Here is a 72,089-nt window from a genome sequence, read left to right as displayed (position 1 = left end):
AAGGTTATATATTTTTCTAGACGCAGTATATTGATCACATTATTGAAATTCAGCTGTACTGTATGCCTTAAAGCTTATTGTGCTTATTGTCTTTTTGAAATTCAGTCATTTTTAGTTGGCTACAATGACTGAGAAATTGGAATTTGATGTTGAAGAACGTAGGAAAAATGGTAACAGTGATTCTGGAGTAGTCTTCCAAGAAACTGGCGACAGCCTTCAGAGGGGGGAGAAAAAAAACATTCTCATTTTTATGTTCAGAAACATAGGGGGATACATATCTGTGTTTACCTATACATATCATGTTTTAATAAAATACTTACCTTCTATTTCAGCTGCACCAGCCATCTCCTGACTTCACTCTGACTGATCCCCGCGGTTTCCTTTTGGATTCGAAGTACAACAGCCTCCATGACCCCCACCTGCGCACCTATTACCATCGCAAGGGCATGCAGGAGTCTCTGCAGAACAGAGGCTTAATCAATGAGCAGAAAAAAGTAAGGCTGTTTGGAGTTTGTGCAAAGAATGAGGCTTTTTTGGTATGGTGAAGGAGTGAGGTGTTGTCAAAAAAAAAAACATAGACCAGGTTCTAGCTCATTTAGCTGTAATAGTTTCCAGTAGTGTGATTTAACTCATGTCTGCACTACAGCATAGATGTATTCGGTGTGCAGGCCTATGGTTGTAATCAAAGCATGTAATAATAGATGTAATCAAAGCAGGCCTATGGTTTGTGCTAAAGTCCTTATGCTCAATAAGTACTTGACTGTGCTCTAGATTTGTAAAATAAAAATAAAAACATTTTCTTTAACCTCCTAGACAGTACTTGAAACATGTTTTGTCTGTTTTCAGGTCCTCTGCTCTTTGAAAGAATACAATCAATATCATAACTACCTAAGCAATGTGAAGTTGCAGTATGACAAAAATTATGCGACTAAACAGGTAAGTGTGATGTTTTTAAACAACCATCCATCTGATTCTGACTCTTCATCATAGACTTCTGCCTTTATCCAGCCCTCAATCAGTAACGTTTCTGGATGAAGGCTTCCATAAGATCTCTCCATTATGCACCTTTGAATATATTGCTGTCATCATGTCTTCTTCAAGGAGGTCTCTACCTTGACTGTGTTTGTATTCTAAGGATCAATTTCAGTTTTTTCTTTCAGTTTCTTCTCTAATTGCTATAAAGCTCATTTCTGTTTTAGTGTTTTGACGCTGATGATGTTGTTGCTTATGTTTGTCACTGCTCTAGCCTATTTTAGCTTCTTCTTGTTAGTTCAACCATACTGTACATCTTTTCATGCTACTTTGTGTTGTTTATAGCCCATATAGTCCTTTCTGCATGCAGGATATGGGTTTCATATCATAAGAATAGTTACGAATGAGAGGAAGCTCCTTAGCCTGTTTGGTAATTACTTGCTAATTGGTCTGTGAGTCTCATCCAGCTGTTTCTTGAAAGAAGTCAGCGTTCAACAAGCAGACTTGTCTGTGAGGATTTTGAATATTTGAAACAGGTCTCCTTGTAGTCGTCTCTGTTCAAGATAACAGAGTTAAAAAAAAGAGAGTTTTTTTTATTCATTGAGGCTGGGCAATATATCTGGATGTCTTTCTTTGTGGTAAACCACTAATTGTACCACCCCAATCGGAGCATTCAGTGCTTATCTGTACTGCTCTGTAGAGTTTAATCCATTTTCAGTGCAAACAAACATATTTTTCCAAACACGTTAATACAGGCAGCTTTTGTGTGTAGTCCAAAACAGAATTTATAAGTCTTCTTTGCCAGACAAGGCTGAAAAACGACTTGAACTTCCATCCATCCCTTTCCATCCACGTCATCTAATCTAACTGCCTCATCTAAGGGCTGCAGGGAGCCGGGGCCTATCCCAGAAAGCAACGGGCTTAAGGCGATATACACCCTTGACCAGAATTTAGTCCATTGCACGGCACACACAGACACAAATTCACACTAGAACCAATTTTCCTAGAAACCTTTTTTTCTACCAGTATAGTATGGCTTTGGACTGTGGGAGCAAACCAGAGCAAACCGTGAAAAACCCATGTGAATATGGGGAGACCATACAAACTCCACACAGATAACAACACCTCAGGCCCAGAATAGAGCCCCTGGCCCCAGTGTTGCGAGATAACAAGGTTAACCACTGTATCCAAGATGTACATCTTAAATCGAAATGTTTAGATCAACAAACTACAGTAGCTCAGCCTTCACTCTTATACATATACAAACACATTCTATCGGTGTGAGTTCAAATGAAAAATCTAATGGAAAAAGTCAGTGTTGGTTTTGAAGTGCACACTCGGCTATAATAGTGCTTAGGAGAACTCTGCAATGAAGGGAGTGTGGCGCTCTAGTAAAAGGCTGTGCTGGCTTTCAGAAAACAATAGTGAAGAAGTTCTTGGAGCTCCAGGAGCAGAACAAGATTCCCAGGGATATCAGCTTCACCGATGTGAGGGAATGGCTCCTGGAGGAAGGATCCAAGAATATTTCAGACCAGATTATGGCTAACAGAGACAGGTAATAACATACGGAAGCTCCTCACTCTTTAACAGCAAGTTCCTGCCTTTTAGATTCCCTGATTTGTTATATTTGTATCACTTTTTTTTTTGTTTCGCTGTAAATATTACTGTTATGTGGAAACATTGGATGTCAAGAATACAACTGTAAGTAAAGGTTTGCCTTAAGTGAATTAATTGTGCAAGCAAGTGGAAGTCTTGACTGAGTCAAAGTTTTCCAAAAGATGAACATTTGCTCTACGGAAATACCACATTCACAAATTCCTCTGCTGCTGTCTGACATTTTGACCTTGCCTTGTGGATTAAGCTTTCTTTGCTGTTGTTGTTTATGAAGGCACCAGGCAGGAGCTCCGAAAACCGAGGAGATATGCAGTGGTGAAATACAGCGTATGAAAGGTCTGCAGTACACCGGACAGGATGAGGTATGAGAATACAGTTTGATTTATTTTGACCAAGGGCTGCTCCTGGTCATCACCTGGATGGGAGATCTTTAATAGCTGGTTTCCTTCTGCATCTTAAACTGATTAGAGACATTTATATCTACTCTGGCAAGTGACCTTGTGACACCTCTGTAAATACAGCTTGATTGGGGAGCAAGCAAAAGAAAACAGGATCTCTAGCATAACTATTTTAAAAGATGTTGTCTTTCTGACAAGTAATTAAGCATTAATGTTGCAAAATGCTAATTAAAAAAATTCTCTCACCTTATTCTGTATATGCCTCTTCCAGCCGAACAGATTTCTGCAGAGTAGATACCCTTAGTAAATCATGTTACTTTATTGTCACACTTAGACTTCAGACACTTTTCATATGCTTTTATGAATCTTACATTTCACACTGTAGCTTAACTCACTTTTAAAACACATAGTTTATTCACCCCTTTCATTGATTTATCAGCTTTCAAATCACCAGCATTATCTATATACAGTATTTAGCCTCATCGGTTTTCTACATCAGCTTAATCATGTTTCTTAATCATGTTTTTTTTTTCACATTCTCACTGTACATTACTGTATGGTATGTTATTTTCCCAGTTATTTTGTCTTTGGGCTTCCCAGACCACATTCAGCTGCTGAATGCTCCTAATATGCTGACAAATACCCAAAGGCCTCATTTGCTAGATTGTAAAAAGGGGAGAGATTCAGCTCCACATGATCTAACAGAATCCTCAATATTTAATGTACCACCTATAAGCAGGTGACATATATAAATATAAAAGTCTGGTAGCGTAGCTGTTTTGTGCTTAACACAATCTAGCTTTCTGCTGTTTCTCATCGGCTTTGCCTTTTCACTGACGGCTCTACAGATGTGGAAAATCAGAGAGAGAGCTTTTCAGATGAGGATAGAGGAAGATGCCCGGAGGGAGGTGCGACAGGCCCAGCAGAAGAAAGAGATCAGAGCTAGAAGGCACAAAAAGGTACTGGAGTAATGGATGTTTGGATTCATCCTCTTAAGGTGTACTTTTCTTTATGCAAATTCCGGACTTGACACTGAGCTTGCAGCTATATTTTGTTGTATTTCCAAGATGACCACCTATAGGTTGAAATTAATAACCTAAACTAATACTTTTTGGATCCTCAGTGTCCACAATGAGCGTGGTATGTTGGCACCTCTTATATTGTGCATCTTCTCTAGGGTGGTCATGCCAAGATATGCTACAGAGGTGCCAAAGCACCATATTCTGGTAGTGTTTGGTGCCTCCAATTCATGGTTATAGCACTGCATCTCCAAAGCCCATGGTTTATCTCCAGCCTTGGGCACCTGCCTGTGTGGCATTTATTCTGCGTGTAGTGGGTTTTAATTCCAAGTACCATCCCAGAGACATGCTGCTTTGCATAATTGGCTGTTCTAACGTATCCCTCAGGGGTATCTCCAAGAGGGTGGTTGATGATCTCTCCTCTTCATTACCTAAGCATTAGAGGAGAGATGTTGCTGCTTCAGCCTCTTATACCCAGCCTGCAAGGTTCTGAACTACCCACAGAGTCTTTCATCCAAGTAATGTCGGACCCAGCCTTTCTTCTTCTGAGCTCTGACCAGACCCAGCTTCCCAGCTTCAGGGTGCTGTAGATTGATATGAGATTGGAGTCTCCTGTAGTTTTTACTTGAGCTGGAATTTCGGTGGTGCCCAACAGCTTCTGTCTGATACTAAATTAAAATGTGACCTTATGGACGGGAAGTTTTCTACTAGCAACATGTTGGGTTGCAAGCTAGTTCATTTGTCATTAAATACTAGAGTAATGGAAAAACATGTGCTTTTTAATACAAGATGTTCAACAATGAGATGGACCTTTTCATCTTTTGTTGAGAAGCTTTCCTTTTTCTTTAAAGAATAGCCACTTGTGAAAGGTTTTCTGTCATTCCCAGGCATTTGAACTCTATGAAAGGAAGGTTGCTCTCCAGCAGCAAAAGCTAAATGAGAGTTTACAGGAAAGGAAGGATTTTGAGAGAGAAATGCAAGACAGTATTAAAAGGCAATATTTTAATGAAATACTTCAGTCTGGAAAACAGGGTAAGCTTCTAGATCCAATAATTTGCAGTGGTACAACTGTGATTTAGTTCACAATTTAATGTGTTTTAGTTTGTTGGCCAGAAGGAATGATGCAGGTTGACAACATCTTCAGGTTTACTACTGATTACAGAACTGTAGAATTTGTTTAATAAACACCTACAATTACAAAATTCCAAAGCTTTTCAATCATATGGCTGTTTGAAAAGAATAATATGTATGTACTGAGATCAAAACTTTTTAAAGGGAAACACGCAATAAGTTGCAGGCATCATAAAATAATACATTAAGAAGGAATCCTTCATTATCTTCAGATTGTTTAATTTCCAGCCACAACATGTAAATACATTATATTCAACATTTCTGTAATCCATATTTTGTATTTTGTGATAAAAACATTTACAGTATCTATTGATCTAAACTATCTGAAAGGACTGTTCAACTAAAATGATGTTTTCTTTGTGGCACAGCTTCAACTGAGATCATTAGCAAGGAGAATAGAGATGTTACCATTGCTAATGAGAAGAGTTCTAAAATCACCAAAGGTCAGTATTTTAATTTGTTTCTAGAAAAAATAAAGGTTTTGAAAAAAGTTATGTTTTGACAAATTTTCCAATGCAGCTGCAGAGAAATTCAGTGGGTGCTGATATACTGAAAGATATTGTGAAAGACAATGGAACATATAATCCCAAAAATCCGTTTAATTCAATTCAGTTTAATTTGTATAGCTTATTCAGATAAAAACATGTCAATTGTTTTGTGTCATTTAATCAATATTAAATGATTAATGCACAAGTGTTGGGTTTTGAAAGCTTGGTAACATCTACTGTTAAGGTTGAAGAAGGTTCCAATTAAGTCTGGGGATCTCTGGGCAGCCATTGTGCCACAGTCTGGTGCAGTAAAATTGTTGTGAGCTAAGGTGTGAAAATGATTGAAATTATATGGGTAAACAGAGAAATAAATCCTAATCGGCATCCTATTTTTTCTATGAATAAATCCATGTTTTCTGCCTTTTTTGGATGTTAATTGGATTGATCACTTTTTTATGCATGTCATGAGAATTCTAATGCGACAATAATTCTTTTCTCTTGGGTCAGTTCATATTTCACCTGACTCCACTGAAGAGGTGACTACTGATTCCAAATGGTTTCATGAAGTCCCTCTGATCAGTCAGCTGTCTGATGGGTAAGTCCTACATTCTGCAGTTGTGGTATGTTAAGCATCAGTGCGTACATAAAGTTTTTATTTTAATCATTTTAGTATGGTGATATGTAAATGTTTAAAGAGCAACTGTTTTCTGTTTTGAGCTCACTTCTCCAGCTGAGTTTGTGAAATTGCTTTTTCTCTCTTTGCGAATGCGTGAATCAGTCTGTTAACAGTACAGTACATGTGCACATCTTTGTGTTAGCTCATGTGCATTTTTTCCAAATCCTAGATATAGTTTACCATAAACTGGCTTTGTAGTAATGACTAGAACATTGACATTGAATATTGATATTGACGATGACTAGAGCAGCAGTCAAAATACACTAACTGAACCTTCGCAAAAATAAACTGTTGTATTGTACTTATGTATAACTCTGATCATACTGCATTACAACAATAATATATTAGTCATATTAAAACAAATTTCTATCATAATAACTAACAATATGTTGTGGCACCGGTATAAAATGTGAAGTTTTGCTGAAGTATTGACAGTGGGAGAAATGTCTGGTCGTGTTTGAATGGATGTTATGTTTCAATCAACAACCACCAGAGGGCAGTAACAACTAAGTAACACTAAGTCATGAAATGTGTTGAAAACGCATTTTGGGCTTTGTCCTGAATGATGCAGCAGCAACATACAGTTGTATGCAAAAGTTTGGGCACCTCTGGTCAAACGGCATGTTTCACAGAATCTCTAAATTCTCTAAGGTCTAATCTCTACGAAGTTAACACAATGTCTGCAGGGTACAAACATAAACATGACATATTTCTGCACATTTCAATGCAGAATTACTATTTATTTTCTGAATTTAACTGTATTTGTCATGTGTCAATTATGAAGTACCCAGTATGAAACTGGTTAGATACATTGCGCCTGACCAAGTAGTTGTTGTTGAAAACACAATGATGTAAATTAGCAGTGATCTTGCTTCACATAGGAACACAATTGTACCATACTTGCTAAAGTGTTATGGAACAGTTGCAGTTTGAAGTTTAAGATTTATCATTTCCAATGTGCTATTTTGTTGTGGTGATTTTTATTTTATAAGCCTCTCATATTAAAGTGAAAAACCTAAGCAAGTTTTAGACATTCAGTAGGTAAATTGAAAAAGTACGAACATAATCATGGTTAGGAGGCCATCTTTTTTACACAGAAATGTGCTTTAAAATAGATTAATTGTTCTGCCACTAGAAAAGATGCCTATATATTGTTAATTAGTCACCATTTTTTAAGATTGCAAAATATAGTTAGCATTTTGTCCATGTAGTAGCAATGTCACACTAATTAATTTTTATGATAATGTTTTTTAGTGAAAGAAAGGTGATTGAGAACAGTTTATATGGACAGGTAAGGTACACTGCTTGTCTGAATGTAATGGATGCATTTTATTTTTCCAGATAGCTCCTTGAGGTTAAAATGCACAGTGTCATAACTAAAGAAGAAATGTAAAGAAATATGTTAATGTGTTCCTTCAGTACAGTAAATCCTGAAATTTAGTCCACCTAGCTGTTGCTTAGTGGTTCCTTCCCTGACATGTTCAGCTCAGCTCCCACTAGGTTTTGATTGTGGCTGCCCTGGCGTCAGAGCCACATAGCCACTCCCCAGAGCAGAGATATTCCACTATGCCAAAGGTCTGCGCCTCTTTGCCAGAGAATATTAAGCTGTCCAGGTTCCAAGGGGGTGACTTCACTTTCTACCATAGACTCGATGCCAAAAGAACCCTTTGACACTGCCTCCTCTGGAATGAAACAGGGGTCTGCACATTTAATTATTTATAAATTAAGGGATCCACTTAAAATATGCAATACTGACCATTCTATTTCTTTGGTTAGACTGGTATTCTGTTGTTCTTGCTTCATTTATATATTAGAAATACTGTACTGTATATATTTTTCTATACATACAACAGTATATCTATAATAGATTTTTACTATACTGTATAGACAACAGTATATTTGTATTAGTTGCATCTGTGCTGGCATTCAAAATTTGGTTGCAAATTTCTAAATGTTAACATGGGAAACAATGAACCCTGACAAGTAAGTAAAAGTAGGTCTTATATTGATAGGTGTACTGTATATTGAACATTTTAGTGCTCTGTGGTTACTTTTGTACCATTGCTTTAAAACAGATAACAACAGAAGAACTTAATGGCATGGCGGAGAATATAGTGGTGTGGGTGGCAGCATCCATTATCAGAGTGCTGCTCCCCGCCATCTCCCTTTACAACGAAGAGAGGAGCAGGAGCGTGTCTCACTGCTCCTTTGAGTCCCCGGTTTACTTCAGCAGTAGTGAGGAGACACTACAGGCCACCCTGAGTTCTCATTCTCTGCTTGGTACTGAGTCGGGGTCCACATGGCAGTCCCAGAGTAGGAGCAGTAGCTTCATGTCAACGAGATGCAGGATCTCCACTCCCTTCCCTTCACCCCTCTCGTCCTCGGGTAGTTCAGGAGAAGAAACGGGGAAAAATACACCCTGCAGATTAAAATCCAGAACACCCTCGAAGGAGATTGTGGTTGCTGATGGAGGAGAAGATGCTGGAAAGCCCCTCTCGGAACCTTTGAAGGACCTTTTTGGAATCACTAAGTCTAGTATAATTACAAAAGCAGAACGTATAGTACAGGATGTCCTTAGCAGAGCCTTCATTGAAGCACAGCTTCCTGCTCAGCTGATGGAACCCCAGTGTTGTGCGTTAGGTGTCTTGATTACCCACTACAGATCCAATAACCTTGCCACTGAACTTGTGGATGGTGTTATTGGACGTGTCAAGTCTGCCTTGTCAGAAAATAAGCAAAGAATTCCCACCCCAAAGACTGTGCGTGTTAATCTAGAAGCACAGACAGAATCTGTAGCCTCAGAGGTTGCCAGTGAGATTATACAAGTTGTCTCTGGAAGACTCCAGCCTTTTTTCACGAGCGCTGTTGAGTCAGGGTCAACCTGTAGACTCCTGGGTGGCCATGGTGGTGACCTACATGCCTTAGGACAATCCCAGAGACTCCACTCAGAAGAATATGATGAGGCGGAGTTAGCGGTTACGGCAACAGAAATAATCAGTACTGTCTTACAAGAAGTCAAGAGTGAATTCTGCAAAGCAAATACTGAAAATGAGATGAGTGACGTGAAGGAAACATATTCAGGCGATAACCAGTCAATGAGTGACTTTGTGTCAGCAATTCTGAAAAATTTAGAAACGATTTCACCCTCCTCCAGCTTATCTGTGGAGAAGAACTACCTTCTTCAGAGTCCTGATGCCCAGCAGAATGAGAGAGATGAGGCAAAAGTGACTAAGAAAAGAACAAATGGCAGTAGGCCCCCATCTGTCAAATTAAAGTCTCACGCCTCGGAATCAAGTGTGGGAATGAAAAGAGCAAACAGTGATATTGCTTTTGGGATCTCTAAAGCCAAAATCATTGAAATTGCTGATCAGATAGTATCTCAGATCATTGAAAAAACAAAGCGGGATTTCACCCCTGTGGGTAACAATTTACATGAGAGTAACTCAAAAGAGTCATTATTGCTCCCAGAAGCTGCAGAAATCTCCATTTTGGAAAAAATAAGTCCAAAATCTCAGATTCCCAACAATAGGGTCACTGTTATTGCCAAGGACATTGTAAATTCTGTTTTTGAAAATGTTTCGTTTGCACTGAATTGTATTGAAACAAATACATATCTGCAAGAATCCAATAAAAATGTTGCTGCTGCTCCGCAAACTTCTAGAGGCAGCACAGAAACAGGATCCATTGATGATACTTTTGACTTTAGTTCAGTTGCAAAAGGCATTGTAAGGACTATATTTGGAAAGCTCAAATCTTTACTCACCCAGACTGAAGAAGATGTATCTAGTTCCAGTTCTCCTGCTCAAAGCAATGCAAAGAGCTCAAGTGTCAGCTCTTCACCAAAAAATTCAGTGTTTTCTGATTCTGTGTCAGATATTTCAGATTTGTGCACCTATACAGTAGAAACTGCTGGAGCCATTTGTGAAGCAATGAAAAAAGAGTTAGACCAGGAGATTTATTGCACAACAGTGGCAAAGAAGGCTTCAGATGAAAGCCTTCTGGCTAGAGAGGTTGTTACTTCAGTTTTGGAGTACCTTGAAGAGCAATATATTTTTGACACCATTAAAAGCCCTTCACCATATCCTAAAGACTGGGAGAGAGATGCTTCTACATTTATAAGAGAGGAGAGTAATCCAGATCAATCAAAATCCCAGATATGTCCTGTTGAAGAAATCATATTATCTGATATTGATAAGGCAACAGGACAAGTCCCTAATCAAATTACAATGGAGATTTGTAGATATCCTCCAAAGATGGTGTCATCTGAGAACATTTCTTCAAAACAGCAAATTGGGCAAATGGACATGAACTTGGTTGAGGACAATTTAAGTGTTTCCTCTTCTGGAGAGAGCATCATATCAGATGCAGAAAGTGAAGGATCAGAGAAGATGCCGAGGACCTCCAGCTCTGTATTCCATAGTACAGCAACAAGGATAATAAGTGAAATTATTGAAAAAGCAGCTGCAAAATGTATATCTTCTGGACTTGCCCATCTCCCAGAGCAACCAAACAGTACAGCTGATGATGTATGTAAAACACCAGATGCAACAAAACATGCTCAAGAAGCAATGTCCTCAGACTCTTTTTCTCATATGCAAACCACTGAACTGGCTTCGGAGATTGTTGTTGATGTTTTAGAAAAACTACATTACGCTACATGCTTTGAGAAGATTTCTTTCTCAACAGACTACAAAAATAAATTCGAAAGTTGTGATACAGCCCTGTTACCAGGAACATCAGGAATTAAAACTGAGACTAGAACAGCTGAGCACCTTAGGACAATGACTGTGGAACTCTTCAAAACTGTGAAGAACAAACTGAAACACTTTTGGAATCAGAAGAGCCTGTCTTTGTTCAAAGCAAGGAAAGTTTTATCTGCTAAAGAGCAGAGATCAGCAGATTCACTTGAGATGTTTCCTTCTTCAGTCCAAGTTTCACACCTGAGCTTTAGTGAACCACACTTGACTAAGAAAAGCATGTCAGTATCAAACTCAGCACCCCGTAAGCATCTTAGTGAAGATTCAGAACCTTTAGGTGTGTTAATGAACGTTGATTTCTCAAGGCAAAGCAGGACTAATCAGGAAAATCAGGCAAATTTAATCATCTGTGCCAAGGATGTTGGCAGTCAGATATTGCAAACAATCAGGAGTGAAATAAATAGGGGTGATGACAAAGGATGTTGCTCAGGAGCAAGAGCAAAACCCTCAGAAGAAACCCTTCAAGCAAGTGAACTGGTGGATTCTGTTTTATCTACATTTGAAAATCTTAAAGTTTCAGATGTGGTCTTAAAGCCAGATTATGAAACAATGCACCTCTCTGGTGAACAATATGGGAAAGACAGGATGTCTAGTGCAGAAGACACTGTCCATAAAGAGTACACTAAAAGTAACCGTAGAGAATATTCTGCTCAACGTTTCCCACCCGTAAATGTGCCTGGGATGGTGATTGATTCTTATACAGATGACACAGAAGTCATGAGTCGGGACAGTCCCTATAGAGCCCTGACTGATGCTTCATCAAAGCTTCAGCATCAACCTACACCTACAGCAGAACAAGAAAATGAATTGACATGTAAAAGCAATCGAGTTCCCCGGTCCCGGGTTTGGAAGAAACCCTCTACTTCAAATGACATGGGACTGGGTGAACAAGAGTTCATGGAACTTCCTTGCAGAAGCAATGTGATAGAAGATTCATTTACAGATCAAAACAGCTTAAATACCGCAGAACAAAAGAGAGGCTCAGAGAAAACAACACTTGACAATGTTGAAGAAGGAGACCAGCCAAGCCCTCTCATTTCAGCAAAGCTTGACTTCTCAGCAGAACACATAGCCCGTGCAGAGCCTGCAGTGTCTGACATTGAAATTGTTGCCATGAGTATTGTCGACATTATTATGGGCGAACTTGGTGTAACGGAGGCCTCAGATACAAAAAGCAAGTCTAGAGCAAGCCAAAAGAAATCAGAGTGTGCTGCTGGTCTCGTCACTGAGAATATAGCATTTCAAACCCACTCCAATAATGTTAACTTGAACATTGAAAAGCTTTCAGCTGAAGAGGCATCCTGTGCATCTCAAGTACCAGGAGCCACAGCAAAGCACAATCTCCCCCCACTACAGACAAGGGTTTCAGAAGAGCCTAAGGACCACGTCAGGACCTCCACAGAGAGTTCTACAATGAGTCCTATTGAAAGGAAAGTGGAACAACTTGTCTCGAGTGGATCTCTGCGTGTATTTTCAGAAGAACTTGTCAAAAATGTTTTCCATTTAATTTTGAAATCGGGAATTGCAGTACAATTGGGCACAGCTCACAAATCTAATTCAGATCCAACTTTAAAGAGCCGTCTAGTTGTTCAGGATTTATCCCATCCAAAGTCCTCAGAGCTTTCTATGCAGTTGTTGTATTCATTTACTGAGAAATCAGTGAAAAAGCTGTTGAAGCAGTGCCTCAGTTTTCCCGATTCTCCAACTTTTGACGAAAATGAGAAAGATGTTTCACTTTTTCAAGATTGTGATACAAATCCGGAATTTAAGTCTTCCCAAAGGATTTCAGAGAAAGTGTCTCTGACTGCCAAGGATCACAAACCACAGAAAAGTACTGAACCATCAGTGCCCAGTTCACAGATGTACCATGATGCAATTAATCAGCTTTCCAGCTTGCTTGTAAAGTCTGTCATGGATGTTTTGTCTGCTGTGTGTGATTTATCAATGAAGCCTGAAGACAGTGAAAATCAAGGTAAGAAGGAAATCAAATCAAATCATTTAATAGTGTATTAACCTTTTAGTTGCTATGAAGTACAAGTTAAAAAATGTAGTGACTGCACTTTAACTTGTTTCTTGAATATACTGCGTTTCTATACTGTAAATTGGAACAATTACAGAAATGGACACTTAAAAATTGTGTTTATACACATAAGATTATTAAAATATAGCTCCCAATATTTTATATGTGTTATTTCAAAGATATGTGTAATATTGAGCAATTTCTCATAGAAAGATGTGAAAACAGAACTGAAACTATGAACGATAGAAAAAAATACAAATGTATTGATTGCTACAGTATATTGTAAGATGTTAACACAATATAAGTTGGGGGTAATTCTTGTGTTGTATTGTAAATATACAGTACCTTGATTTTTTATCTCTTGTATCTTTTAAAAGTTTTTGATGTATTTAGACTAAGATAGTGTAGGCCATGACTATGAATGAGAGAATGAGTGAATATAGCCATATATTCAGTAGCCATATATACAGTATCTGTGAATATGGCTGCTTGTTTGTATGTAGTTACCTGAGCTCCAAGATGTAATAGTTTTACAGGAACATGAAGCTTTATACTCAAATATTTTGTGATGCCTGTCATTCGTTACTTCTCAATATAATTTAGTTTTTGTTTCAATTCTACATACTTTCTGATATTTTGTTTTACTATCATTAAATGAAAAGCTCTTTGTTACCATAGGTAATATACCAGCAGCCAGGGTGACATCAGAAATTGAGAAGAGTTCTTCTGAGGAACTGAAAAGAGACTCCCACCTTGAAAACAGTTCTGAAATCAAACCACTCAGTGTCCCTGTAGAACCGTTGAATATTGAACCGGTTTCCTCAGTTGGGCTCCAGGAAAGTTCTATGGCTAAATCAACAGAATCACTTAATATGACTTTAGTGTGTACTGAGACTGTGGAAAACATCATAACACAGCTGCTATTACAGATATACCCTACTTTGATAAAAGAGGAAACTTCTACAGAAATCCCAGGGAAGATGTCTGTGTCTTTGCTGAGTCAGATAGCTGTGGACCTCTTTGACAGTGTGTTGCAGGACTTGTCCGAAAACCAGGAGATAACAGTTGTGAAACAGGATAATGATGTGTTTCATGAACCACACAAGATTCAGCAGGTTGCCAGCTCTGTTCACAATGAATTGCTGTGTCAAACTGGATCCCAAGAAGTTCTACAGAAAGCTGTAGCCTCCAGAAATGAGACAGTGGTCAAAACCATAATCAGCTCTATGGTGACCAACATTTCCAAGCTGACACATTCAGCTTCCCAATGTTCATCCCTTTCACCAGAAACCAGTATTAGCAGAGAAGCAAGTGAGATCGTTGATGAGGTGATGGGTGATATTAGAATCACTAGTGAGCACAACAAAGAGGCAACACCCAGTGCTCAGTCTTCTGAAGTTTCTCTTGTTTCTTCTGAAATAGTACATGGAGTCACAAATAATCTGCTAAAGGAAATTCAGCTAAACTGTTCCAGCCCTGAGTCCAGTACTCCTCAAGCTGCCATTGATATGGAAACCCGGAGCACTGAGCAGCTCATGTGTACCAAAACGGACCAGTTAGAACCTTCACCTGTTATTGGTCGAACAGTCAGAAGTAAAAAACTGCAGTCTTCTATGACAAAGTCTCCAAAAGGCTTTTCTCCAACAGTCCCAAGTGGTTTTGAAAACAGTTTCCAGCCAGAAGACACTATGGATAAGCCCTGCTCATCACGTTCCCTAGGAGAAGCTGTTGGTGTGACACCTTGTTCTAATAAGAAAAAAGATTGCTTAGCTTCTGAGACCCCAGAGAAGCCTGGAGATTATCTGGTTCAAAGAGTCCAGGATCTAGAAGGAGTACAGCAGTGTAAGGCTTCAGAGAAGACAGTTAAGAAGACTAAGAAGAGCTCCTCGAGGCCAGACTGTATGAAAACACAACCTCTGGAGTCCTCTTCGCATGATGTGAAGGTTGATGAGGTGATGAGTGATATTAGAATCACTAGTGAGCACAACAAAGAGGCAACACCCAGTGCTCAGTCTTCTGAAATTTCTCTTGTTTCTTCTGAAATAGTACATGGAGTCACAGATAATCTGCTAAAGGAAATTCAACTAAACTGTTCCAGCCCTGAGTCCAGTACTCCTCAAGCTGCCATTGATATGGAAACCCGGAGCACTGAGCAGCTCATGTGCACCAAAACGAACCAGTTAGAACCTTCACCTGTTATTGGTCGAATAGATGTATTGAAAGATATCATTGCAAAACTGCTTTTGAAAATTCGCCCTGGATTCCCCAAACCAGAAGATTATTCAGGGGAAGTGGAAGAGCTGTCTGAGTCTCAGGTCAGGGACCTGGCACTGAAACTCACCAAAGATGCGCTGAAGGAATTGTCAAAGGTTTCCACTCTAACCATCAGTGAACCAAAGGCTGAAGGACATTTTCCATCACAGCAAGCCATCAAGAAAACTGTTAGCTCTGTTTACAGCAAACTGATGGAATCCAATGGCAACAAGAAAGTGTTACAAGTAGGAATTGCCTCAGAGAATCCAGAAATTATAAAGGAAATGGCCTGTCGTGTGGCTAAAGAAACAATTGCAATTCCAGGTTTAAGAAGTGGGCGTTCAATTCCATCTTCACAATCTCTCATTTCTCAGAAAACCAGTGAGTCCACACAGGACAAAATTGTTGATACAAACGTAACTACAGTCAGAAGTAAAAAACTACAGTCTTCTATGACAAAGTCTCCAAAAGGCTCTTCTCCAACAGTCCCAAGTGGTTTTGAAAACAGTTTCCAGCCAGAAGACACTATGGATAAGCCCTGCTCATCAAGTTCCCTAGGAAAAGCTGTTGGTGTGACACCTTCTTCTAATAAGAAAAAAGATTGCTTAGCTTCTGAGACCCCAGAGAAGCCTGGAGATTATCTGGTTCAAAGAGTCCAGGATCTAGAAGGAGTACAGCAGTGTAAGGCTTCAGGGAAGACAGTTAAGAAGACTAAGAAGAGCTCCTCGAGGCCAGACTGTATGAAAACACAACCTCTGGAGTCCTCTTCGCATGATGTGAAGGTTGATGAGCTGATGAGTGATATTAGAATCCCTAGTGAGCACAACAAAGAGGCAACACCCAGTGCTCAGTCTTCTGAAGTTTCTCTTGTTTCTTCCGAAATAGTACATGGAGTCACAGATAATCTGCTAAAGGAAATTCAGCTAAACTGTTCCAGCCCTGAGTCCAGTACTCCTCAAGGTGCCATTGATATGGAAACCCGGAGCACTGAGCAGCTCATGTGTACCAAAACGGACCAGTTAGAACCTTCACCTGTTATTGGTCGAACAGTCAGAAGTAAAAAACTGCAGTCTTCTATGACAAAGTCTCCAAAAGGCTTTTCTCCAACAGTCCCAAGTGGTTTTGAAAACAGTTTCCAGCCAGAAGACACTATGGATAAGCCCTGCTCATCACGTTCCCTAGGAGAAGCTGTTGGTGTGACACCTTGTTCTAATAAGAAAAAAGATTGCTTAGCTTCTGAGACCCCAGAGAAGCCTGGAGATTATCTGGTTCAAAGAGTCCAGGATGTAGAAGGAGTACAGCAGTGTAAGGCATCAGGGAAGACAGTTAAGAAGACTAAGAAGAGCTCCTCGAGGCCAGGCTGTATGAAAACACAACCTCTGGAGTCCTCTTCGCATGATGTGAAGGTTGATGAGCTTATGAGTGATATTAGAATCACTAGTGAGCACAACAAAGAGGCAACACCCAGTGCTCAGTCTTCTGAAGTTTCTCTTGTTTCTTCCGAAATAGTACATGGAGTCACAGATAATCTGCTAAAGGAAATTCAGCTAAACTGTTCCAGCCCTGAGTCCAGTACTCCTCAAGCTGCCATTGATATGGAAACCTGGAGCACTGAGCAGCTCATGTGCACCAAAACGGACCAGTTAGAACCTTCACCTGTTATGTGTCGAACAGATGCAGTGAAAGATATCATGGCAAAACTGCTTTTGAAAATTCGCCCTGGTTTCCCCAACCCAGAAAATTATTCAGGGGAAGTGGAAGAGCTGTCCGAGTCTCAGGTCAGGGACCTGGCACTGAAACTCACCAAAGATGCGCTGAAGGAATTGTCAAAGGTTTCCACTCTAACCATCAGTGAACCAAAGGCTGAAGAACATCTTCCATTACAACAAGCCATCAAGAAAACTGTTAGCTCTGTTTACAGCAAACTGATGGAATCCATTGGCAGCAAGAAAGTATTACAAGTAGGAATTGCCTCACAGAATCCAGAAATGATCAAGGAAATGGCCTGTTGTGTGGCTAAAGAAACTATTGCAATTCATGGTTTACGAAGCGGGTGTTCAATTCCATCTTCACAATCTCTCATTTCTCAGAAAACCAGTGAGTCCACACAGGACAAAATTGTGGACACAAATGTAACTACAGTCAGAAGTAAAAAAGTACAGTCTTCTATGAAAAAGTCTCCAAAGGGCTTTTCTCCAACAGTCCAAAGTGTTTTTGAAAACAGTTTCCAGCCAGAAGACACTATGGATAAGCCCTGCTCATCGCGTTCCCTAGGAGAAGCTGTTGGTGTGACACCTTGTTCTAATAAGAAAAAAGGTTGCTCTGCTTCTGAGACCCCAGAGAAGCCTGGAGATTATTTGGCTCAAAGAGTCCAGGATCAAGAAGTAGTACAGCAGTGTAAGGCTTCAGGGAACAAAGTTAAGAAGACTAGGAAGAGCTCCTCGAGGCCAGACAGTATGAAAACACGACTTCTGGAGTCCTCTTCGCATGATGTGGTTGATGAGGTATGACCAACAGTTCCAAACCTGTAAAAATTTCTCTTATCAAAGTAGGATGGACCTGTTCTGTACCTAATTAGCAGACATTTGTGTAGAAAGTACTGGAAGATGGAACTCATTTTGTAAATATGATTATAGTTATGTTGTGCATTTTCCTTTACAATGCAATAAAACTACAAATCCAGATTTGTTTTCCCTAATATTGTATAACATCTCAGAAATATCCCTATTGTCAGTCCATAGCGTACGTACAGTACCAAACTCACCTGTCTGTGGATTTCAGCTTCATCACTTTCTTATTAAATTAGTACAAAAGCAATCAGGTGAGTTATTGCTACTATAGAGAGACTTGCTCACAGTATTGTCTACATTTCCAAACTGATGTCTGCATCATAAAAAAAATTGAGATGCATTATTTTCTATACATGCAATTGTAAACATTCACATTGCTTTATTAGTTTATATTTCATTGTTTGCCTTTATTCTAGTGTTAACGTCAGTGCTAAAATCATATACACACCCCATAATCCTTATCTTTTTTTCCGTAAGAGAAGTGTTACTTGTTTTGATTTACTTCTAAAACTGAAACAACAATCACTGAACTGTAACTTTTTGTTTTTTTGTGACAGGAGTTGCCTGGACACTCATCTTGGTATGTGTACAATCCCAGCCTTAATAAGGACAAAAATGTCAGTCCAGCCCAAAGCAAGAGTGGTCTGCGCATTGACATAGCAAAACATTACATGACCCCAAGGCAACTGACCAAAACGTCTGAGAGCGAAGGGCTTCTCTCGCTCAGCAACATCCCCTTTGCAGTTAATAAGCCGGATGAAGATGTGAATGTGAGCCAGAAAGTCAAGAAACATCCTTTGAAAAAGTTTGGCTCCATGATAAAGCATAAGATCATGGGTAATAGGTCAAAAGACTTCAGAATTCAGAATGAAACAAATCCATCTTTGGAAAACTTAAGAGCCCAGGGAACATCCAGTGGACGCGGGAGCTGTGAAAGCTTTGGACCTTTTAAAGTGCCTGATGAGTACAACAAGCCTCAAAAACACAAGGTATGGATTAGTTACCCAAACTTTAATTATTAATTAATTTGGGCATTATTGTATTTTTAATATTAGCACTACAGAAATTATTGGAATAGAATGCTCATTTGTACATCAAATAATATTCTTAAGACATTTCTATTAATTGCAATCAACAAGAATAGCAACTGCTATGGTGGCCAATGCTGAATATTCTGTATGAATAATGACTACAAATTTATCAAGATCAATACAGTACGTAACAGTTCAATTATAATACCTGTGGAAGAAATATTCCTTAATTGTTTTCTTTGTGTGCTCATAGTTCTTCAAAAAAGAAGTTTTTAGTTTGGACAGATTCAGTAGGAACAAGCCTCAGAACACTCCAGATGGTGAGTATTTAGTTTGTGACTGTGATTTTATTTTGTGTAGCACATTAGTGACCAGTGTGGTTCAGAATTAGACATTGGATGGAATTTATGTAGAATGGGGGAATTCATCCTAAATTTAGAATCCTTTAAAAACAAACTGATTTTTACACAAATTGGCCTTAGTCTTCTGCAAACATCACTTTTTATTGACACTGCTACCTCCATGGGAATGGTGAGGCAGAACTCTAAACTCCACTCTGATCAAGTGGTTAACTGTGCAGCTCTACTCTTACCTGATCTCTCTTCTTCTAAATAGTCCATTGTCCAGTGCATCGATCTTTGGCAGTCCTCTTCAACAGTACTCTGTTTTCTCCATTTTCAGTGCCCTCCCTCATTCCCTTCTACAGTATCTCTCGGTATAGTAAATATGACTAAATGTGACTTATATGACAAGATATAAGCTAATACGTCTTACTTCTTTTACAAGTAAAGTTATGAAAACCACTTTAGAACTAAACAACAGGATCGCTCATATGAAAATAAGACCCTAGCAGTAGTCAATATGGTTTTAGAAAAGGTCATTCTTCCTTTACCAACTTGTTAAAATTCTTCAAACAAGTCACAGCAGTAAACACACAGAACATACAAAATGATATGATTAGATTTTAAAGATGTTTTTGATAGTGTTCTTCTTAAATTAAAGGCAATAGGCATTTAGGGAAATTCATGTATTGAACTGGTTAAGGGACAGGTAATAGTACAGATCAGGGGTGAATAGTCCAATAGAAGATGAGAGGAATTAGAGTTATGAATGTGATTGAAATGACTGAAAAACAGTTGTCTAATAGCCAAATTACCACACACCTTTAATCAAATAGCTTCTTATTGAATAAACCTGACATTAAGATGCCGCTGGGAAGAACTGTATCCAAAGTCTATCTGACCTGCTGCCATGGAATAAAGAAACTCGAACAGTGACACGTCAAACCACTCTGTGTTTCCAGGGATCCCTGTAATTCCAAACTCCAGGAAGATGCTAAAAAAACCATCTTTGCTGTCGAAGATGTCGACCGCTTTATCCAGAGCCTTCCTGTAAGAATCAAAAAAGGAGTTCTAATGATGGGAACCTCATTTGCCTAGCTGATCTACTGTTTCTGAAATAAAAATAATTGCATTCATGTTTTTGTATAATGTTGTGTTATTCAAATAGGTGAGCACACTACCACATCCATGACCAGACACTTTTCAACTAAATCACAAAATGGTTTGTTAGTTTTAATGTTGTCTGTAAATATCTTATTGGTGTACTACACCATTAAAAAAATACAACAGTCTTAGCCTTCATAATTCTATTCATAGTTATAGCAAGTAACTATTCAAACTATTCAAAATCCTCAAAGCTACTGACCTACAGTAGTGCACTTCATAAGATTGAGTAGTGAAACACGAACTAGGGGAAACTATTTGAATTTTTTTAAATATAAGAGGTTTAAATAATCTACCAAACAGGGAAATGCATATTTTTATTCAAAGGGTTTGGGGCCTGGAACAAACTACCCAACTATGATGTGGACGCCAATATCCTGATGTCTTTGAAGAAAGGGTTAGACGAGTTACGTGAATGACTTAGCCACTGAATTAGCTACTGAAAAACCAAGCAAGCCAGATGAACTATCAACGTTCTACTGTGCAACAACAAGTGCACCTAATGAACTTTTGTGTGATTGGCAAGTTGCAATGCCTCACTGCACAAGCTGTATTGCTGGTCAGAGGGCTTAAAACAAATTGACAACTTTTTGTGAAAGTACATAAGCTATAACTATAGTATTCTCATTCCAGAAAATGTTGCGTTTCTTTTTTCCATCTATACTGTATATATACTGTAGAACTAGGAACTTATGTACTCTGTGTTTTTGGTTTCCCTTCGGACCGCTTAGGGGAGCGAACAGTAAACGTACTGTGGTGAGCAACAAGTTTTTTTTGCTTTTTTTTAAATGTTTTTTAATTTTTATTTATGCTTAACAAAAGAACAAACATTACAATACAAACAACAGTACATATAACAATTCAAAACAATAAAATAGTCGTCAGGGGTACATACTACTACATCAATTCAAGTTATGAAAAAAGATTAAACAAATTAAATAAAAATAATGTCTGCACCGCTTTCATATTTTTGCATTTCGAAATAGTCTGCAAATACCCCTTTACTTCCATTTTAAAATACTCAAACACAGGGTACCTCCCAGACCACTTCATTTTATGTATGTGATAATGTGCCAGTATAATAATTAAATTTATTACAAACTAATTTTTTCTATTGTTTTCACTGGGGCTGAAACTTAACATAATATCTTTTTCAACAAAACAAATATCAATATTGGTCTCTTTTTTAATATAATTCTGCAACTTAGTCCAGAACATTTTTACCCTGGGACATAACCAAAACAAATGCTGAATAATTTCAGGGCTATTGTCACAAAAAACACATTTGTCATCTATATTAATTTTAAATCATTGGGCAACAAGAGTTTTAACTGGGTAAATTCGATGAATTATTTTGTATGAAACCTCCTTAATTTTATTGGTTATACAATATTTATTGGGCATCATCCAAATTTTTCTCCAATCAATGCGTTTTCCAAATGCGGAATTCCAATATATTGTAGTCGCAAGTAAATTATCATTTTTTAACAGGGATCTCAAAAATTGGTTATTACATCCACAACTCACAATATCCTTTCCTTGTAGTCTAATATGAGCTGTAAATTCTTCCAATGTTTCTAACAAACTCGGTGTAACTATATATTTTACCATCAGCCTTGATTAATTGTTTAATCCAAATTATATCATTCTTGACCCAGTTTAAAAAAATAAGGTTTTATTTCTAATTTTTATATATTTGTTGTTCCAGATAGTAAATCTATGTGGGGAAAAGTTATGTTTATACATAAGTGACCACGTCAGAAGTACTTGTTTATGAAAACTGGCAAGTTTCAAGGGGATTTTTCCAATGTCAAAGTTACACTTTAGTAAAAACTCTAGACCCCCTACTTCTTGAAATATCAGATTGGGGATTATATGCCATATACTTTGCTTATTTTTTAAATAGTTTTGTATCCATTTAATCTTAAAAATAGCATTAGATGTCCTAAAGTCTAAAGCATTTAAGCCCCCTTCTGCCTGTGGACGACAAATAATTTATCTTTTATGATAATGGGGTTTATTCCTCCAGATAAATTTGAAAAGTTTGGAGTCAATTTTCCTAATAGTTGCAGGTGGTACATCCAGAACCAGTGAAGCATAAACTAATCTAGATAAACCCTCAGATTTAGACAAAAGTATTCGACCATTTAAAGAAAGCTCTCTTAACAACCATAAGTCAAGTTTTTTTTCAAATGAATGCATAATTGGAGAAAAGTTTAGATCATTTCTAATTTTTGGATTTTTGGAAATCTTAATACCTAGATATTTAACTACATCTTTTACAGGAATATTACATAGAGATGAAACATCACAGTTCCCAAGAGCCATCAGTTCACATTTTTTTAAATTAAGAGAAAGACCAGAAACAGAGGAAAAAACATTTATACACTTAATTGCCTTCTCAATCTCTGCATGGTTTCTTAAAAATAGCGTTGTGTCATCAGCTAATTGGGAACACTTAATCTCTCTATCCTGTATTTGAATACCCTGAAACACATCTTGTTTTATATGAATAGCCATAACTTGTGTGACCAGCAGGAATAAGAATGGGCTTATGGGACATCCTTGTCGAATTCCCCTACCAATTCTAAATCTATGAGAAGTTCCATGAGCCAATTTAACAGAGCTGTTACCTTGATTGTACAAAGTTCTAATTACCTTTTGAAAATACTCACCAAAGCCAAAAAAATTGAGAGTTTCAAAAATAAAAGAATGTTCAATTGTGTCAAAAGCCTTATAAAAGTCCACAAATAGAACAAAGCTATCCTGACTAATAAGTTCACCATAGTCTACAAGGTCCAACACCAAACGAATATTATTACATATATGTCTTCCTTTCATGAAACCCGACTGTGACTCATCAATAATTGAGTCAAGGCCTGTTTTCAGTCTCTCTGCAAAAACAGAAGCAGGAATCTTTCCATCATTATTAATCAAAGTGATAGGCCGCCAATTATCTATCAACAAATGATCTTTATCTGGTTTTGGAGTTATGGTTATTAAGCCCTGAGTCATCGAGGTTGGTAAGACTCCCTTGTCAATTGACTCCTTAAACACCAGAAGAAGAAATTCAGCCAAATCATCTCGAAAGGTCTTATAAAATCCAGTGGTAAGGCCATCATTACCAGGAGATTTGTTAACCTTGAGCTTATTAATAACTTTCTTAATTTCAAAGATGGATATCTCTTTATCACAGATGGCTTTAAACCCTTCATCTATAGTTTTAAAGTCTTCTTTTAATGAGTTCAGAAAATCACACATTTTTTCTGTAGAACATGCCTTACTAGTATATAACTTACCATACAAATCTGATACATATCTTGAAATTTCTACAGGATTTTGAGTTTCACAGCCATCTATGTTAAGTTTACTAAGAGATGTATAATCTCCATTCTTTTTTTCCAAATTATAGAAGTATTTTGAGTTTTTTTCGCCTTCCTCCAACCATCGTCTCCTGGATCTAACAAAAGCTCCTTTTGCTTTTTCTATGTATAGTTCATCCAGTTCAGCTTGCAGTCCAATTAATTTACAAACATCTGTTTGATCAGTATTGCTGTCATCAGTAGGATCACAAATTGCCTTAATAACTTCCTCTTCCTTTATTTTATTAGAGCGGACAGCTTCTTTACTTCTTTTTATAGCAATCAATCTTATCTTATACTTCATAAATTCCCAGTTTTGGCTATATGAATTTGTTAATTGAGCTCGCCTCCAATATGTTTGTATAATTTCCTTCATTTCCATTTTAAAGCTGTCATTTTCCAAAATCATATTATTGAGTTTCCAATAAGTCTTAGGGACTTTAGAATCCTCATTGTTACTCAAGTTAACAGAAAGATAAATTGCTTTATGGTCAGATAGTACTGATGGTTCAATAGAAACCTTGTTAATCTGTCCTTCTAATGCATTTGAACTTAACCAAAAATCTATTCTTGATTGTTTAGATCTGTCCTTGTTACAGCACGTGAACTCCTTTAGTCCTGGATGTTTACATCTCCATATATCACTAATTCCTAAGCCTTGACATAACCTGTGCAACTCCATATCAGGAGGGGGAGATCTAGCAGGTACAGGGTATCTATCCAACTTAACATCAAAGACTGTGTTAAAATCACCCCCTAAAATAATTTCAATATCCTGGAACTTGTCCTTCACCTTATTCACTTCTTCTTCAACTTCAAGAAACAAGTCTCTGCTATATTGTTCATTATTAAAAGCATATATATTCCCCAACAAAAACATTTTCCCATTAAGAGCCACTACAAGAATTATCCATCTGCCCAAATGATGAACTCTACTACTAATAATTTTACCTTTAAATTTACCCTTTAATATTGCAACCCCAGCAGAATGATTACTACCAAATGATAACCAGACATCACTCCCCCATTGACTCTTCCAAAAATTCAAATCCGAAGAACAAGCGTGCGTCTCTTGTAAACAATAAAAATCTGCATTAAACCTCTTGCAGTACAAAAAAAATAGCCTTTCGTTTTGTCAAATCACGAAAACCCCTGACGCCCTGCCCCCTGGTACAATGACCATCTGCGATCCATGAAGGCAGCCTCTCGCAAACTTGAGCGTAGGTGGCGTCTTTCCGGCCTACATGTACATTATCAGGTTTGGAGAGATTACTTATCTGAATATAAGGTTACTATAGAGTCTGCTAGATCCACCTACTTCTCTCACATCATTGAAAATCACCAAAACAATCCCAGACATGTTTTCTCCACCATCAACACACTGCTCAAGCCAAACTGCCCCACCACATTACCTGCCTCATCACAACTTTGCAACACATTCTTACATTTCTTTAGTTCTAAGATTGACAACAGTATGTGTGCATTTGTTTTAACCACTTCCTTCACTGCTTTCATATCTGATCTTAAGTCTCTCACCTCCTCCAACGCGAAGTCCACTGACTTTTGTAAGGCAGCAACTGTCATCGTGTTCTTTCGAACCAATGCCTCCAGATGATCTGCTCTCTCATTAATCTTCCTGGAGAGAAGCACCACGATGTTATTCTGCATTTCTAGCAGAGACGGCTCGTCTTTCATCCTCTTCATGAGGGGCTTTTCCGGAGTGTCGGGCTCAATGTCGCAGTCGGAGTCGAGCAGCTGTTCCAGCTGCGGCTCTCCGGAGCTCCTCTCGCTGTCGAGGGCGGACGAGTGCTCGGCCTCGGGGGCGCCCCGGCTCCGCCGCTCGCCCCTGCTGCAGGGTGCACCTGCCCTCCTGAAGACCGCGGCATTTTCGAAACGTCCTTCTCTTTTCGCTTCTTTCCACCAGTGCTTTTTTCAGAGATCGAATCCATCCTAAAATAACGGTTTTTTTCAGTAGTTCAATTCAGAGGAAAGAAAAAAAATCGTATCCAAGTTTTAACTTTTTTTTGGGTTAGAAATAAAATTAAAACTCTCCAAAAATTGACATAAAGTTAGTCAAAAATCATAGACATCCAAATCAAAGCAAATTTTCTCCTTTCACCAACAGTTTAAGGGAAAAAGACCCCAAATTTTTCAGCGCTTAACAAAACACGTGCGAACTGGTCGCCATCTTGCCGACCTCTCCGCGGTGAGCAACAAGTCCTGAAACGATTAGCCAGCATCTTGGTACTGTCTGCATAATTTTAATATAATTTGTGTTCCTGGAGATCGATTTAGATCATTCGAGAAATACAAACTACGATCATAACATTTATATTTATAGCACATACTCCAAATATGGCGTCTCGCTCTCCATCGTCTTCCCCCGACTCTGCTACGGGTTCAGGTACCGACCCGGCTCGGCCAGACACAGGAGAGCCGCTCGGTGGTTCAGATTCGGACTCAGACGGGTCTCGGGGAGGAAGGTTGCGGTGCTGGTGACCTGGGGTATCGCCTGGAAGAGACAGAGCTCGAAGCCGAGTTTGAAGCGGCAGCTGAGCGGCTCCGTGGACTGGTGCAGACAGCGAGCAGAGAACAGCTGCTTTACCTGTACGCCAGGTATAAACAGGTAAAGCAACCCCAAACCTTTGGCAACTCTTTAATAAACTGCAGCAAAGGCGTGTTTGATGTGTTTTCGGGCTCAGGATCAATTAGTTTAAAACCTTACAAATGTGCACTCAGCATGTGCATAATCAGTTTCTGTCATGTAGTTGGTGACAATGAGGGATAACCTTCGTGTTTATAAAGTACTGAGTACGTTTGGATGTAGAAACCACTAGCGATATTTTCTAGTTTCCCAAGGGATCGATTTAACTGACAAACGTTGAATAGAAGTGTACAAAACGACTTTTCTGAAGTCGCGATTTGTGCGCAACAACGGGTTGGCTTGTTGTTGCTTTTCTTGAAGTCTGTGACGGGGGAAAGTTCCCACTTTACATCTTCAAGACAACAACTGGCAAGAAGCAATTTCCTCATGACATCTTGAAGTCGTCAGTCAAAGACTTATTAGGACCAAGATCTGATCGGCAGAAGACTCGGATGATACCTGTTTAAATTCGCAAATGTGAGGAATATGAAAGTGCTTTAAAAATCGTTAATGAAAACAAACTCTCGCGTGACATCAGATATAGAAAAGTGCAGAAATAAATACTTTACACAGCCATTTTAAAAGATATTTGTGTGGACACCAATAATAGAGTTTTCACTGGCATGATAAAAACATGTGACACAGGGATAAGTACTATGATTGTAAGCTACTAAATGTGTATGAATCAGATTGGAAAGCAGCTCTGGTCTGGAGAATTTGGAAGTAGCAGTAACAAGATGTGAATCCAGTCTGTGAATGCAAATTCATATTTGAACGTTAATCCTTATTTGAGCCAAATACGCCTATCTGAGACATGCTGACCTATTTAAATTGAATAAAATGAGCAACGATAAAGGCAATGACACCACACACTGTGTTTCCAAGGACACATTCTCATTTTGAGCATAATCTCAAAATGTTCTATTTCCGTGCTGCTGATGGCAGCAAGCTCTTGTGACGTACAGAATAGAAGTTCAGGACTTGCTCTGCTTCATGAGATCGACATCGCTTAATAAATTCTTTAACCAGTTTTGCCTTGAATAATTATTGTTATATTTGTTCACTTCAGTGCTTATTTTTTCTTTCTCTTAATTCTTGAAATTTGTAGAAAGTGCTTAAAATAAGTTTTTTAAAAAAAGTTTTCACCTTCTTACTGCCACTTTTAAATTCAGTCCTGTATTTCCTGCAGAATGACCTCAAACATTGTTTTCATAATCTTGATACAGTACAATGTTTGCCGCTTGGACTAAAATATGTTAAGCACTTTATGATGATGCTTTCTAGCAAGAGAAACTGTAAATTCATTGTATGTGATAAAACTTTTTTTCAGATTTCAAATTCTGTCTGGTTTGACTTTTCAGGTCAAAGTTGGAACATGTAACACAGCAAAACCAGGCTTCTTTGACTTTGAAGGACAAAGGAAATGGTAAGTTAGAATGAATTACAGTTAAACTGGTTTAATTGGAAACTGTCTTCTTAGATAATTGTTTGTATAACTACGTTGTGATTATAAGCATAATCCATCTACAGTACCTCCTTGTAGTACTACATTGCACCTGTGACATTATTTCTCCTGGTAGTCTCCAAACATTTTGTATTTCTGACAAACCTACTGTCCACGTATACTGGTTCCGATGCTCTGGAAGACATCTTGCCTGGTGCCAGTACCCAAAAAGGGGCACCTTAAAGTCTTGAATGACTACAGACCAGTGGCACTTACATCACACCTAATGAAAACTCTGGAAAGGCTTGTACTGGACCACCTCAGAACCCTGGTGAGTACAGCACTGGACCCCCTGCAGTTCGCCTATCGGTCACACCTGGGAGTGGAGGATGCAGTCATCTATCTGCTACACAGAGCTAACTCTCACCTGGAGAAGACGGGGAGCATTGTGAGAGTTATGTTCTTTGACTTCTCCAGTGCCTTTAACACCATCCATCCACCTTTACTGAGAGATAAGCTAAGGGCGGCGCAGGTGGACACTCCCCTGCTGTCCTGGATTCTAGACTATCTGACCTGCAGGCCACAGTATGTACGGCTACAGAGCTGTGTGTCCGAACAGGTTGTTAGCAGTACTGGGGCTCCACAGGGGACTGTCCTTGCTCCATTCCTGTTCACCTTTTACACCTCTGACTTCAGGTATAACTCTGAGACATGTCATCTGCAGAAGTTTTCGGATGACTCTGCAATTGTGGGGTGTATTAGAGAGGGGAGGGAGGAGGAATATAGGAGCTTGATTACCAGTTTTGTGGAGTGGTGTCATCTTAACCATCTCCAGCTTAACACCAGCAAGACCAAAGAAATGATTTTTGACTTTCCAAGGAATAAGTCTCCGCTGAACCCTGTTTCCATCCAGGGTGAGGACATAGAGGGCATACATTCCTACAAGTACTTAGGGGTACACCTGGATGATAAGCTGGAGTGGTCTGGTAACACTGATGCCCTGTACAAGAAAGGTCAGAGCCAACTCTATTTTCTTAGGAGACGCAGGTCCTTTGGTGTGTGTGGAACACTGCTACACATTTTTTATGAATCAGTGGTGGCGGCGGCCATCTTCTACGCTGTGGTGTGCTGGGGCAGCAGCATCATGACAAAAGATGCAAATAGGCTCAATAAACTCATCAAGAAGGCTGGCACTGTGCTGGGGATGAGCCTTGACCCCATGGAGGTGGTGGCTGAGAGGAGAATGCTGAACAAGCTCACAGCCATCATGAACAACGCCTCTCATCCGCTTCATGGGACTGTTACTGGGCAGCGGAGCACATTTAGCAACAGACTGCTCCAGCTACGGTGTTCAAGGGAACGTTTCCGCAGGTCTTTCCTCCCGGCGGCTGTCAGGGTGTATAACGCTGCCCTAGGCTAGGACTGTTAGCCCTTCATTTGCTCCTCTATGGACAGCATGGTGCACCATTGTACTTTTTGGACAATCAGTCTGTATAAACCTATGCACATTTTGCACATATTTTATTGTTTTTACAGCGACTATGATCTGGACATTTTGCACACACCTATGTATTTATTTATTTTTATTTATTTTGTTTGTCTTTTGTTTTATAACTATTCTGATGTCTGTTTTGCTTGTCTTGGGCTGGACTGCTGTAACACATCAATTTCCCTACGGGATTAATAAAGTATTATCTATCTATCTACTGAGTTACATACATTATGTATATACAAAATTTAGAAATAAGCAGTCGGCATAAATGAACAGGGTAATAAAATGATCAATTTCATATCGAGCAATTTAAAAAAATAAATTGAATCATTTTCCACACAGTGAGCATATTGCCACTGTGAATTTAAAATAGGAATACAGTTAAATTCCAGTGGATTTGCTGTTTGAAACAGCCATTGTTATCCTGTGTTCACATGATGACTAGCTAATCATATTCTTATAGTTTGCTTCTTCTCATTGATACCTTTTCAGTTTGTTGAATATGTATTCCTTTTAGTAAGCGATAGCTAAAGTATTGTGCACAAACTCATTTTAAGTTACACGAGGCAAGAGACAAATCTGTGCGAGTCCACAAAACCCACACTAAATATAGGTTTCAGTGTTGTCCAGAAAAAAAGAAAGGTAAATGTGCGAACTTTTACAGTGATTGTAAGAAACCCAACAGACCAGGGACTGTAAGTAGGATTTCAGTTGTTAAAGGCTAAGTAACATCCTAGGCAAGTAACATCTGTCAGTCAATTTATGGGATAGACTGTGACTAGATTACGTACCCGAGAAGATGAGTTCTAGCATTGACAGTCTCCTTGCCGAACTGTATCAAAAATAGAAAACAAAACATTTGCCCTACTGAAAAGCGGTTAAGAGTGTGGTTTCTACCAGCTGGGCTCTGTAAGGCTGCCGATGGGTTACACATTGTGCTGTGATGTTGCAGGCAGGCCTGGAAGCAGCTCGGGGACATGAGCAAAGAACAGGCCATGCAGGAGTATGTAGCGTGTGTGCATTCGCTGGACCCAGAAGGAGGCCAGAAGGTAGGGACTTCTGACTCAATATCACTTAAACCTGCTATTTGTTTGGTGTCAGCTTTTGGGCGCCAGGATGACGACATGCATTGAGAGGGTGAACTGTCTCTGGGACAAGCTGTCAGATTTGTTCTAGAGATAAACCTGTTCCTGGGATTCCTACAGTACAAGAGACAGTTTCACATGATTCATCAGTAAACTACTAGCTACTAGCAACCTAATGAATACGGTCACTTGAGCAGCCCACTTGTGTCTGTAACCTCTCTTGCGTTTTTCTGTTCTTGGTAGTTTGTATACTGAAGAAATTCTGGCAGTAATTTGTAACATTAACCTCTCTCAACACAGCAACAACGATAGTGACAATCATCTTACCTAAAACAAACGTGAATATTAATGATAAGAAACTTAGGCCCACTTCAAAAATCACAAATATGCTCCTTAAAAAAATCACAGAATCGGGTTCCAGATAGTAGCATGTTTTGCTTACTCAAAGAGCAAGAGGTCTGTTTTCTACCAAATGTTACCAAAAACATCCCTGCCCATTTGCAGCTGACAGGACTTGGCTGTTTCCCCATACATACTGTATGCCATATATATCCAGTGAGTATAATATGAAGAGGGGTGGATCAGGGATTTAGTGTTCACTGTTGTCCCTTTTGTGCTACATTTAAGAAAATAAAATAATTTTTCAGTATGCATTGTCTTACCTTTATGACTACTGAGAATAAGTACTCTGGAACACAATGAAAAGAAAATTAAAATCTATATAAAGGGCCAGCATGGCTGTGGAGTGGATAGCGCTTCTGCCATGTAGCACTGGGGCCCTGGGTTCAATTCCAGACCTGGGGTGCTGTCTGCGTGGAGTTTGTATGTTCTCCCCATGTTTGTGTGGGTTTCCCCCCACAGTCCAAAGACACGCTGGTAGTTTAATTGGCTTCTGGGACAGTTGGCCTTGGTGTGAGGTTGTGTGTGTCTATCTGTGTGTGTCCTGTGATAGACTGCTGTCCCCTCCAGCGTGTATACTGTACCACCTTGCGCTCACTGCATGCCAGGATAAGCTGCAGCTCCCCTGCAACCCTGTATTGGAAAAAGCAGTTAGAAAATGGTGGGATTTATAGTTTAAACTGTGAAGTGTATGTAGATAGAACAGTTATATTTCAGAATAAACAAGTATTCCATGTCTATGTGGAACAATTATTTGTTTATATTTTGGGTATCAATTTTGAGGTGACTAAAGGATTTACAAAACAGTAGTGCCTGGACTTTAATGAAGAGGATATGGCATTAAGGAATTAGAATTGTTTGAATTCAGCATTAGCTCTTGTGTAGATTTAACAGCCCAGTTCATAGAGGCCACGCAGAGTGGCCTCGATGTGTCAGCGTCTCTTATGACCATTGGTGCTATTAGTTGCAGTTCATGCTTGGCAAATTTGCCATCTTGCCCAGAGTGGTGAGTGCAGTATTGCAAGATTTTCTCTCTTCACAATTCTCATGACTATGCATTGAAGGACAATAATAATAGTATAATGTTAATTTATGAGTGTTTTTAAATAACCCTCAAAGCTCCTTACAGTAGTAAACATAATACACAAAAAAATAATGGCATATATCAATATTATAGCATTAATTTTTCAGCCGTTGAGCTAATATCAGTCTTGTCACGGTTTGCTTTCAGAAATGTTCTGTTGTATCTATATGGAAAATCATTAACTGACTTAACAATGGTAGTTTCTGTACTGTGTATCCAAACTCCAACTGAAGAGGTTCAAAAAGCTCATTAGATACAAGACGCAATTAGAATTGAGTCGCATTGTCCATTTCAGAGTTTTTGTGAGAAAAGGCAACTTGAGCACATAGTGGTAGTTAAGTGCTTGAGGTCCTAGGTCAGTTTTTTTGCAACAGGTGTCTGTTTCAGTCTATGAATTGAAGACCCTAATGTCTTAATTTCACAGTAACATTCTAGAGCTTAAGGATAAGGACAAAAATGTACAGACAAACCTCGAGTTACATACTAGTTCCGTTCCAGAAACCCTTACGTAACTAGAAATTTACATAAGTCGAAATGCCCATTAATCACACCCCACGGGCTATGCATACATGTATACAGTACATCAATATGTCAGTGAACATATGATGTTATTTCGGTCAGTTTCTTTCATATGAAGCACACATAGAAAATTAAGTTCAATAATTATTAATGCAGTGTTCTATAAATAGAAAAAATATCTAAACAAAAAACTAAATTCCAGTACTGAATAGTACATCGTTATGTCAATGAACATATAGAGGTTTTCTGTCGTTTTTTTTCCATATGATGCATACAGAAAGTTAAGCTCTATAATTTATAACGTAATGTGATATCAATAAAAAAATTGAAAAAACCTGTTTGCCCGGATCGTGGTCACTGGTGACCACGGCTGTCCCCCCAGATGACACTTTTTATTTTTAAGATAAACGCAAGATAAAGAACGTTTTTTTTAACCGCTCCACAAATGTTCTCACATGCACGTAATAATTAATAATTGCTTACACTTATATAGCGCTTTTCTGGACACTCCACTCAAAGCGCTTTACAGGTAATGGGGACTCCCCTCCACCACCACCAATGTGCAGCATCCACCTGGATGATGCAACGGCAGCCATAGTGCGCCAGAACGCTCACCACACACCAGCTATCAGTGGGGAGGAGAGCAGAGTAATGAAGCCAATTCATAGATGGGATTATTAGGAGGCCATGACTGGTAAAGGCCAATGGGAAATTTGGCCAGGACACCGGGGTTACACCCCTAGTCTTTTCGAGAAACGCCCTGGGATTTTTAATGACCACAGAGAGTCAGGACCTCAGTTTTACATCTCATCCGAAGGACGGCACCTGTTTACAGCATAGTGTCCCCATCGCTATACTGGGGCATTAGGACCCACATAGACCGCAGTGGTGAGCGCCCCCTGCTGACCCCACTAACACCTCTTCCAGCAGCAACCTTAGTTTTTCCCAGGAGGTCTCCCATCCAGGTACTGACCAGGCTCACACCTACTTAGCTGCAATGGGCTGCCAGTTGTGAGTTGCAGGGTGATATGGCTGCTGGTGCAATTCTCCACGTATTCTCCAATATCATCACAAGAAAACCATAAAGTTTGTTTCCACAGACATGACACTGTTATGCAATAAACCAATAAATTAATGAACTAGCAGAATCCCAGTAAAAATACCCGGCCAGCACAGCATGTCATTATCATACATTTTTACCAACAAAACCGCAAAAGCAAAAACCAGCAAATATATATATATATCCCATGTTTTTACCTTATTCTGAAGCATTATATATCCAAAATAACCCAGACTAGTTTATCTCCAGACCTACAGATGCAGCCATTCAAAATGAGCGGTAAAAACCCACGGTACAGTAACCAACCCGCAGGGCACCGCGGTAAGTGATTGGCTGGCCAAAATGACCGACAGGGGCACTCGTGGTGCATTGGTTGGTAGTGAAAAGATTTAATCATTTAATGTCTTTACTGTGCACATTTCAATCCGCTTAGTTTTGAATATTTATATGGAATTTTACCACTAAAGGGAAATTTTAGTAGCTGAGCATAAAAAGAAGAGGAGCATAACGCATCTGAAGGTCATAAACGATATTAATTTTGGAACATAAACATACAGTATATAGCTGGTCTTAGTACTTTAAAGAAAAAAATACACACCAGTATTCCATTTCTCTCTAAACATTTTAAGCTTCGAAGTCTTTAACTAACGTGATACCGGAGTCAACAAGCATACTTTTAGAATTTGATTAAAAGGGAATATAATATGGAATCGCGTATCTAAAGAATTTAATAACGGTATGATTATATCCGTGTACTGCGACAGGGCTGTGTAGGGCTGTTTCGCCTGCCTGTTCATGCGAGCTGTCTTGTAGCCTATTGGTCTAGGTGTGTGACTACCAACTGGCAGGTTGTGTGTTCGAATCCAGCTGGTGCTGGACTCCTCTTTTAACAAACATTTCTTCGAAAAAATAGAATAGCGATATTATGGACAATCAATTGACTTTTATATTTCAAAATATCGCAACATGATCGATATTTGCGATATTTTGAACATATCTTCCCTTCTGACAGCGGTTCCTGCTTCTAGTGTGTGTGTGTGTGCAACAGAGTACATTTTTATAGAGAAATGGAGGCTGGACAGTATGCGTTACAATATAAACATTTATATTGATTTAAATCGTGTTCTGATTTAAATCGCAAACGCGTGTTTAATTATGTGTTTTTTAATCATAATCAGGCTAATGCATTTCTACATTTTCTGTATGAACCGGCTTAGAGGTTCATACAGAAAGACAGCTTGTGTTTAAATTGAGTGTAAGGTAATTTATTCTTCTAAAGTCATGGTCAGCATTTATTATTGTACTGTGCTGTAAACTTTTTCTGTGCCTAGTCACATTATTTTATAGCGTTTTTATTGCGTTATTAAATCCGGTGGCGCTGTGTGTTAGTTTCCTGACTCCCATGTCACATGGTCTGTGATTGAATCCAATGGAACTATGACTTTATTTTTTAACAAACATTTCTTTGAAAAAATGAAACGTTTCCCTTGGTCAGAGATTAAATAAAACCTCACTCGCACCAAACAAATTTATATTTCTAAATATCACAAAATACGTTCATTGTCTTCCAATCGAGTCGAGTTGACACTGGAAGCCTGCCACACCCGGACTGTTAAACCAACGCATTAGCACGTCAAAGCCCATCGAGGGTATTGAGCCAGTATTGGCTTTAGTATTCCCCCCCTCTCCCCTCAATTCAATTCAATTCAAGGTGTTTTATTTGCATGACAGATGGGTACAAGCAGTGTTGGGTATGTATATTGTAACGCTTACGGCAGACAGGCACTGTGTAAGAGCCGGCGCACCAGAGCAGCGCACCGAGGGAGCGTCTGCATTTATAACTTAGTTTTTAAAATTAGTCAAGCAATATGAAGCATCTCCTTTTACTTAGTGCCTGAGCATAAAAAGAATAGGAGCATACTGCAACGCGTGTGAAGTCCATAAACTATATTAATTTTGGAACTTAAACATACAGTATATGGCTGGTCTCGGTACTGACTAACGCGATACCGGAGTCAACAAGCATACTTTTAGAATTTGATTAAAAGGGAATATAATATGGAATCGCGTATCTCAAGAAATTAATAACGATATAATTATATTCATGTTGCAAAAGAACTGCAACGGACATAAAAACTCCCTTGCTTTTAACAGAGCGTTCCATAATTTCTAACTACGAAAATGCCAGGTGAAAGGATTTGTAAACATATTTTGTTAAAGCAAGTCAGTTTTTTCCGCAACACATAAAAGACATTTTTCCAAGAAAGTTTAGCCTTTGTCACTAATGAAACCACTAAATAAAGACATAAATATAGAAATCTTAAGATTTGTTTTATTTAATGTTGGTAGCAGGATGAACTGTCAGAGTGTATATTTTGTCGCAGAGTTGCTGCAAGATGTTAACAGTGAAAAAGGTATTTAGAAATGAGTTATTTCAAGATGAAAATTTTCAGAATAATTGGTACAAACATTTTCAGCATGGAATAAACCGTTACTTTAATGGTATAAACCTTAAATGGATTCATATTCTCAATAAGATTTGGTGCTCAGTAACATGACTTAGAAAATGACAGAAGACATACGTATCATGCTTATCCTTCTATTTTTCATAATCGTAAACTCCTTAAGGCAGTTACATTTTCTCTGTTCTGACCTGGAGTTACAGAGAAATTTAAATTCTAATAAGAGATTTGTAATGAGGAAAGTCATACCAATCACTCATACAGTACCAGGATTTGCAATTACAATACAAATATTTTCTTTCTGTATGTGATTATTTTGCAGTTTGAGTCTATGGCATTCCTTTGGGGGTCTATACTCCAAGGCATGACTTTTTTATGTATAAACATCAGTATTTACTGCTATTAATTACTGTACGATTTATAGTTGAAATCTGAGCCTAGATATAAAGTTAGATATAAAGTTAAAATCTCGACAAAGCAATGTAGGAAATACAGAGAAAATAAATCCTTTCTGACATCTAAAATCAGTTTCGATCAAGGTCTCTAAAACGAACAAGAAAAAGAGGATTTTCGGAGGGCAATTACGCTGTGTTTATATAGAATAAGTGATTTATGAGCAATCTAATTTCTTGTTCGTTTAAAACAGTGAAATGTCAGCTGCAAAAGATCGCACCAGAAACAGCACTCTCTCTGCCTGTCATAGACGTTCAGGAAAGGCTGAATGAAGTCATGTCAAGTACAATAATTCGGAGATCAATAATAACAGTTGTAGGACAGTATGTAAGGAGGATAAGGATTTTGAAGTTATTGCAGGATATTGCTGAGTTATTGCAGGATAAAAGACTAGAGATGTTGGCAAGAAGAAGATAATTTGGGGAAAGCTGAGGAATACACTTATAACAAGAACACTTCCTAATGGGGTTAGGCATACTTTTGATGAAGATGATGAAGTTAACAGACTATATTTTTACATAGATACTGAAATAAGGATTGTATTTTAGATTATGTGTAGTTGCTGGCATTGAACTGTGTGTTGGATGCACATGAATTGAAGGAATGGGCAAACATAGCTGATGCGGATCCACAGAGCCAGCATATTAAGATGTTTATAATTAGAGGCAATTTGTTTAAATAACTAGGTATGGATACTGATGTGCAAGAGAGGTGGAAAGGCTGTTTCCTTAAGACAGCACTATAAAATATTTTATTCTCAGTGAGATGCTGCCATTTCATAGTGGGTTTCTAACACTGTGTATAGTTCCATCCACACAGTGCCTTTACTTCCATTTCTAATCTCTTTATCCAGTACAGAGGATTTGGAGCCTATCCCAGTAAGCAACGGACACAAGGCAGAATACACCCTGGACATAGCGCCAGTCCATCACAGGACAGACAGACACAAACACACACACATCAGGGCCAGTTTTCCCATAAACCAATTAACTTACCAGTATGTTTTGGAGTGCGAGAGGGAGTCATATCACACATATGGAGAAAAACCATGTAACCCAGAGAGAACATGTAAACCCCACACACACAGGATGGCAGGAATTGAACCTATGACCCCAGTGCTGCAAGATAGCAATGCTAACCACTTTGCCACCATTATAAATGGATGGATATCTTAGTTATCTTTCTAGTTCACAGGTTTGCATGCATAATTTAATTTTGAAAGCCACTGAGACATCAGGTACTACTGTTGTATTTATGAAAAAGAAACAAAACAAAAAACATACTAACAACTGTGCCATCCTACTCCTTAGTTAATACATTTTATTATTCATAAACTGTTAACATTGTTAGCAAATTATTTTGAATTATATTTAACCCTATTTTTTCTTTAGTTTTGTATTTAACTTATTATATGATAGTCAGACTTAATGTATATTTGAACAATGAAAATATATTTTTACAAGATTTTACATTAAGCACTTAAAATTAATATGGTTAATAATAGTAAACTGTAACATGCTGTAACAAGATCGGTTAAACTGCGAAGAAAATGCTTTCAGAGAAAATGTTTCAGGTGTGAAGAACATAGATCTCCAATGCAATTTCAACCAAACCTGTTCCCACACACCCTGCCCCCACTACCATTAGAATATACACAAAGCACTCAAATCTTTCGAGCTAATGATCAGGTGACCCGAGAGAGAGCGAGAGAAACACCAAGGGGTGCGGAACCAGGGAACTATTTACATGGAAAATGGGCGATCTCCCCAGACTGTCCGCCCGTTTCACTGTTACCTGGATACCTCTTTATTTAGAACTCACTAACACTGATTTTTAGTTTAGAAGGATTCAAGTAGGGTTTTAGATGAAAGGCAGCGACCTTAATCAAGCCCAAATCATAATTGAACCCATTCAGAGCCTACATTACATTTTAGCGTTTCATTCTGAGCAGAAGACCCTCACACCTGAAGAAGGGGGAGGTGTTTTTCGCTGGAAATCTCGCCTGCTTCTACTTTACAACTGGAGTGCTGGCTGTGACGAATTAAACCGGTTTTACAGGTTTCAATCACAGACCATGTGACATGGGAGTCAGGAAACTAACACACAGCGCCACCGGATTTGATAACGCTATAAAAACGCTATAAAATAATGTGACTTGGCACAGAACAAGTTTACAGCACAGTACAATAATAAATGCTGACCATGACTTTAGAAGCATAAATTGCCTTACACTCAATTTAAACACAAGCTGTCTTTAGCCCTCTAAGCTGGTTCATACAGAAATGTAGAGATCCAGGCTCAGAACACACAGCTTCATTAGCGAATACATATGCAGGACAACTAGAGAAGACGTTTTACAGAGGATGGATTTTTAGAAACATCCCATCAGTGACATCACTGAAGTCAACTCCTAGGTACTGTAACTGTCGTGTGGATAGTTTCACAAGAATCAGACAAAGGTTTAAGCATCGCTTGTTCTAGATAAAACTGCAAAAAAAAAAACAACAACCCATAATGTACTTCTTTGCGGCTCTGTTTGCCCAAATCATATATTCACAACGTGAAATCTAGAAAATAATATTACGTAACCAAAATCCGCAATATGGAAACAGAACCTGTGTAATTGTTGATAGATGATGTACTCGTAACATTTTTTCAAGACGAACTACAACATTTAAAAAATGACTTGTATGTACTTGGTATCTCTAATCAATCCACGGGTCCCAGCACAAAACGAAACTAAAACGCATACCGTTTCGCGCTTCTTATTAGTTGCTCAAAAGTAATTTGACCGTATGAAATGCATAATATAAACCTAGAAACATATACGTGAGCAGTACTTAAGCACTGTAGTATCGGTGTTAAGACATACCTCTCAAATACTGTAAATCAAGTTAAAAATATCTCAAGACCGATTCTGGTCATAATGAAACCATGTTTCGTGTATGTTTTCTTTAAAGTACCGAGACCAGCCATATACTGTATGTTTATGTTCCAAAATTAATATCGTTTATGGCCTTCACACGCGTTGCAGTATGCTCCTATTCTTTTTATGCTCAGCTACTAAGATTTCCCTTCAGTGGTAAAATTAGATATGAATATTCAATACTTAAACGGGCACAGTTAAGACATTAAATATACATATACATACTGTATACAGTACAGTTTGCATACGGTAATATGTTTATGTTCCTAAATCAATCTCTTTTATGAGCATGTGAAAGGCATGGTGAATCACTGTACTTTGCATGATTGGAAACAAATGCGTGATTGCGAAATGCTGTGGTGTTACTTTTACAAAGACGGTTAATGAAAAAAAGAATGTTGACCAGGGCAATACTTTGAGTTTACACTTACAGCTTGTCCAAGGTCATTCATTATTAATACTATTAGTAATATCTTCGTTAAAGACTTTGATGGCCACAGCTCAAACATGAGAGGTTGAGCTTTATTAGCTCCACCTTGCGGAAATTCCGGATACTATTATTTTGCTTGTCGTATTATAGGAGAATTTACGGTAACTCGCGGTATTTACCGGTAGCTTGCGGTAGACTGCGTACAGCGTACCGCAAAATAATGCGGTATCGCCCGCGCATTTTGAATGGCTGCATCTGTATAGACTCTTGAACGTTATTGACTTCATAGTAAATGTTTGAAGAACGACCACTAGAAATAAGGCGATCTGATTGTATTTTCAGCCATTCAGAGCCCTTAGGGGGTAAGACTTCCTCTAGAAGCCTCGAGCTGCATTCCGCCTGCCTTTTAGCTGTCAATCATTGACTCAGAAGGGGTAATCAATCAGTTTCTTATCAGTTCTCCTTTTTTTCACACCAGAAGGCAACTCTGAGGTTTTTTTCCATTGCATAACAGCAGATAAAGGCTCTCTAGCAGTGTCTAATGGTTTTTATAGCAATTGCAATGGTTATTATTCTTATTTTCAATATTTTTATGATTTTTTATTATAGGCGTGAAATTTCATTCCAGGTTCAGTCTTCACAAAACATGATGTAGAATTTTTTCTAATTGATCAATTTGTCCCTGATTTTTATCCAAGCTAGTAGTCACCTAGAACAAGGTTTCCAAATCATTCCCAGGCCCTTGACATGCATATAGTTGAAAAATCTGACCTCTGAAGACCAAAAAAACATTTTGGCCTGCTGTTTTTTGGGTTTTTTTTTCATATGTTTGTCTGCTGAGTGGACACATTAAGAAATATAAGAAATTTGACTGTTCACACTCAAAGCCAATGGGGTTACCTTCAATTTAAGACCTGAACCAGGCTCCTGCTGTGTTCTGCTGCAGAGATATAACAAATGTTTAAGGAGGAGGAAATTCCAGGCAGAAATTGGCTAAATGTGTCAATGTTAATAACAGGTTAAACACAAATTGGAAGCGTCAAACATTTATCTCCTACATTTTTATGTGAGAAAAACAAAACAGAGAGTTTGTTACCTGTCAAGGTAGGTGGGGTGTTCACTACCTCATTATTTTTAAAGCAACTTAAAACGTAAGTGTACAAATGCATAAATTAAGATTCAAACAATCAAAAGACAGAACAACAATCAAACAGCAAACTGGAACTATTTCTGATCAAATAATCTGTTCTCTGATAATAAAATTGTTGTGAAAAAGTAATGTTACATTGATAGTTCAGGTGGGTAGCTGCGTCAGCATGCGTAGGCTGCAAAGGAACAAGTAATAGGTTTATTCCATGCTGAAAAAAAGAAGAAAGAGAACAACGTTTCGGCCGTGGAACCTTCTTCAGGTGTGATTCCAGTATTCAATTATTCACCAGTTAAATGAATCTTCAATTCCAACTCGGCTCTTACCTACCCAATTAATCTAATTATTTGCTTAGCCACAACGGTTTAATGTCCTTCCCCAAATCTCTGGGTGCTTCAGAGATAAAAGCCATGTCCCAGTTCTCGACCTGCGCCCTAAGCCATTTCTACAAGTCCGCACTTCTGTGATGTAGCGCAAGTGTGGACTTCAAGTGCGCCAGTATTAAAGGGCGCACTAGTACAAAAAGGTAAAAAGCACCCTCGCGTGATGTCACTGTTTTGTCACACGGCTCAGGAGGGTCGAAATCCAAGTCGGCTGTTAATTTTTTCGTTGTCCGCTTGCAGTTTGATTAAATTGAATTTTATCTCGACACTGTGTTCATTCATGTTGAAAACTTAACCTCGATTCATAACAGGCAAAGTAAACTAAGGAATCACTGGCAATACCGCTGCTTATTCCAAGCTGTGTACCATTAAATACATTTCATATCGTCTGTCCCAGTACAAAAATGACAGTACGAGGAACATAACGCTTTCATTCAACTAAATAAGGTAAACTTGGCTATACCTCAAAGCTTGTACTATTAAATACGAGCACCATTAAATACTCCGTGTACAGAATACAAAGCAGGTAAATGAATAAATATACATCAGTCAAAATGGAGGTGACGAAATAAAAGCTTTATGTCAAAATTTCGTACGTAGAATACATACAGTTTGAATCTAAAGTAGCCTAATGAAGTTTGTTTTTTCAAAAAAATTGTAGCGCTCCGGTGTTCACGTGGGTATGCGCCCTCTCCTCTGCCGCCTCAGGTCGAACCCCCACCATCGGGGACTCGAACCCGGGCCTCCGGCGTCACTCAACAGGGACCCAGCCAGCTGAACTAAAGGGAAATCTCCCATCAGCCCGGCGGCTGCGGTCCCTGCTATTCACAGGGAAGGGCGGTGACGTCACCGCGCTGGTAAGCCGGCTCTCACAACCAATGGTGGCCGTATGCGTTACAATATTATGAGTTCTAAAACTTAAAAAAAGTTCAATTTTACTAATACGTGGATATTTTATTCTCCATGGCAACTTCTCTCCGCCTTGATACGTTAGAATGTGGAACGTCACCATTCCGCGAGCAATTGGGGGTAATTCCCTTCAGCGGAGTCCACTCCAATGTGGACTTCAGAGAAGTCTGCCTTGGCGGTGCTGGTGAGCATCCTTGTGACAAATTTAGAAATGGAACACCCTAAGCCCTTGCATATTGGGACACGGCCAAAGCAACCCGAGATCTGCTGGATCATGGCATCCAGAACTATAGTTGGACACACATGCTTTAAGCCGGTTCTCTTTTTTCAGCTTTTATTTATTCTAAGTTGTAATGTTTAATACACGCAATGAAAGAATGTGTCCATCTACTGTTTATTACAATTTACACCTCTTTGCTGTTGCATGTATACTGGGGAATTAGTAAAGGCAGAAAAACCACTCACCAGTCCACAGACTCCTCCTGCTCGTTCCTGCAGGACACGGCTGCATCAGCAGTGAGCCCACTGTGTACAAATATCATCAGCGGCCAGATCAGCAGCATCCAAACGGCATCCTAATGGAAACAAGGGCTCAAGAAATCTGGTTTGTCCTTCTCAATTGTCTACAATCAAACCATCGAATTTGACAGAAAAATGCAATAATAAATCAGTACCAAACTGTTTTCCTTCATTATAAAATGCCCATCATTTTTTCAAACCTAGAAGCTTAACTTTCAAGACAAATTTGCATGTAGTAAGAAATGTATTCATGTTGAGTCAAACCTTTCCAGCTTGTACTGTATCTCATGCTTAAGGCTGGCACACAAGACAAAGTAATATTTGGTGAAGAAAGACATTTCAGTTCACACTTCACTTCATTCACAGCATTTATGGTCTATTTAAGTCTATTTATGGTCTGTAAGTTACAGTGCAGTTCTTTCTTGGATTAATGTGTAATTTATTGTAGTGCAATATGGATGTAGTGCTATGCGATCAGTCATTAAATGGACATTCAGCATTTTCTATTATGCTTTCATTCCCAACAAACAAAGGTAAAAGTGTATGTGAATTCTTGAGAGATTTCCAATAAAGCCATCCCATAGTCATTTTCTAGTTTTTAAGTCCAGAACTACCACAATGGTAGAAAATGAAATGTAGGCTTGATGTTAATAGCTGCAAAAATAATGCAATAATGATGGAGTAATAAGGGACTCAAAGGCTACATAACTAAAGGCTAAAGTTAGGAGCCCAGATGCCAACTTAAGCAAGACAATCCCCAACTCGTACTGCAGAGGGTGAGTGAACACGGCTTGTGAACGATACTTCTTGTGTGACTAAATTCAATCACGGAACATTCTAATTCAATTTTCAAAACTAATGAAAGAAAAACAGACACTTACCATGAGTGTGGCCTTGAAGCAGCTTTTAGTCTTTCAAGACTAAGGAGAGACAATACAGGCAGCTACTTCAGTTCACTTCTCCAATTCAGGCCACGAAACCCGAAAGTGTTGCCAGACCAAAACTTGCCTAAAAGAATGCACAGAATGCCAAAAAAGGCATTTTGCAATTGACCTTGAAAGACAAAGAACTATTTGCAGTTCTGATTTTCTGGTATATCCAGTATTAGATACGTGAAAGGACACTGTAAATCAGACTATGATCTAGAGCAGAATTTCTCAGTTAGGTACTTTGATTATTTTGACATCATTAAAGCAGTTTAAAATAATATCATCACAAAGTGCTATTGCTACATTTGTGAAACAAAATAACATATCAATGAGTGTTCATTTTATAACAGTCTTGATGTTCTTTCACCAAAACAGGGTTTTAATTCAATAAAAAAAAAATTCTGTGTCCTAACTCCCGACATACGAGGACATATGAGCATGGACAGTGATTTTGCCCGATCAGTGCAACTCACATAGGCTTAAAAAGACCTGCTGAGCGATTGCTGTATCCAGTTGTTCTTTCTTTACATCTGTGCTACTATTCATTTCAGGAACCAAAGAATTTGAATAGGACAGTGAGAGCACATTTCACCTCTATTTAAGGAAGCTCTCAAATACAACAGTGTGGTGGGTCAGCAGTGTTGATGCACTAGTTTCAGCTGAGGGGGTTCAGGCCTCAATCATGTGTACATAGACCCACGTGGGGGTGAATTAGCAAATTAGTTAAGGGTGAGAGGCACATTCTCACATGGTGGCAATTAGCCTAGGTTTGGTACAGTTTATAAATAGTTCTATGGGAGGATTTTGTTGTTGTTGTTGGTGGTGGGGCAGCTTGTGACTTAAATTTTTTCTGCAGTATTTCCTTTCTGTTGTGGCTTGTCCATATGCTGGGGCCTAATGAGGTCTGAAGAGGCTGGCTTGTCTCAGACAGCTATTTCAGTCTTCCTTTTATTAGCTTGTATTCATATTGTTTTTTAATACAGAGAACAATGACTTCATTGTATATTGGAAATGGGCATATTGGAAAGCTAAAGATAAAATGTAGGAGTCCTTATATTAGAAGAGCATTACAATAATTGACATTGGAAACAGTCTAAGGAAGAGAAACCAGAATAACTCCCACATTGAAAGGTACAGTATTGTGTTGTAAACTGAGAGGTTAAAACAACTTTATCACTTTTGGCTGGAGGATTGAAGATGTGGAGACTTGAGTATTCAAAATCCTGAAAAGAACTGAGAATTTGGACTCGGGCAGCTACAGTACTTCACATTCAACATGGGGGGTGGGTAGAGAATGAAATTGAAGTCTGTGATGGAAAAGACATGCTGTGCAATCCAAATCACAGGAGTGTTACAAAGAATCTTTTATCAATAGTTACTATCAACCAAACAGAAAAGATGGGCAGAATATCTTTCTCTCACTTGTAACCTTTTAACACTCCTGGGCTAGAACTTTATCAAAATTGAAAGTTTAAAACCGCACATTGAGGAAGCAGCTGTGATCAAGGTATAAGTCCCTTCACCCAGTTTTGCATAAGGGGAGTTTTTTCTGGGTTTACACTTTGTCAGACCAATATTTGAAATCTGATCCTACTTGGAATTTTGTTTATACAGACCCACAAAATGAAGCTCAATAATTAATTGCTTACATTTATATTGCACTTTACAGGTAATGGGGACTCCCCTCCGCCACCACCAATGTGCAGCATCCACCTGGATGATCTTAGCAATCATCTCCAAACAGTGCAAAGCGGTTTTCACTTTCTTCAAATATCAGTGATGCATTAAAATTGGACTGAACACTATAGTTCCAAGAACAGAAGTTAGTGTTTTGAGTGTTTTTCTTGGTGTGTAATAGTGATTCTATTTATCTAAGCAGGTACAGTGGGCTCAAGAATTATTGGCACCCTTGATAAAGTTGAACAAAACAAGCTGTATAAAATACACAGCACAGATAATGAGTCTATCTTATGCCCAGACAATGGGAATTATTTCAAAACAAATATTTAAAATGAGTAATACATGTTTTTTCCAGGAACATTAATGTCACAATTATTAGATCCCCCACTTTCCTTTAAGGAAACTGAACAAAATAAAATCTGAAATGAAGTTCTGCTTTTTTAAATATAACTCAGTCAAAAGGAACATTTTCTGGACTTGCTGTTTCACCAGGGTATAAAAAGAGGTAAACACACATAATAAAAACTTTGGCCATCCACCACCATGGGGAAAGGCAAAGAAGTGACAAATTAAGAGACAAATTAGTATTGATCTTCACAAATGGTAAAGAATCCAAGGGTCACAGCTGGAGAACTGCAGAGTCTGGTTGCATCTTGGAGTCCTTGAGTCTCCAAATCAATAATTAGATGGTACATCCATGCCAAAAAGCTATTTGGAAGGGTTGCCAGAAGGAATTGATAACAAGAAACAAACTGAAGTGTCTGGAGTTTGCCAAATGCCATTGGGACTTTGACTAGAACCCAGTGCTATGGTCAGGTGAGACCAAAATTGAAGGGTGTGGCCACTCACACCACCAGTACGTTTGGCGTTGGAGAGGGATGCATACTCACACAAAAAAACGTATATTCACTGTGAAATATGGGGGTGGAACATTGATGTTGTGTTGTGGTTGTGATGCCACTGGGGCCCTTGTTAAGGACAAAGGTATCATGATCTCTACTAAATATCAGGATATTCTGGGCAAAAATCTGGCTGCCTATGCCAGAAAGCTACAGCATGATTTGGTCTCTGGTGGACCTCCCAGCATGACAGTGATCCTAAACACACCATTTAAAAATCAACTAAGAAATGTTTGAGAGAAAACAAAATCAATGTTTTTCACTAGTTTACCCAGTTTTGGGGTATATAAAATATAAGTCATTATCTGTGCTGTTTATTTTATATGGGGTTTTTTGTTCTTCATTAAGGGTGACAGTAATTTGTGAGCGCACTGTAAGGTGGTAGAAGAAAACGTGAAGAAAAACAGTGCCAACAGGAAAAATAAGACATTTGAGGAACACAGCACAAGATGCTAGTAGAAACGTTTTTTTAGAAGAAATCATGTTGTGCACATTTTTTCCCTAGGCAAATATGACCCAGCTCCACCAACAATGGAAGTCAGGAATATCTGCGTACCTCAGCAAATAATATGCTGTTATCTTAACTTATTGATTATAGATTAGATGCACACAACAAAAGAGTGCTGGTAGACCAGGAATTCCACTAATCTTAATATATTCAGAGCTGTGAGCACCATCATTTATTGGCTGTAGATGGGATTCGCACAACAGAAGACAAAAGCACAAAATGAGGAAAGATTTCACAGAACTGCTGGTGGGAACCCAACCAAACCTACAGTATAAAGAAAAAACATTTGCGCAACGTAATTCTGATTGACATTTACAACCAGTGTCCTCTTATTTTAAATGAAGAGCTTTGCCACTACACTTCACAGGAAAAAAAGCTACTTTCTGATAATAGATGAATGGATTGATAATTGCAGTCGTTGGGTGTTTCTTCTTTTGTGTTAGCCATCAACCCATGTTTAAACCTATACATTTTAGTTGTTCTGGAAAGAAGCACATTTGCATTTGAGCAACGTTTTTTCTTGCTTTTCAGCAAACATTAGCTTCAAAATATCAAGCGGCATTTGCTAAACCTGAGCGCAATTAACACTGCTCTGCATCTGCAACAGATAGATACAGAAAGAGTCAGCGTAACTGAATTGCAACAACAGGGTCAAACATTCCCCCTCTTACAGTTTAAACATGTCTCTGCACCTAACAAACCAGGACACAGCCCCCCTGAAAGCGTGGTAGATAACAGGGTTTTGTGAGCAAATAAGTCCTCCACTTTTCCACTGCTGGCAGTCCTCTCTGTTTAGATCTCCAGTGCAGATCCACTGGTCTCCATCCTCCTGGGATACACACCACTTGGCATGATCAAAGTGAGAGCAGAACTCCACAGGTCCCGGCAGTTTAATTCTTTTGATATTTAAAACGTGTTCAGGAAGGGAGCAGTTTGAAGGCAGTTCATGCTCTTTTCGTTGCCAGGTTTCCGTCAACAGAGTAGTCTTTAAAACTTGAGCAGCCCAGCCAGTGTAGATGTCTGTAAAAGACAACCCTCAAGTATGTCAACAAAGTAGAAATATAAGGCATTTAACAGCATCTACAATGGCTCTCCAGACAGGGCTCTTTCTTGGTTTAAAGAAAAAGGAAACACTCTGTGAAAAGTAAAAAAAAAAGCTCTTACCGGTCTGGAATTTAATTTTACTGCCATTTTCACATTGTATAATGAAACATTTCCCCTTACTAAACGGTTTTCAGTGCTTTGTTTTCCAATTGAGTTCTTTCAGAACTTTTTATGTTTTAATAACAATCACAACAGAACAACATAAAAGAGCTACTGGTAGTGATTGGAAAGCCCTTGTAGCAAGACAGTTTTAGAAGCGCAACATGTGTTTCTGCCCTACAGATGTGAACTACAAATGTGCAGTTTGTATGTTCTCCCCGTGTTTGCAGGGGTTTCCTCTGGGTGCTCCAGTTTTTGGTCCCACAGTCCAAAAACAACAGACTAGTTGGGTTAATTGGCTTTTGGGAAAATGGACTCTTGGGTAAGCGCTGTGTGTTTTTGTCTCTGTATGCACTGTGATGTCCTGGCATCCTGTCCAGTGTGTATCCTGCCTTTTCCCCTTTGCTTGCTGGGATAGGTTCTGGCTCCCCAGTGACTTTATAGTGGATAAAGTGGTTAGAAGACTGATGGATGATTCACTGTAGGTGGAGTGGATTTTTCATCTCAAAACTATGCGAACTCTGTTAAATGATTATTTTGGACCTAGGTCTTGTTTTCTTGGGATGTTTTCTGCTTCTAGCAATATTACACACTTTACAGTTTATTGCTGGTGATATACTATCGAATATGATGTTTTATGTTATTGCAAGATTATGAAAACAGACACATATACTGTATGGTTTAAATATTTTTCCATTCTGATATTATTATTGCATCCAATCTGAAATTGATTTTTAACTAAGCTTAGTTAAAAATGATCAAACTAAGATTGTTTTTGCCAAATCTGAAAAGTTTGTTTCAGTTTATGTATTATATTGGTGGCTAATATACCATTATATAAACTCATTGTACCATGTAATGGATAGCTTTGAATAAAGTCAAGACCAAATTGTTTTCCCTTTTCGCTGTCTGCATTTTATTTTTAATGTTTGTCTGGGATGAAGAAATGTAATTTGTCTCATTCTTCTTTTGTCATTTTCATGTTTGGCTCTTAACAATGTGCGGCCTTTTGCAAACCTGTACATGCAACCACTGGCCAAAATATAAGCAAAGCCCGTCATCATGCTGTAAAGAGTAAAAACTATGACCAGGAAGTTGCATGTACAGTATCTCACTGGTTCTGAAATATCTGTAGCATCTTGCAGTCGCATTGCTTTACAGGATTTGCCATCTTTACAATAACAATTGCAGCAGAGGTTGTGATGACAGTAAGGTGTGCAGGACTGAGCTATGTTTTTAATAGGAGCAAAATCTGGGCAATTTTCTGGCCTGTGAAAGGTGATGGAAGTCTCTGTCATGCTTCTCAAGACAGCCAAGCCACACTTTTAATGTGAGAGCACAGGAATTCAAAGGGAATTTAGCTAGCTTGTTTTTAGGACTTAAAAGTGCATTTACTTGGGTTGCCTCCACACTTCCATAAAGAAGAGAATACGTGCTAAAAATGAATATGCATTTGGCAGTGGCCTGGCAACAGACGACTGCAAGGACAGAAGACTGTAATACATCGCTAAGACAACACATTAAATCTGAATAAGTTCAAAGGGGCCACTTGTCCACACTGGTGAATTGCAAATCACTGGAACGTAAGCATAACTACCATGGAGTATTTCAACATCTTTAAATGTGAATGTATTTCTGGACGTTTCGAGAGTCGGAGTCGACTGTTTTTATCCGACTCTTCTCCTCAGTGCAGAATGAAAATCAGTGCTGTCCAGGAAGGTTTCTGAACTTTAACCAGCTCCAGAATCAATGGGAAACCTACGTGACCAAACAAATGCTCAATTCCAGGAAAAAGATTCCAAATGCATATCCTGGTACAGAACCTTTGATAAGGACAGCTGATATGTCAGATTGTAGTTGGTGTTTCATCACAGATCTTTTTGTACAGTCTGCGTGGTTTTAAAAGAAAACCACTCTCACCATCCACAAAGAAGCGAGACTTGGCAAGGCTGAGGAAGGTTTCTCCCTGAGCTGACAGCAGTTTCCCCATCCTCCTTCCCTGCACCCAGGGCTTTACAGAGCCCTCACAAATGCAGCTCATTCTGGGCAGTTCGTGGCGAAAGACTTCAGGCAAGGAGCAGTTGTACACGTGGGGGTTATAATACAACAGCTGCTCGGCTGAGGAAAAAGAAAGGAAAACAACTTTATTGTTGCTAAATCGCATCCTCTCACTTGCAATGCAAACACCTTATGTTGTTACAACAGTAACCATTATACCCGGGCCGGAACACCCACAGCCCACAGAGGTGCTGGAGGGCTTCGGTTTTATTTTTTCATACCTTCATGTCACTGAACTGTGAGGAAAAATAAACTGTTCATTTTTGTATGATTAAAATCAATAAATACAAAACTGAGGAAGGTAACACTACAAAGCGTCTTCTGTGGAATAAGGAGGCAAAGAAGCTAGAAGGGGAAATTGTGTTCTCCATTGAGAAGAGAGACATTAAGTTTTCTGATGCAGAAGCAGTTAATTTGGATTTCCCCAGCTTCTTAACACTGCCTGCTATATCTGAAGACCCGCCACACTCAATAATTCCATTGTAGTGCTGGGCTACAGCACAAGTCTGCAGTCCTATGAAGCAAGGACTACACATTCAATTTACCCCACACATTTCATTCTATGGCTCGGCTCACGGTTAAAAAACAAAAACAAAAATCCGGCCCAACAAATATTGAATCTGGTAAATGGCCTCGCATTGTCGTCTCTTTCAATTTGAACTGAGCAATACAAATAAAAATAAAATGGTATTTTGCTATTAGCATAATGCTAGCTTCCCTATGTTGTGCACCTATCTGAGGGAATTGTGTAGATTTGTAAGTGATACAGAGCGCGGTCCGGCCGTTCAGTTTCCCCGAGGACGGCCAGCTGTACCCCCTTTCTGGGAATGGAGGGAAGTGGGGGACACTGTGACTGAGCCAGAAACCCTGAGTCTGGTCAAAGTGTAGGACTCCTGTGTGGACACACAAAGAGATATTACAACACACCGAGATAACAGATCACATTCTATTCATTCATACTTAAAATGAACAGCAGTTATCGATTTATGAAGAGTCAGTAGATGATGGATTGCAAGTTATTACTGTTAACACAGTACTTTGAAAAGGTCAATAATAATAATAATAATAATAATTCCTTACACTTTTATAGTGCTTTTCTGGACACTCCACTCAAAGCTCTTTCCAGGTATTGGGGACTCTCGTCCACCACCACCAATGTGAAGCCAAAGTGTACACAGAACACTCACCACACACCAGCTATTTAGTGGGGAGGAGAGCAGAGTAATGAAGCCAATTCAAAGATGGGGATTCTTAGGAGGCCATGACTGGTAAGGGCCAATGGGAAGTTTGGCCAGGATGCTGGGGTAACACCTATACTCTTTTCGAGAAACGCCCTGGGATTTTCAATGACCACAGAGAGTCAGGACCTCGGTTTTATGTCTCATCCGAAGGACAGTGCCTTTTTAAAGTATAGTGTCCCCGTCACTATACTGGGGCATTAGGACTCACATAGACTGCAGGGTGAGCACCCCCTGCTGGCCCCACTTACACCTCTTCCAGCAGCAACCTTAGCTTTCGCAGGAGGTCTCCCATCCAGGTACTGACCAGGCTCACAGCTGCTGAGCTTTAGTGGGCTGCCAGTTGTGAGGTACATTGTGTTTAATTTAGTAGTGGTAATGATAAAGATGATACTGATGTTTGTATCCCTGGAAGCCATGGGCACAAGGAAGGTGACACCCTGGACAAGAAGCCCACTTAATCGCAGGGCAGATACAGACACTGAAGCGCACACTAGAGCTAATCTTTTCTCAGAAGCCAATCAGCCAACCAGTATAGTTTTGGACCGGGGGAGGAAACTGGAGCACCCAGAGGTAACCCTGGGAGAAAAGACAATTTCTTCACAGATGGCATCCTGAGTCCAAAATCAAGCCCAGGGCCCCAGTGCTGTAAGGTAGCAATGCTAACCACTGTACTACTGTGCTGCCTGGTTAGTAGTAGTACTAGTAGTAGTGGCAATTTTATACCCACCCAAATTAGAATTGGCGATTTTATCTGTACATTTCTTCTCACGCCCATGACCTTTGACCCCAGGTTTGTCCAACCTCTCTTACACAGTCATACACCTATTGACCCTACACAGTGATGTACAGGACTTTTCCAGCCCATCAAAGAACGTGTATTCCCAGTGCTGAGCCACTTATACTCCACTACTTTCGAAATTCTAATTGCCATAACATGGTCTTTTATAATTAATAATTATAAGTCTTTAGCAGACATTAAATCTAATAAACAATAAATCCGTGTTAATTTTATACTGATTTTATTATAGAATTTTTATTATAGTTTAATATAGAAAAATTGATGATGTTTTTGAAAGAATATTCGTAATATAGTGATACAAATGCATCACTTTCTATGCCATGCTGTGCTGTTCTATGAAATGCTAAGATACACTTCTAAACAAAAATAACTAGTATCTAATTATCAGGGTCCTTACTAGTGTTATCTCGCTAACTTGCTAAAATATCCTGTAGAATTCTTTAAAACATCTTTCTCACAATGATTTCATTATCCTAAAAAAAACAACAATATCTCTTTATCAAAAGAGGGGCAAGATGAAAGTGATCAGGTAACTTTTTTAAGTTATTTAAAAGTGAGATGATTTGATGAGTTTTACCAAGAATACTTTATAAACAGTTCTTCTGATTGCTTTCTTACTACATAAATAGAAGCATATTACCAGGAATATATAGATACAGGCTTGCAAACACTTATATGTGCAAGTAGTTCAGGTGGATAGCTGCGTCAGCATGTGTAGTCTTCAAAGGAGCAAGTAATAGGTTTATTCCATGCTGAAAAGAGAAGAGAGAAACACGTTTCGGCTGTGAAGCCTTCTTCAGGTGTGCTAAAGAAGAAGGCACACCTGCACACCTGAAGAAGGCTTCACAGCTGAAACGTTGTGTTTTCTCTCTTCTCTTTTCATCATGGAATAAACCTATTACTTGTCACTTATATGTGCATGTGTGTTTATTTGCTTGGACCTCATGATACTTCTGTAATGGAAGGACAGTGTTAACCTTAGAAACAAAGGCACAATCCTTATAAAAGAACTCTGAAAGCAATCAAATCCAGTTAAAAGATGTTATTGTTATTCTGCTATTATACAGTGTATTGTAATTATGTGTTTCAAGAAAATTAGTTTGAAGGCTTACCAAACCACACGACAAGGTTATGATCTAGTGTTGCTTACTGTAGTAAACTATGATAAGAACAGTAGATTAACTAGGGAAGCATCTGGGAACTTATTTTAACTTGATTTATCATGTTAAATGCAGGATTAGAGCACAAAATATTCTCATGGATTTGCCTTCACAAAAGTCAAACTATTCAATACCATTCAACATTCCTCATTCACACCCGATCATAACTATCATAACTTTCTGTAAGTAAGGATTCCATTGTACCAGTACATGTACATGCAATAAGGTTCAAGTTCTATGTCAATATGCAAGAACAGATAAACTATTATCAAGGAAACAAGGCTTGATTAATACAGTGTAATACATTTAATACTGGTGTTAATTGAAGTCGCATACGTGCAGCTTTCAAGGGTGCCAGCCTGTAGAGGCAGCACCTGTATGGAGACTTTTCGGCAGCAGCGGGAGCAGTACGACGCATTACAGGGGAGGATTGGGAGGTTAGAGACACTCGTGAAGATGCAGAAGCCGGAGACAGTGTGTACCGGCAGTCAAACGCTTGAGCAGCTGTCTCCCGGTGAGTGGCTCCCCCCACTGCGCAGGTTGCAATGCCTGGCGGAAGCTCTGCCCCCCCCAGAGCACACACCGCCTCAGGACACTCCATCCCGGCTTCTCTGCTCACTACCGCCCAGGACCTGGCTGACGCTGTCCCCGCCGTCTGTCTCCCCTCAGGAAGCACCGTTTACACAGCGGAATTCACAGACGCCAGTGGAACGAACAATTCTCCCAGATATCCAACTGTTGCCCATCACTCAAGAGAAGGAGGGGGGGTTGTACTTGCAGTGCATCGGTATAGATGGGAAAGCCAGAGCCGACCGCTACACCGCCCTCGTGTTTGGGGTGCTTATCATTCTCAGTGCATAACAAGGAAGATTAATAAACATAATCTCATGGTTAAATAGTCAAGTCTAGCCATGTGTGAGTCTAGTCTCACAGAGCTTCAACAGCAGATGACAACTTGTGAGTTTGATTAAGAATGAATAAAAGCATTTCATTAATAACGCGTTTGCGTTTGTCTGGGTGCTGACAAAGTAAAACACAATTACTTTTTGACAATGAAGAACTGTGTGTATGTCTCTCTCTCTGCTGGCGTTTGTAATCGTTTTTATTTTTAAATACATTTTAGCAAAGTAATGTACCATAAAAGTATTGTGAGACATATTTGGGTTAACATGTTCAGTGTTCAGTGTGTGGTAATTTGTTTGGTGCGAGTGAAGTCTTATTTAATCTCTGACCCGGGGAAAAGTGTGGTGTGGACGGCTGAGGAGAGAATGCAGGCTCGCGCTGTGTCCGTTATTCTTTTTTTCTTTTTCTGGTTTGGTCGGATAGTTTTTGTTTTTGATTTATCAATAAAGTTTGATAATCGGCCAGTGAAAGCTCTGTTGTCCTTCACATGAATGCCTGAAACATTGTACCGAACCCAGGATTTTACAGTATTTTTTCTTTAAAATACCAATAACAGCAACATACAGTTTACATAATATGTTGATGTTCCAAAATTAATATTGTTTATGACCTTTATGACCTTCATTATGCTCTTCGTTAATGTCTAAGCCGGAACACATCATTATATCTCATTTTGTATTTCTTTTTAAAAAAAAAATCGTTTGCCCAGCCTAACAGTATTGTTGTTATTGTTTTTATCCTGTAAAGCGCTTTGAGGAGCCACCTTTAAAAGCGCTATATACAATAAAGTTCATTATTATTACTATTGTTAATTTGCTGGACAGAGAGGTGAACATTATTACGCAGAAGACAAAGATAGTGATTTACGTTGCATTGTGCATTGTGCTGCTGTAATACAGTTTTAAATAATTAAAAGTCTAAACAGTATCAGCTTTATTTATGGGTTGTAATTTAAAAAAAGTCAAAAACCGCACTCAAAATGCAATTTATAGCTTTCTGGCAAGAGGAGACACCCAAATTAATAATGTAACATGCCACTGTTTGTGCATGAATAAGGTTATACTGCTATTTCCTTAGATACTGTACGCGATTCCATGGGGTTTTTCCTATTACTTGATTCTTATGGATGAAAAAAAGAAGAAAAAACACATTCCATAAGAATCAGCGCTTTTATATAGCGCCTTTAAAGGTGGCTTCTCAAAACGCTTTACAGGATAAAAACAACAATAACAACAACAACAATATTGTATTTCATTGCACTTTGACAGATCGTCCTTAAATCAATTGTTGATTTAGTTTGACAGTAACCCTAACACTAACCCTATTTTATTTTTTCAAAGAAATGTTTGTTAAAAAAAGAGTCATGGCTCCAGCTGGATTTAAACACCCAACGTGTGATGTGTGAGTCGGGAACCTAACCCACAGCGCCACTGGCAAGGCCACATGAGAAGTGTTGAAAAAGCCCTACAGAAACATTATCAACAGACATCGTACAGCGTTCTTACACATTTTTGTGTTGCGGTACATGAATATAATTATATCGTTATTAATTTCTTTAGATACGCGATTCCATATTATATTCCCTTTTAATCAAATTCTAAAAGTATGCTTGTTAACTGCGGTATCACGTTAGTTAAGGACTTCGATGCTTAAAATGTTTAGGGAGAAATGGAATACCGGTGTGTATTTTTTCTTTAAAGTACAGAGACCAGCCATATACTGTATGTTTATGTTCCAAAATTAATATCGTTTATGGCCTTCACACGCGTTACAGTATGCTCCTATTCTTTTTATGCTCAGCTACTAAGATTTCCCTTCAGTGGTAAAATTCCATATAAATATTCAATACTTAAACGGGCACAGTAAAGACATTTAAATCTTTCTACGACCGACCAATGCACCACGAGTGCCCCTGTCGGTCAACCAATCACGTACCGCGGTATTTTGCGTCATCTCGCGTCACGATGCGCGATGACGTAGCCAATTACCCCCGGTATGTGCCTGTGCCGCGCACTTTGAATGGCTGCATCTGTAAATCCAGGGTACAGTGTCTATGATTTTTTTTTGTCATAAAGAAATTACTATTGGATTTTAAAGTGTTTTTTTCCTTTCAATAGTTCGTTTTGAAACGATTCACCAGAATGTATTCTTGAGGAGAGTAATGTTTGTGAGATGCTTGCCTTGCCTCGCTTCTTTTAGTCAACTGTTGACTCTTTGTCAACTGCTGCAGTTCAGTTCTACAGAGCTCTGCTGGTTTAAAATGCAGAAAATGAGCTCTAATCGCATAAGATTATTCCAGTTTTTCCACAATACTCATGTCAAACATGGGCGACCCCTAAAAACAAGAGCTATTTTCGCTTTGTAGGCCACTACATCACCTAGAAATGATCAAGGCTGCTTGACCCTTCTTCTCTTGCCACAGGTTCTGTTCATCTCCCAGAAGCACCAGTGCACCCACAGACTGGCAACAGACACTAGTATTGTTTAAGTGCCCTTTTTATTTTCTAGTGATCACAACAGTTAACACTGTCTGTCCAACACCCAGGACACATTGTACAGTGTCACAGTTCTAGAGCAGTATACAGTATGTAATACTCTTTTATGTGTTTTTGGAATCATACAGGTTTATTCTGTATAAGCTGCCAGTCCACGATGAAGGAAGAGGTCTGCGATACCTCTACATGGATGACCATACCAATGGCTGGGTATATGGGAAGAAATTGGTAAATGACTCCAAGAGTGCAGTGGGGCAGACTTTGCAGCCTTTTTTGTCCTACATTCATAAAAAGGTAAGAAACCTTTATTTATAATCTGTGTCATCTCCCAGAAAGTGAGGTCAGGATATACATTGTCTTTTCGATGTGTTTATTTTCACAGGTTTCTCTTATAATTCAAAAGCCTTTTGTGCAATACAAATACAAACTTTGTATTGATATTTTTTATATTCCTTCCTAAAAGACTGTGGACTTTGGGTATCTTCTATACAACGATCAACCTCCAAAGTCATTTAAACCTGCTCCTTCATCTTTTGGACACAGCAAAGGTAAGTAACATTTTATAATGTACAAGACAGAAGGAAACAGAAAATGGGGGGGGGGGGGAAAAAACATCATAGACAGCACAACAAACAATATAATTGTATCCGTAATACTTGCTGGGTTTGCTTGCTTATTGCTATGATTAAAGCCAAGTGCAATGTTTGCTACATATGCAGGATGTGAATTGTTCATTTTATATATATCTAAAATAAAATATTTTAAAATTTACACTATTTCAGGGTAGAACATTTACATGTGTGATTCTGCAGATTTTGTCCAAATCATTGATTCAGTAGAAAACATTTATTTTATGATTTACTCAATATGGTCAAGACATGATGGCACGTCCGAAGTATATACTGTACTGTTTCTGAAGAATACCAACACCAGCTTTCTGTGTTTTCTGGTTTTAAAACTTGAATCATAAAGCTTTAAAGTATATATTTCCATCTTGTTTTTGTTCATTATTTTTTTTCCCATTTACATTTCTTTTACTGAGGCATCACATAAGCTAAGAACAAATCTGTTGCCATCAGAGCTTTTTCTCCTGGTGAAAATCACTGAGTTTAAAAACACTTCTGTAAGTCAATATAATACTGATGTTTATAATAAAAGATTCATCTGCTGGGTAAAACAAAACTAAAGATGCTTGTTTTGGGCTCTAGGTTTCTATTGAATTGAATTTACAGTAGCCCATTTCTAAATGAATACAGTAAATTAAATTGTTGAGATTAAGAAATAAATCTACATACTTCATGGCCAATTGTCAGTTCAAGAGAACTGAAAATAATTAATAGGATTAAGAATAGTCCTATTTTGGACTATGGTTTTCAATTCTCTTAATCTGACTTTTGGCCATGAAGTATGTTCAGTTAAATTCGGTTGGACAAAAAAGCCAAAAGTCAGATTAAGAGAATTGAAATTAGCCCAAAATAGAAGTTTTTTTGTTTAGTTTGATCAATTATACAGTTCTTGTTTGATTCTTGAACTGAATTGATTAATTGAATTCGTCAGCTGGAAGCAGGCTTGATAATGGACTCTGTTCAAAAAGAGCAGACTTGTCCTTTAAAAAGATTGAAACTGAAAAAACAGACGGATCAAAAACGATCAAATTTTGAGATTTGAATGTATCTTGTGTGACCTTTTTCAGGGATTGTGATGTTAGACAGACAGACAGGAGTGTGGCTGGTTCACAGCACCCCAGAGCTTCCAGATGTGAAAAATCATTCTACATCATTCTGGCCCTCCAGTGGGCATGAAAATTCACAGACCTTCTTCTGCGGGACTTACACATACAGCACCTTCAAGGACATAGGTAGGCGTTCACATGAACATACAGCTTTAGTATGTACATGGCATTGACATCGCAGCTGTCTATCACTTTCTGAAAGCCTTTGGTACAATTTTTCCAGATTTTAAGATTCAAGTATTGGCAGTTTTTGTTCTGGTTTGGTGCACCTGTTCTTTTCCTATTTTAAATTTACCTGTGGGGCAAAAACCAGTCTATTCTGTTATTATCTGTTGGTGGTTCAATTTCATATGCACGCTTAATATAACCCTGAGAATAGGTGGACACTAATAGACTTACACCTCATTGTGTATACAGATGAAAATAAATACCGAAATAGCCTTAGACTTTCTAATTAAATCTAAATGATGTGTATGGTGGCTGCTGAAAATGTATGTCAACATTTCAGAACTTGGAGGATAGTTTAACAAATGAAAATAAATAAAGGAAACTCTCCAAACTAATGGAAAAAGAAAGGGGGCATTTGACCTGGATGTATGAAAATGCCATGCTTACTCTTGGTTATTTTTCATTCTTGTCTCTACAGCTGTGCAACTCCAGTATATCCATGTATACTCTTTTGACTATCACATCCCCCAAACCTTCCACAGAGACCTTCAGTGTGTGGCTCAGAGAACATGCTATCCCAGGAAAGAGCCTTGGTTTATGCAGCTGCCCCTGACATCTTTAGCAGGGGAAACTTTCACCAGCTTTGCAAAATACTCTAGATTTAACGACGGTGAGCACCACTTCTTCCCTCTCGAATCTCAATTCCTTTTCATGAAGTTTCTGATAAATGCAAGTTGATCTGAAATTTCCCTTATGCAAATGGCACTACCACCCATACCAATGCCAGATATTGGTTTTAAGATTAAACAAAACGTATTTTTCTGTTCTACAACTTACTTCAGACATCCCCCTTCATTCGCATTTCTTTTCAAAAGCTGCTCAAACAATGTGTGAGATGGGGGGAAACAACATTGCGAAGGCACAAAACCTGTCAGTGTTCAGAAAAAGAAAGCCAAGGCAGAGCTAGAGTCTGCAAAAAAAATCAGTTAAGTCTATGGATCACGTTTTTTTCCCAACTGATCGCTTCTTTAGAAACTATTCTCCAATTCAAAATACAGAAACAGTAGTGAACAACACAGTTGCCATGATCCATAAACAATCTCTGTGCTTCATTATTGCAGTTTGTTCCTGGAGAAGTGAAAATGTCACATCAGCTATTTTTCTCATTTTAGATATTTGGAATCAATAGTTAATTTTTTGCATGCCTCTACATTTTAAAATCACAAATGAATTATCACAGTTCCAGACCAGTACCAGCTTGGAAGAGATGACGAAATGTACTTATTCCTTCAAAATATGTGCTATAACAGCCCCACAGTGATGCTAAGTGTCGGAGTTGGCATAAGTTGTACCAATGATGTTTCTTTCACTGACAACACTACAAGAGCACTGGTGCCCAGCTGGTCATAGAGGTTGCAGTTATCGGACGCGTCTGAGATCGCTTGGATATCCCAAAGTGCCCAGCCCTGTTGGTGTTGGTATTCTGTGAATTATGTATCACTGCTGAAACTCGGACAACAATGTCTGATTTACTCTGAACAAGCACTTATTGAGCCTCTCAGAATCTGAATTTATTTAATTTTTACAAAGTCTAACTCTATTGTATGTTGGCCGTTTCTAGCCAGCAAGACCCACTTTCTCACAAAGATTTTGTTGGAACAATATCCAGTTTATTTTTAGTCAAAGCCTTTCCCAATTGAAGATGTATTTTTATAAAAAAGCAGACTTCGTTTTGGTGAAACTTTCTCAATCTGCCACCTGGAAACTGAACTTTCCTACATGTTTCTGCGGTTACACTTTAGATTTAAGGTTTCATAGCATCGCTTTCTTTCAACAGAGATTTTATGGGATGTTAGTAAAGCATTCATTTATATTCAGTAGTAATTTAGGTTTAGGATTTGTGTCTGAGGTAGTTTGTAGGTGCTTTATTAACATTCTGTAAAGCCCAATTCTTGAGGAAATTGATTAATAGAATATTTCAATCTTTTATTCATACAACAATCTAAAACAAATGTTTTTTTCTTGGTATGTTGATTTAAACATAAGAAAGGATAAAAATATAACTTGTGTAGCTTCTTTAGATACCATTTAATACCTAAGAACACGAGAGGTTACATTTGGCCCATTTAGCTAATTTCTTAGTAGTTCATTCAAGGATCTCATCCTGCTGTTTCTTGAAAGGAACCAGGACTTAAATAACACGTGCAGTTTGTTCCATTAAACTCAACTAGTTTTGAAAAGAAATTGATTAATTGATCCAAGGATCTCATTCTGCTGTTACTTTAAAGGTTATTGGAAACGGTTGTCATATTTTATTTAAATACATTTAAAATAAAGGTTATGTAGAAAAGTAACAATCCAGTAAGTTTCAAACACCGCCCTTCAAAAGCAATATGTCACACTTCACACTTGAACTACTGTATATTGGTGGTGTTGATTTAAAAAAGAACGTTCTGGGTAGCAGCCAGTACAGTACAGCATTCAGAGAGGGGGGGGAGAAATACACATTCACTTGTTCTCGGTTCCAGTTTGACGTTTTGGTAGCAAGTGCACTTCCTGTTTTTGGTTGGGTAGAAAGTGTGCCTGGGACAGATTCTAACATGGAACCTGTGACTCTGTTCCGTTTCAGATCTCTACTCGGGTTTGCTGGTTAACTATTTAGGAGACGACTTCTTTGCCAAAAGTTGGGGGAAGCTTCATCGGCCTCTGCCGTCGAATTGCTCCGTGGCGCACAAGGTGTACAACGTGACGACGATGCAGCTGCCAGAGGCCAGGCCTTTCGGCATCATGGTGGACCACTCCGTGGTGTGTGACGAAGGGCGGGGGTCCGCACTGGACCTGCATCGCGGACACGAACCGAGAGATCAGTCAAACGAGAAGAGGAGGCGGGGCTGTGTGCACAAGCAGGCCTGGAGTGTGGAAGGCCTTCCTCACAGTAGTTGACACATTTGAGGACTGCCAGTAACACGTGGCTGGCAGAAATAGACGAACAAGAAAGGGCTGCTTTTCAAACGATACTGCATAGTTTTTCCAAGTCAAAGCAAATGGTGGTAAGTAATATGTAAGAAAACTCTGCAGTAGCTCAAGTAGGTAGTGCGTCAACACGCGTAGGCTGCAAAAGAGAAGAAAAGAAACAGGAACTGACACCTGAAGAAGACTCTACAGCTGAAATATTGTTTCTTTTCTTCTCTTTTCAGCATGGAATAAACCTTTACATGTTCCTAAACTATTCAGTACTGACCTTAATAGCAAAAGTAAAATGTATTTAGAAAGGATATGTATCATGAGGAAGTCATGCATCTAAAAAAACATTTTTTGAATGAAGTACTGAATATATCGGGGGGGAATATACGTGTGTATTAGCTTTCAACACTACACTTTTCTCAAAATATTGCAAATGCAAGTGATCTCCAGTGTCTTTTAAACATAATCAATAAGTTTGTTTTCACAGCAGTATTGTAATATATTAATAGTGTAATGCTGACAACACTTTACACAGAAACCACACAATGGATGAGTAATATATATATTTTTACTAGCTAAATCAATAACACCACAGACTACGTATTGCAAAACACAAGACAACCTATGCTTTTCAGAACAGGTGGATAAGGTTAAATAAAAACAATCACCACATCTTCATATACAGTACAGTTACTACATTATTGATCAACTTGAAGCATTGGATTATATGACTGTTTACTCTGTGGAGCTGTCCACTTCGACTGGCTTTGTAATAGGCCTGTACAGTTTAAAAGAGAGAGTTTATGTTCACATTTTTATAAAGAATAAGGTTACAGTGCCGTGCTGGTGTTTCGATCTGGTAAGAATATCTTAAGTCTATTAAACCTTCCAGCATTCCTTAATGATTTACTGATTTTTAAGTCAATGGCCATACGCCTAGCTGAAGTTAAAAAATATCTGAGGAACTTAAACCATTATCAAGCTGGCACTTGCAAAAGCAGGCATGTCTCTAATGTTGGGTAGGATTGAGTCTCCCCTTGCAGTCTTGATTGTCTGACCTGCTCAATGCCTATGACCTCACAGTGATGTCACTCACAGTCGTGTTCTTCTCCAGTGGGTGATCTCTCTTTTATAAGCTCAAAGCATGTCAAGTGGGGAAAGACTCTCTCTCATGAGTATGTCAGAGGAGTGTGTGCACATTTCCTCATCCTGTTTCAGTTGTGTTATTTTAACCTTTGCTAATCCGATAGGTAAATATTAACCCACATATAAGCCGTGCCCAGGAATGTAGACAGTGGAAACTGAAAAATGAACTTCACATGGCACAATTTACCATTCTTACCACTTAAAAAAAAGCTCTTAGTTTTTAAATAAATAAAGGAAAATGTAAAGGTGCTTTTTTTTCTGCACAAAACTGTCTTTCATAATGTAATATTATGCTATGGATTAAAAACAAAAGATTCTTTAAAAAATCCCAAGTATAAGTTGTTATAATTAGATGCCATTGTATGCTATATTCGTTTATAGTAGTGCAGGTGGGTAGCTGCGTCAGCATGCGTAGTCTGTAAAGGAACAATAGGTTTATTCCATGCTGAAAAGAGAAGAGAGAAAAGGTTTCGGCTGTGAAGCCTTCTTCAGGTGTGTCTCCACACACCTTAAGAAGGCTTCACAGCCAAAACGTCATATTAATTTATAGCCGTATCTTTAATTTGTAAAAAGCAGTTTTTGAGCAAAAAAAGATGTATTTCTAATATCACACTTAAAGAGGGAGTAGAAACTCCATTGAAACAGATGCCCACAGCCACAATTTAACGGCAGCTGATTGTCAGAGCCACCTGAGAAGTGACAGAGAAAAGCCTAATTTCACAGGGAAATGGTTGTTCTCTTTGAAAGGTTCAATTGAATATATGGAATTAATATTCTGTTTGAATGTATCTCATGAATGCTGTTAAATGATAGTACCTATACAGTACTAACTACATGCTTCAAGACTACCATTGAGCAAATTAAATTCTAGAGGCTAAATACTGTATGCAGTACAGTGGGAAATATTGAATTGTTTTGGGAAGTAAAAGACAAATTATATTTACAGTGACTACTGTTCAGGGGATAAAGTGAGTTCCTGAAGTGATTATCCAGAAATAACTCATTTATATACCATAAAAATACAGTGTTGCCAAAGCAGGACAGTTTAGTCCAAAAACCTACTGTTCCCTCTAGTGGAAATATAATGTTTGTACCGCTTTCCTTGTGCCACAAGAATATTTGCCAGTATCAAATGATCATAATGTATCTCTTCCAGGCTAAAATAAGCAACAGTAAACTCTGGTATTTAACTGGAATATAGTAGCATAAAAAAGTGGGGCAGTGGTGCTGTCTCAGAGCACTGGGGCCATGAGTTCATCCTCAGACCTGGGGTTTGTATGTTCTACATGTGTTTGCTTGGGTTGTCTTCAGGTAATTGGCTTTTGTGAAAATTGTCCCTGGTGTGAGTGTGCGCTGTGATGGACAGGTGTCCAGTTCAGGGTAAATCATGCCTCTGGCTCCCCTGCAACCCTGTATTGGATAATGCAGTTAGAAAATGGATGGATTAAAACCTTCATTACCTTTATAGAATTCTTTTCTTTTAACATTATTTTACTACTGGAAACCACTGTAATTTTAAATCATATCCATTCAGCTATCAACTATTTTACCACAATATTACAGTACATTTTACCTTTTGTATATCCTTCTGAAACAGTGCTGCTGTGCATTCCATTGCAAAAAACGCTACATACATTCTGCTACCAGAAAGTCTCATTAAAACACTAAAGAAAACATACTCATTAAGTGCAATTTGAGACTTTACATCTCATTTAATATGGAGACCGTAGACTGACACTGACTCAATACATACAGTGAAAGTGGTTCAAGCTTTTAGAGACAACCTGTAAAATCTCACGGTCAGTCTCTGAGTTTGCAGATTGATTAAGACGCACAGTCTTTGGGGTGGGAATTCTTTCTTATTGGCTTATTTGCTGACAAGGGAGAGTTGACACATTCAAGAACACCATCCACAATTCAGAGGCAAGGTTATTAGATCTGCAGCAGGTGATTAAGAGACTCTTCTCCGGCTCCTCTTTTCATTGTACAGGGAGATGGCTGGGAGCAGCACTCTGATAATGGACACTGCCACCCACGCCACTATATTCTCCGCCATGTCATTCAGTTCTTCCGTTGTTATCTGTTTTAAAGCAACAGCATAAATGTAGGTTAACCACGGAGGACTAACATTGTCTTTTATTGCTTTTAACAGAGTGTCAGCTGAGCATTAGACAGGATTCATCCATTCTCCCAGCAAACAGTGATAGGCTGATTTCTTTTTAAGGTCTTATTTTGTTTCGACTTCTCCTTGGAATATGTCATATTCTATTCTCATTTTTTCAACAGCCTACAGCCTATTCTGGACTTTTCTTTCATTTGCTTTCCCTTCTTACCTCTCCCTCCTATTCCTTCTCTCTCCCAAAACCAAACCATTGTGCATTTTAATACACTGTATTACAATTAAAACACAAGATGAAAGGTTCTTATAAAATAGCTACAAATTATTTGTTTCTGGTACTAAATCTGTTTTGAAAATCATATGGCTTGGGGCACATTGCATTCTCTTCTTCTGACAAGATACCAAGGGTTTTGAGTCCCAGCTGGGTTTCTTCACAAGTCTTTTTCATAGGAACCCAATTCGAACAGATTACATACAGTAATTTCTCATTTTCTCGGGCAGTGCAATAGATGCTGTTAATGGAATACAAGTACATTTTAAAAGACAACCTTAGATAATGTGACAATCAGTGCACTTTTCAGTCCTTCAGATATCCCTTGTGGTGCCTCCGGGGGAAAGTTTATGTAAATGAGAGAAGTACTCACACCACACTTTTCTTTCCTGAGTTTCGTGGCGTTTCTTCCTCCAATTATCTTCCAAATCCAGTCCGTAATCCGCTCTATTAATCCTGTTCCGATCCGAGTTACAAAAATCCATAATAAAGCCAATCCGCGATGTATCCTTATCCACTATCCGCAATCCAAGAACCATAAACCTTTTCTCCTTTCAGTAGTCCGTTATTCCTTAGTCCGATCTTTAACATAAACCTCTTTCCTCTCTCTTCCTCCAAACCGCATTCACCTTATCGGCTTCCGCCTTGTCCACTGCCTCCGGGGCACTTATATTTCAGTTCCTGATGCGGCTCAGCTGTGTCTCATTGTTTCTCAGGGTAGACCCTTTCCATATACGGGTCAGCTGATTCTTTTTGGCAGCCATTTTGCTTAGGTCCATATCTAGTATTTTAAGTAGGTCATTCCGAAAATACCTGTTATGAATGACCCTTCCCCAGGTCATCTTACACCCTTTACTTGGCTGGCCTGTAATGTGGGTGTTATATTCTATGATTTTCTCCTTGTTTTATTTATTACCTTGTCCAGTAGGTGGCAGAATTAGCACAGTAAGGAACTAGGCTTAAGGAGCAATATTTGTTTAATCAAGCTGACATCTTCCTCTAAAATATGTTTTTTTTTCCGTAGTGGTATGAAAAACACAACCTGAAAATATAGTAATGAAAATGAAAAGTCAAAGCTTGTGCAACCAGGTGATGAGCAGCTGGGCCCGGGAATCGGGAACAGCGCCTCGTGCAGGCTGGTAGACCCTCGCTACCAGCCTGCTGTACGCCTGACTTGTACGTATCTCTGGAAACTCTCCCATGGTTCTTTCTAATTTTTTAGGTAAGATCTGAAGTAATAAGGCTTTTTTAAAAGGCCTGTAAGTTTATGTTTACTGATGTCATAGTTTCGGTTTAAGGTTTACACGTTTATATGTTTTAAGAGTATCAAAAGTGTATTCGGGCTCTGCGGGTTATCAGAGACGAAATTGAACTTCGTTAGCTAACTGTGTGAAGTCGCTAGATGAAAACTGTCTGTGTGTTGTGAGTTAAGTTCTTAGTGAGTTGAGTTGTTATGTTGTCGCGTTTAAATGGTGTTATAGTAAACGTCTTAAACAGGGGAAAACAACATGTATGAGGGTAGGAGTCAGACTCTCGCTACCAGCCTGCTGTAAACCTGACTTGTACATATCTCTGAAAACCTTCCCATGTTTTTTTCTATTTTTGTAGAAAATAAACTTTAAAAAAGGAAACCGTGTGTGAGTTCCTATTGCGTGCATCGGTGAGTGCACACGATCAACGGTAAAGCTGCCAGAACTGAGAGGGCCCCGCTAGAGGTCACCACAGCCAGGCAGAATAGGGACTGTGACGTAAACTTGAGCAGTGCGTTATGGGAGTTGTAGTTCATAAAGCCAACGCTATGTCCGTGAGCAACTATAGCCAGTTCTAAAACCCGGCTCCCCTTAAGTGAGGATTACACTTGCATTCCAGGCTTTTCTATAGAAGCCCGTTTCCGCCAGGGAGTAAAAAAATCGCGCTATGGTATCTCAGAATTCCGACTTAGCAACTCAGAATTGCGACTTAGCAACTCAGAATTGCGACTTAGTATATCAGAAAGTACCTCAGTTGGCAGGACCTTGGTTTGAGCCAATGCAGTGAGGCACAAACTAGGGTGGGAGCAGCGAGGGCACAAGCCCTAGAACCCGAATCCGTTACAATAACAAAAGGACAGACAATGAAATATGGGCTATTTCGAAGTCGCAAATGTGAGATATAAAGTCGGAATTCTGAGTTACTAAGTCGCAATTCTGAGATACTAAGTCGCAATTCTGAGATACTAAGTCGGAATTCTGAGTTACTAAGTCGCAATTCTGAGATACTAAGTCGGAATTCTGAGATACTAAGTCGCAATTCTGAGATACTAAGTCGCAATTCTGAGTTGCTAAGTTGCAATTCTGAGATACTAAATCGGAATTCTGAGATACCATAGCGCGTTTTTTTTTTCTCCCTGGCGGAAACGGGCTTCCATACTTTTCAACTATCTTTTCCTTTTCCAACATTTCCTAAAATATTGATTTTTTCTTGTACGTTTGATTGAAACAGTTCTTACATAAAAATAACACAATTTTTAAAAATCATTTAGAATAATATTTTAATAAACACGAAGGTGCATTCATCATTTAGCATAATGCAGAAAGTTATCTTTTTAGAAACAAAATTGGTGAACGTGTTTGGGGGTCATTTAATTTGATTCCAGACGTGTGCACCTTATGTAGGGGGTTTGCGTCTTCTCCCTGCTTTCACATTATCTTCCTTTGGGTGATTCACTCCATCTTCCATCTTCAACACATGCTTGTTTGGTTCACTGGAATGTCTACATCGCCCTGTGTGTTTGTGTATGTACCCTACAAGGGGACAAATATACTACTAATGCTGAGTTACACCTCTGGGATTCTGGGATAGACTCCTGGTCAGCAAACCCTTAAACAGGAATAAGTAGCCTTCTGATAAAGGGTGGATAAAAGACAATTAATCAAATAGATCTTAATTTCACGACCTGTTGTTCACCAGACTACAGAATAAACACAAGCAGGACTAACAGTTCCCAACAGACAGTCAAGTAATGAGAGAGACTACTGGAAATGAATCAGATGCCAGTTCTTCAAAGACAAAATATTATAGAAATGGAGTTCTCGTATCCTGCAGGTGATCAGACCAGCAATGTGATTGTCAGTAAGACTAGGCTAAAAACAAGCATGTGCTCATTTCATACATTCAGGGTATTAAAATAATAATAATAATAATAATTGCTTACACTTATATAGCGCTTTTCTGGACACTCCATTCAAAGCGCTTTACAGGTAATGGGGACTCCCCTCCACCACCACCAATGTGCAGCCACACCTGGATGATGCGACGGCAGCCATAGTGCGCCAGAACACTCACCACACATCAGCTATTAGTGGGGAGGAGAGCAGAGTAATGAAGCCAATTCATAGATGGGGATTACTAGGAGGCCATGACTGGTAAAGGCCAATGGGAAATCCTATACCCCTACTCTTTTCAAGAAACGCCCTGGGATTTTTAATGACCACAGAGAGTCAGGACCTCGGTTTTATGTCTCATCCGAAGGACGGCGCCTGTTTACAGTATAGTGTCCCCGTCACTATACTGGGGCATTAGGGCCCACATGGACCGCAGGGTGAGCGCCCCCTGCTGGCCCCACTAACACCTCTTCCAGCAGCAACCTTAGTTTTTGCCAGGAGGTCTCACAACCAGGTACTGACCAGGCTCACACCTGCTGAGCTTCAGTGGGTTGCCAGTTGTGAGTTGCAGAGTGATATGGCTGCTGGATAAAATGGATTGTATTCTCTTTTTGTACTAGGGATTTGAATTTGAAGGACTGTATCCACATCTTATTGCACCCAGCCTGACCGTGTGGCTCTGCAGATCAATCAGTGAACACACATTTTGTCAGGAAATTTGATCCCTCTGTCATCCACTGAGTCTTTTTCAGACGTTCCAAGCTTTGGTATTTGTATTATGTAATCTTGGTCACAAATCCAAATGCAGATTCTGTCCAAAAGAAAGGATAATTCTCTTCCAACTAAACAGATAAGCAGTATAATTGTTGATGACTGTAATTTTCTTTGCTCTCACACTGCAACAGAAATGAAGAAACTGACCTCTGGTAATTGCAGAGCCCTTCTCCACAGCATTGGATTGGATCAAGTGATTAGACAATGGATGGATAATATTCCATGTGTCATGCTGCTGTGACTGAGAATATTGAGGACAAGACCTGTATAACTATAAATGGCTGCAATACCATAATTGACCATAATTAAAATTGCATTTCTACACTTCTTTTCCATCCCAGATCTACAGAGCTACAGATGAAAAGTGGTTGAAAAGTGAGAAATTTCTTCACCAATTGTTTTAAGGAAAAACTTTAGGAAGGCCAGATTAAGAATTCCAGAGTGAAATCTAGCCAGAATACAGAGGGGTTAACACACCTATTCTTATAAACAGGGATCTTAAATAACCAAGTATGAAATTTAAAGCACGGCATTGCTACGGTACAAATACCTTCAACAAAACCGAAAACAACCAGAACACATCTCGAGGCTGAGGAATTAGGAACCTCGTGAAATGGCCGTTCCGTTGTGACGTCATCCTACCGTCGCGCCCAGATTTGTTTTTAAAAAGTTTCTGTCGGTGCGTTTTCAATCCCTTTCTGCAGCTACCCAGCTACAGATACCAGTTTACCAATTTAACAGCTTCTTCCTGCAGATTAGGTGCTGTTTTAGACATATCTAGAAAAGACACATACAGACACATCAACCGCCAAAAAGCAAGACTGGGCAGAGAGAGGATGTTTTCATCGTTATTTCACCAGTGAAGCCCAACTGAAAGGAACTAGGACACAGCAGAGTGCAAGATTAGCATTATAAAATGCTTCGAAAAAAATGTTTTATAAGACTATAAAACCTACTGTACTGTATATACAATATACTGTAGCGTTTACAGGTTCTTTTCAGAACAAAGGACCAGTGGAGACGCGATTAACAAACCAAGGGATAGCTTTATTCATTAACAACCACAAAACCAAACACAGGATATACATGCACATGAGGAGACTGATGGAACACGTACACATCTTTAGGGTGGTAATTACTTAACAACACGCTATACACTTATAAGTCTGGAGCCTCCCCACACGGCTCCTCCTCCCGGGCCCGGTAGGGGGCCAGGTGGCCTCGGTGCAGGACCACCACTCTCCCACCACTCTTCGCAACCGGACACGGTAGCAGACCTCGCCCACCACCCCGAGTACCTCAGCAGGTTCCTCCCACGATGGCGCCAGCTTAGGGCTGAGTCCCCGGGCTGGAAGGCAGGCCCCCTGCAGCGCAGGTGGTAGTGCCGCTTCTGCCGGACCCCCATCTGAGTCAGGTGGGTCCGTGCAAAGCTGTGCACCCGCCGCATCCGCTGCCGCAGGTCCCACTCGTAGTCCGGTCCAGCCGGCGGTGCCGACCCGTCTCCGGGCGGCGGGCCGAAGACCAGGTCCACCGGGGTTCGCATTTCCCGGCCCAGCATGAGCGAGGCCGGGGTGCACCCGGTGTATTCCTGGACCGCGGTCCGATACGCCCAGAGCGCAAGGGGGAGGTGGCGGTCCCAGTCCCGTTGGTTCCGGGACACCAGGGTGGCCAGCTGGGTGGCGAGCGTCCAATTAAACCGCTCCACCAACCCGTCGCTCTGGGGATGCAGCGGGGTGGTCCGCGTCTTAGTGATCCCCAGGCGCTGGCACACTCTGGCGAAGACCTGGGACTCGAACTTACACCCGTGGTCACTGTGTAACTCCTTCGGCACCCCCAGCCTGGCAAACATCCCCTCCAGAAGTGCATCGGCCACCGTGGGGGCACTCTGGTCCGGGAGGGCGTAGGCCTCCGGCCACTTCGTAAAATAGTCCATGGCCACCAAGACGAGTACACTACAGAGTACACTAAAAGTAACCGCAGAGAATATTCTGTTCAACGTTTCCCACCCATAAATGTGCCTGGGATGGTGATTGATTCTTATACAGATGACACAGAAGTCATGAGTCGGGACACTCCCTATAGAGCCCTGACTGATGCTTCATCAAAACTTCAGGATCAACCTACTCCTACAGCAGAACAAGAAAATGAATTGACATGTAAAAGCAATCGAGTTCCCCGGTCCTGGGTTTGGAAGAAACCCTCTACTTCAAATGACATGGGACTGGGTGAACAAGAGTTCATGGAACTTCCTTGCAGAAGCAATGAGATAGAAGATTCATTTACAGATCAAAACAGCTTAAATACCGCAGAACAAAAGAGAGGCTCAGAGAAAACAACACTTGACAATGTTGAGGAAGGAGACCAGCCAAGCCCTCTCATTTCACCAAAGCTTGACTTCTCAGCAGAACACATAGCATGTGCAGAGTCTGCAGTGTCTGACATTGAAATTGTTGCCATGGGTATTGTTGACATTATTATGGGCGAACTTGATGTAACGGAGGCCTCAGATACAAAAAGCAAGTCTAGAGTAAGCCAAAAGAAATCAGAGTGTGCTGCTGGTCTCGTCACTGAGAATAAAGCATTTCAAACCCACTCCAATAACGTTAACTTGAACATTGAAAAGCTTTCAGCTGAAGAGGCGTCCTGTGCATCTCAAGTACCAGGAGCCACAGCAAAGCACAATCTCCCCCCACTGCAGACAAGGGTTTCAGAAGAGCCTAAGGACCAAGTCAGGACCTCCACAGAGAGTTCTACAATGAGTCCTATTGAAAGGAAAGTGGAACAACTTGTCTCGAGTGGTTCTCTGCGTGTATTTTCAGAAGAACTTGTCAAAAATGTTTTCCATTTAATTTTGAAATCGGGAATTGCAGTACAATTGGGCACAGCTCACAAATCTAATTCAGATCCAACTTTAAAGAGCCCTCTAGTAGTTCAGGATTTATCCCATCCAAAGTCCTCAGAGCTCTCTATGCAGTTGTTGTATTCATTTACTGAGAAATCAGTGAAAAAGCTGTTGAAGCAGTGCCTCAGTTTTCCTGATTCTCCAATTTTTGCCACAAATGAGAAAGATGTTTCACTTTTTCAAGATTGTGATACAAATACGGAATTTAAGTCTTCCCAAAGGATTTCAGAGAAGGTGTCTCTG

The 72,089-nt window shown here is 39.2% G+C and overlaps 3 protein-coding genes and 1 long non-coding RNA gene across 4 annotated transcripts; 2 read left to right on the top strand and 2 right to left on the bottom strand.

The window, feature by feature from the left end:
- Positions 1–47,435: 47,435 nt before the first annotated feature.
- Positions 47,436–51,686, bottom strand: LOC148823790 (deoxyribonuclease-2-beta-like). The gene is made up of 4 exons (XM_088928146.1): positions 51,662–51,686; positions 50,761–50,922; positions 49,892–50,089; positions 47,436–47,788 (listed from the first exon to the last, which is right to left on the bottom strand). Exons 1-4 carry the CDS (start codon positions 51,684–51,686, stop codon positions 47,436–47,438), a joined length of 738 nt encoding a protein of 245 aa, XP_088784272.1.
- On the top strand, positions 51,685–54,090 carry LOC148823789 (uncharacterized). Its single transcript, XM_088928145.1, has 2 exons — positions 51,685–51,840; positions 53,572–54,090. Exons 1-2 carry the CDS (start codon positions 51,685–51,687, stop codon positions 54,088–54,090), a joined length of 675 nt encoding a protein of 224 aa, XP_088784271.1.
- A 2,013-nt stretch (positions 54,091–56,103) lies between these two features.
- Positions 56,104–61,470, top strand: LOC148823788 (deoxyribonuclease-2-alpha-like). Its single transcript, XM_088928144.1, has 5 exons — positions 56,104–56,108; positions 56,756–56,921; positions 57,091–57,175; positions 58,321–58,485; positions 61,157–61,470. Exons 1-5 carry the CDS (start codon positions 56,104–56,106, stop codon positions 61,468–61,470), a joined length of 735 nt encoding a protein of 244 aa, XP_088784270.1.
- Positions 61,471–62,047: 577 nt separating this feature from the next.
- LOC148823787 (uncharacterized) lies at positions 62,048–65,680 on the bottom strand. Its single transcript, XR_016093743.1, has 2 exons — positions 65,401–65,680; positions 62,048–64,717 (listed from the first exon to the last, which is right to left on the bottom strand). It is a non-coding gene; the product is annotated as an uncharacterized LOC148823787 (long non-coding RNA).
- Between the last annotated feature and the right edge of the window lie 6,409 nt (positions 65,681–72,089).

The sequence above is a fragment of the Atractosteus spatula genome, chromosome 11 (genome assembly GCF_055471065.1).
Source record: "Atractosteus spatula isolate fAtrSpa1 chromosome 11, fAtrSpa1.hap1, whole genome shotgun sequence".
Taxonomy (NCBI): domain Eukaryota; kingdom Metazoa; phylum Chordata; class Actinopteri; order Semionotiformes; family Lepisosteidae; genus Atractosteus; species Atractosteus spatula.
Note: the sequence above shows the minus strand (reverse complement) of the source record. Positions and strands in the feature narration are given on the sequence as shown.

Excerpts from the sequence above, each read along its gene's own strand:
- LOC148823789 (XM_088928145.1), top strand. The coding sequence starts at position 51,685 with ATGGGCACAAGGAAGGTGACACCCTGGACAAGAAGCCCACTTAATCGC. Across the intron at positions 51,841-53,571 it reads GGAAACTGGAGCACCCAGAG|CTTTCAAGGGTGCCAGCCTG; the intron begins GTAACCCTGGGA and ends GCATACGTGCAG.
- LOC148823790 (XM_088928146.1), bottom strand. The coding sequence starts at position 51,686 with ATGGCTTCCAGGGATACAAACATCA. Across the intron at positions 50,923-51,661 it reads TTCCAGGGATACAAACATCA|GAGTCCTACACTTTGACCAG; the intron begins GTATCATCTTTA and ends GTGTCCACACAG. Across the intron at positions 47,789-49,891 it reads GTCTCGCTTCTTTGTGGATG|ACATCTACACTGGCTGGGCT; the intron begins GTGAGAGTGGTT and ends TGTCTTTTACAG.
- LOC148823788 (XM_088928144.1), top strand. Across the intron at positions 56,922-57,090 it reads TGTCCTACATTCATAAAAAG|ACTGTGGACTTTGGGTATCT; the intron begins GTAAGAAACCTT and ends CCTTCCTAAAAG. Across the intron at positions 57,176-58,320 it reads ATCTTTTGGACACAGCAAAG|GGATTGTGATGTTAGACAGA; the intron begins GTAAGTAACATT and ends GACCTTTTTCAG.